The sequence below is a fragment of the Amblyomma americanum genome, chromosome 1 (genome assembly GCF_052857255.1).
Source record: "Amblyomma americanum isolate KBUSLIRL-KWMA chromosome 1, ASM5285725v1, whole genome shotgun sequence".
NCBI lineage: Eukaryota > Metazoa > Arthropoda > Arachnida > Ixodida > Ixodidae > Amblyomma > Amblyomma americanum.
The window spans coordinates 496,064,687-496,136,775 of NC_135497.1; the positions used below are offsets into that span (position 1 = coordinate 496,064,687).

The 72,089-nt window shown below is 46.4% G+C and overlaps 1 protein-coding gene and 1 long non-coding RNA gene across 2 annotated transcripts; both read right to left on the bottom strand.

Annotated features, from left to right (window-relative positions):
- Nucleotides 1-387: 387 nt before the first annotated feature.
- Nucleotides 388-4,712, bottom strand: LOC144116107 (uncharacterized). The gene is made up of 3 exons (XR_013311734.1): nucleotides 3,997-4,712; nucleotides 3,751-3,878; nucleotides 388-3,234 (listed from the first exon to the last, which is right to left on the bottom strand). It is a non-coding gene; the product is annotated as an uncharacterized LOC144116107 (long non-coding RNA).
- A 10,392-nt stretch (nucleotides 4,713-15,104) lies between these two features.
- LOC144105428 (uncharacterized) lies at nucleotides 15,105-18,759 on the bottom strand. The gene is made up of 2 exons (XM_077638546.1): nucleotides 18,497-18,759; nucleotides 15,105-18,110 (listed from the first exon to the last, which is right to left on the bottom strand). Exons 1-2 carry the CDS (start codon nucleotides 18,647-18,649, stop codon nucleotides 17,688-17,690), a joined length of 576 nt encoding a protein of 191 aa, XP_077494672.1. The 5' UTR covers nucleotides 18,650-18,759; the 3' UTR covers nucleotides 15,105-17,687.
- Nucleotides 18,760-72,089: the final 53,330 nt, after the last annotated feature.

The window sequence follows — 72,089 nt, forward strand, 5'->3', positions numbered from 1 at the left end:
AAAATGACGACACCGAGAAATGCCGACCGCCGAATCGGCCAATGCGGAGCAAGGAGGCGGTGGGCTCCGCCCCGAAACCACTAATCGCACGACAAGGGACCGTAGACTAATGTTTTGCAGTAAAAACGCAGTGAATAAAAACGAGTAATGCTTTATTTTGCTAAGTAACTGTATTTCAAACCCAACAGCACCAAGCAAAAGAACCAGTGTTTTCATTTTTGCAATTAAGTTTGCTGTTCAGTCACTTTTTTTTGCCGCGAAGGTGTGCTGTCAGCGGTATAGCGTGAACATGTTAGTCTGAAAATGAACAAAAACGCAATGAAAAAAACAAACAATGTTTTATTTTGGTAGTAAACTGTGTTGCAATCTCAACAACATGAAGGAAAATTAGAAGCATTTTCAGTTTTGCAATTAAATTTGCTGCAGGTTAACTTCTCTTGCCATGAGGGCGCGCTGGCAGTGGCATAACGTGAACATGGCGGCCTGCAAGAAAACAGCTGATTCCATGGCTAGTTCCTGTTTTTTCGCGTGTCGTCTAAAATCAAGGTACTTTGCGGATGTCTTAAGTGCGCAGAAAAATCTGATTGAAGGCAGTGAATGCTACGGGCCTGCCGAGATCAACTTACAAGCAGCGCTCGGCTCGAAAATCGACGAAGACAACTTTAGTCTGTGTTCTCGGTCGGCGCCTATCGATCGCCGAGTGACGTGTGGTTCTGTTTATTTTCTTTAGAAAATACCAGAAAACCATGAATCATCACATAGAAGCAACTGCCGACAGACAGGTGCAGCTGCTGATAGCTTGCAATCTCGGTGCGGGAAATGAGAGCCGACACGGCCTGCCTCTGTGGCAGCACTCTTCTGCCTCGTAATCAAGTGTTGCCGCCCACATCGGGCTAAGCACTTGATGTTTCGTTTGTATTTTTGTAGCTCCGTTCGGTTTATGTTCAGTTGTTGCCGTAGTTTCTTTTTTTTCCTGTGCAAGATGCAGAAATTGTGATGCTTATGCTCCACTTTGTTTAGAGAGAAAGGAAGCACTTGATAACTTTGCTATTGTCACCGAGGAGAGAACGAGCTTGTTCCATTAACGTTATTTACTGATCATGTAGTAGATCCAGGGTCAACCTGGAAAGAAGTAGTTTGCTTGTATAGAGGCTAATTGCAACTGGGCAGAAAGTTGAGCAAGTTTGTTCATGTTTGCTGGTACACAGCGCTTGAATTGCATATGATCCAGGGCAGTGAGGCAGGTAGGACAGGGCAGTGATGTGTAATATTGTATTTTGCTCAGTAGGCGGAGTGATGTTGGTATAACTGGGTTTGGTGAGGGCAGTGTTTGAAGGGCTTTAAATACTTTGCATAGCTTCTAACATGCACTTCCTTTCAGGTCGGAAGACCACTTGTTTTTTTTTTTTAATTATGGTCCATCATATCTGAGACACCCTGTATACAAGCCACTCCAGTTTGAAAGGGAACAGCCAGTTGAAAATGACTAGGACATTAAATACCTAGGCGAAAAGTAGCTTGACAGCAGTTGCACTTATCACACATATTATATGATAGCACAAGAAGCTTGTCCGGCCATTCGGCATTGTCACCGTCTCGTGTCATCATGGACAAGACTTCATAGCCCTGTGTTACGCAAACCAAGCTAGGTGTCAGTTATGGGGCAATAACCGAGTGCTCAAAATTTCCCACAATGGAGCTGCCTGTATATTCTTAGAGCTGTAGAGCATTTCCAGTAACGGTGTTGCATGATTTGTGATTGTAAACTAACCTCTAATCACACACCATCTCCTTGATGATGTGTCTGTGATGTTTACACATCTTTGTCTATCAGTGAAGATGTTCTAGTCATTCAGCAGTCATTGTAGCCACTGCACCTTACAATCTTTATTATGCATTGTTGTACAGCGGTTTCCTTGCAGTAGGTACAGCTTTTAGCACAGAGCGAAACCCCTAGCCACATACCATTACGCTAAAAGCTTAGCTTTGGTATTTACACTACTTATATGTGCCAAAATGTTTTGTAGTCCGGAAAATGCATCATGTACACTGTACTATGCCATATTTATTGTACAGGTAGCCTCTGTATGAAAGAAAACATGCACTTTGAACTCAATTTTTCAGATTTTTTTTTCTTAACTGCACTCAGAAATGCCATACGGTAATTGTACATCAAGGTAAAGTATGCTTGTATGTACACTGCCTTTTCTGCAATAGAAACACTCGTGTCAAATGCGGTGCCTAAAAAAATAAACGCGCTTACTGAATGTATGATGCAATAAAAAACAGCTTTTTGATTCCAACAAGCATCACAAATATTTCATGCCTTATTCCAGCACTACACGTTTGGTTCATGCATGTTCGTCACACAGGTAATGACCACAGGCACTCCACCAAGCTGGAAGGAGACAGCAGAGAAGGGGCAGGTGGGCATTGACAAAAGAGAGTTCAAAATGATGCTTTTCAGAAATTGGGCGAGCTGCTTCAACACCTTTTCCGTCTTCAGGAAGAGACTGTGCAACACGCTGCTGAGGGACTGGAAGATATACTAGCAAACACACTGAAAATGAAGTGGCAGCCGGTGGGGGCACTTGTTTGTCACTGCTGGCTTCTCGCTGCACACAGGTTGGCCAAGGGCACAACCACATCACACAATTGCTCACACACTTGCAGATGTGTGTTGTGCAATGACACAAGGAAATGACAGTGGCAACAGGGGAAGAGTGCCTGATATGACTCTATATGCCAGCATGGTGAGTCGTCTCTGGACGCTAGATTTTCCATCGCAACTGCCGCTGCACCATCCCTCGGTACGCCTTCCTCTGGAGACGGGTCGTCCTAGAGAGGCCAAAAGTACAGCACCGTATGCTCTTCTCAGGAGGCAGGTGAGGAGGGATCCTGTCTGTACGAGGCAGCCACCATTTAGAGGTGGCCCGTTGTTATCTGGGTCAGAGGTAGTGTCGCCTGCACCCTCTGCTGATATGGGCACATCCAAACAGAGGCTGTGAAGTGCAGCACGTGCGGTGATGATGCACACTGTCCACTTCCACTGGCACTGGTGCATCCGGTGTCCTTGAAAGCAACGGAAGCAGCTCTTCGGCACACCAATACAGCGCTCAGCCACAAATTGTGTGAAAGCATGTGGCGTGTTGTACAGGCCTTCTGCTGAGTCAGGTCTGTAATGTCATGCAACTGGTGCAGGCAGCCATGGCTCCAGTGGGTAGACATAGTCTCCTGCATAACAAAAAATGATGCAGCTAAGCATGTCCTTTCTCAGTGATCTCAACAGCATTACAGGACACTCTGCTATACAGTAGAAAACTCACGCCAAGTAGCCCACATCCAGGCTTTGCTGAATATGACATTCAAGAGCATACATACATGCAGGATTTAGATGTATAAGTGAGCACTACTGTAAGGTCAGTCTTTTACCACCATATTCATATAAATGATGCGCTATGATTGCCTACAAAACACAAGCGCTGTCAGGTGCATTTTGCTTTGGTTTCTTCAACAGGAAAGGCTATGCATTTCAACAATGTAATATGTGTCCTGTGTTTCTGCTGCAATTATATTTAACAAAAGGAAAGGGTGGCAATACACTGTATCATACTGTAAAGTGTCTGCATTTGTGTAACTGTCCAGACTGATTCTTGTAGCTTTAGCAGATCCGGCCAAATGCATAGTGCTGGAGCTCAATAGATGTGACTGAGTTCGCCCGACTGGTGACACGGCTATTTTACTGCTTACCCAGAAAAAAAATCACCGTCGTCCAGCAGGCCTTCCTCCGCCTCGGAATGCCGCCAGACAAACGCGTCGCGGAAGGATCCGGGTCAGCGCGAGTCCACGGCCAGGATGCACATGTTCGCGCCACAGATCTGAGAAAAAACAAGCACAGCCCGTACTCACTCTCGCTGCCGAGGCCCGCACTTGTAGCTCATGCACTTGTAGCACTTGAACTCATGCGGTCAAAAACAGTGGCCGAGGTATACTCACTATTACGTCCGCAGCGTAGAACCGCTTGCGGCTCGTTCGCAGCACTGCCCCCAGACTCCTTGATAGTGATGAGTGCCCAATCGACACACCCGACGACGCCGGAGATGCTGCCGCGGCGAACGTTTAGGCAAAGGACGCCCTCCTTCGCCGCCGCCTTCCCCTCGGGTCTCCTCGAAAAGCGAACACCCCCCTTCTGTTACCCAACGTTGACATTGGTCTCCGCTGCCCGCCGCAAAGGCTTGTTCACTGTCGGTTGGGCTGCGCCGACGTTTTCTTCATTTCCAACGGCGCCTTGAAACCCACCGGAGGCGAAGAAGCGCAGCGCGCACAGCACTGCCGCTCCACTGACAGCGCACTCACCCGCGCACTTCCCAGTTCAACGGCGAGTTCGTCGCACAGACACTGCGCAGTCTCCTCGAAATAACTCTCCCGCGCGTCAAAGTCGTCTTCATGCACCCTCCGACACCGTTGCTCGCGCGGTCACCCGCGTATACGACGATGTAAACAGCCGCCATTTTCTGTCTCAAACGTGTTGATACTACTTTTTCCAGTCTCAAAAAATCGTCTCAATCTGCTCGCATAATTAGATGGTCAACGTCACCACTTCTGCGCCATTTACGACGTCAGTCAGTGACGAAAAAAATCAAAATGGCCGCCGACCAATAGGAGAGAGCCAAATGATATACTTTTTGAGACAATTTCGATTGAGACTGATCCGTAATCGCGCCCCAGTACAACAGTCATGGGCAAGACAGTAAGGCAATCGCAGGCCTGAAGGATAAACATCTTTTCGTCAAGCAGCATGCCAACATCTCGCTGACCACTACTAAAGAGTGAAGAGCTCACGCAGGTGAATAGAGCACGCAAACCGAGACTTTCATGACGCACAGCATTCCGCGACGACTGGTTGAGGAACAGCAACTAGGAACAAGCACGACGGAGCACAGCCATGAGGTCACTAAATTCGTCTATTGACCACGCTGAAGCAGAACGGCACTTCATAATTTTTATGCCCTGAGGCAATAAACATCGCTTTAATAAAAAAAAAGCAGAGCGGCATCGAAGCGCGTGGCGCAACGCTCGTGCGCGCCTATGCCACCTCTTTACACCCACTGCTGGTGCTTGCTTTCACGGCTCGTTTCACCGAACTGCTGGGCGCGATCTTGTCTACTTAGTTGTCATAACAATCAAACATTTTTGTTGGCATAAAATATATATCTCGCTTAGTATTTTTTGCATTGATTCTATTTAGTTTGTGAACTGTTTATTGCAGTTCAGAACATTTCTGAGCGCGCAAAACAAAAATACACCGGAAATCCGTCACAAGCCGTCGCGGCCAATCGGCGGCCGTCAGGCTGTGCCGGCTGCATTTGGCGAAGGCGCGACCCGCGCGGCGGTCGTGCAGTGTGTGGCCAGGAGGCAATTTTGGAGACGCGTTCCTCATGCTCACTGTGAGCGCCATATGACTGCCAGGCACTTCCTGTGCACGTGAGTGCATCAAGAAGAATTGGGGAGCAGTGGCGCCTTAAGTGGCCCTCGGGGATGGCATTCGACAATCTGTGCGGTTTCCGCATGCTCTTTAAGCAAGTAAACATGCCGCCCCGCGCGGGAGGATGGAGTGATCTGAGAGGGGAATAACTGTTAGTATTCGTGACAATAACCTGTCCCCTCTGCCCAATCTTTGATTTGGCGTGTTTTACTCTCCTCTGTCTCCTTTTCAATGTGTTTTCCTTTCCCCGGTCCTTGATTGGATGAGTGCTTGTGTTTTGACCTAATTGGTTGGTGTCCGCACTGAAGGCGGGGACTTAGAGATTAAAAGAAGACGTTTTGGTGGGACCGGGGGTTGATTTCGTCTGGTCACTCTGCGGATCAATCAGTATGTACATGGTTGTTCTCCTTGTTGTACCTTCCGTTCTGTCTTAACTATTTTATATGTGATTAAAAGTTTACTTCCTGATGTTCCTCGAGTATTGTGACTGAGCAAGTTTTCAACCTCAAGACGTCGGCATCCAACAACTACTTCTACCTTTCCCCTTCAGGCTGACATCAAAGAAGAAAAAGGGGTAAAAGGAACTCAACTACAGATGTATCGCTGACACAACCTTTTCCTCTTTTTCTTATGTGGTACGCCTCTAAAACCTCCCGTGCCTTACTTTCACCGCTCCTGCCCAGAACCGTTATCTCATCAAGTTGTGGTTGACACGTTTTGCATTGCTCGCAATTTTCCCCCGCCGTATGTTCCGCTTGTCCTACGTTGTTCTTCTGCTGTGTGTTTTTTTTTTCAGTGCTACTGTTTTCCTTTCTCGAGCGTTAATCCGTTGTTTCAGATTTCTCCCAAGCAAAGGGGCTGACTACGTGGTCTTTACGTGAAGCGTAAGAGGCAAAATATAAAGGCTTGACGGTTACCACTGACGCGGGCCGAACTGAGAGCGAGCGCGCGTTCTCCTTCGGAGTGAACGGTGGTCGCAGCGGTGGAGCGGTGGGGCAGTGGCGACCCCACTGAGGTGCGGCGGGAGGCGGAAACTGACCCCACTGCGAAGGCCGTAAGAAGAAAGGCGTTCGCTCCCCTCGAGATTGGCCGTGGCGGCAGGTGGTTGTTTCTACAATTCTATTGTAGATGCACGACCGCTCAATGGCAACACACTTGCGTTGCCATTGAGCGGTCGTGGTAGATGGCGCTACAAGTCTCAGTGCGAGATATGCTGATTTATAGTTGCTGCCACAGATCGCGCTTTGATCTCAGGGTGGTAGCAGACCCCACGAAATCTCGAAACGTGATGATTAAGAGGTGACGCTCTTAAAAATGCTCGTTTGGTTAATCATTACCATTGAGATAAGCGGTTGGAATATTTATTTTAATGCCGATTACGGCGCTTGCGCATCCCGAAAACAATTTATTTGCTGAGCCATCGCTCATATACAAATGCTCATTCATGTGCAAGCGAACATTTTGACTTCTTCCTGAAGTTCATTTTTTACATGCAGTAAACAAACTTCGGAAACAGCCGGGCGTCACACGCCGGAACAATGAAGCGATCACTCATTTACCTCACACACGTCTGCTTAACACAGCTGTTGATGTCCGTCCCTCAAATAAAAATTTGCATTACCTGACTCGCAGTCTTTACTTGCAAAAAAAGAAGGATCTTTTAGCGCGAGTTCTACTACTAAACACTGCATGATCAGTTAAATACGACGAAAACTGGTCAGAAACAATATTACGCGTGTGCAACATAAGCAAAATGCTTCTCACGACAAAAAAGCTTACTTGACCCTGCGCACAGCAGCTACCTAGGCTTGCAGTCTCTCGTTCTCAACCATTTCATCCCATTCATGAATGGGAAAGAGTTCATGAACGCAAATTTTTCATATTATAAGATCTCCCTATAAGAATCAATATATACGCAAATCTCCCGTCGACAGGCTTGGATTTGTTTGCTATTAACGTTTTAAAAGAATATGTGACACATCAAAAGGATGTGCAGCTATATTTCCGTAGCAGTGCCTCACAATTTTTCAATATTCAAAATTTTGTCCAAGAATGCAGGACATATCCAGGAAATGGGTAGAATCTCACCGGCAGCTCTTAGCCCTTGGTGTTCAAGGAACTATTGTGGCAGCCCTCGACGCAACAAAAAGCTTCCCCACTCTTTGAACGCCGTGGAATTCCAGCCATGACTCGCAACGAGCTGCAACACCTTTTTTTGTCCATATTGGAGCAGGACAGCACATGTACACAATTAAAAAGAGAATGCCAGCGGTGCGAGCAGCCCGCGTACCTGTTGGGACGTTAGTAACTCAGTGCCATCCGCTGGCGATAAATTGTTAAATTGGTTGTTGGGGAAAGGAAATGGCTCAGTATCTCTCGCATCTCGGCGGACACCTGAACCACGCCTTAAGGGAAGGGATACAGGAGGAACTGAAAGAAGAAAGGAAGAACGTGGCGCCGTAGTGGAGGGCTCCGGAATAATTTCGACCACCTGTGGGTCTTTAACGTTCACTGACGTCGCAGTACCCACGGGCGCCTTTGCGTTTCGCCGCCATCGAAACGCGGCCGCCGCGGTCGGGTTCGAAACCAGGTACTCCGGATAAATAACCGAGCGCCCTAACCCCCGTGTCACCGCGGCGGGTACCGGCGACGTGCCTGGACAGAATTTTGGAAGTGACCGCCAGGGGAGAGGCGGCGCTATTGCAGTGGGGCCAAAATTAACTTCAGGTGCGCTTCCATATAGAGTAGTAGATTAGAAGAGAGGCCCTTTGAAGTGCGTACTGCTCTGACCAAAGAAGCTGCCCGTCTCAAGAAGTTCCCGGCTCTTGAAAAGGATTTGCAGATGTCGAAAGACAGTGGGCCTCTTCGATTATCCGCCTCTGGCTGCCCGCCGGCTGTCTGCAGGATGCCAGAGCGCGGAGCCAAGCGCGTGATTTTCTGGCGCGGTTCTGCGCACTTCCGGTGGCTGCCCAGAACGCGTTCGTTTTTCTCTGACTGGGCGGTTTCGGGCTGCCAGCGGGCAGCCAGATTCGCCTGGACGAATTTGTGCTGGCAACGCTCGGGCAACTAGCAGACAACGAAGATGTGGTATGTAGCGGGAAGCGCGCGCGGGGAATCTTTATATGGACTAGAAGGACCGCAGGATCGCGGTTCTTCATGCGATGTTTTGTTTGATCCCTATAGCGCTACGCAGGCGATTGTTTCGACTAGAACACGTGTATATCGTCTCAGTCGCCTGTAATGATGCCTTTTGCGGTCGATTTCGCTGTTAATTTTTTTTTGCGTGGGTGTGCGTGATCTCAATTCGATCGTCTCACCACCTGGCAAGAACGCTTCATATTACTATCGCGTAGTTCTGATTCACAAAATATTTTGGCTGTTAATTTGGTGCGCCGGGCTGATATTGCGATGGTTTTGGAGGCCTTTCACGAGAGCAGCCCCAGATTCCAGCTCCGAGTACGCGCTCAGAACGCCCTCATGCATGCGTATGATGAACGTGTTTGGCGAGGTGTTAGTTGAGTGTGCGCGATACGAGAGCGTGGTCTTCGTTGCGTTCTGCGCAGTGGAAAGGCGGACAGGCTTTGAGAAATTCTTGATTGATTAAACAAGTTCTTTAATAAAAGCCCTCACGAGCACATTGCTCGAGGCATCTGTGAAGGTATATATGTGGCCACAAGTTGCCACTTATCAATCAACCAATCAGTCAGTCAATGAATCAATAAATCATTTTCATTTTCAACAAAATAAAATATACAATGCGAAAAAAAGGGGGGGGGTAGGAGAAAAAGCTGCACTATAGCAGCTTGACAAAGAGCTCCAACCACCCTGGCAACAATGAGAGCACTGGAACAGTTCAATTTTTGTTCACATTACAAGGAAAAAAAAATCACAGTGAAAAAGAAAGTATAAAAGAGTAGTATCTAGCTACGCTAATGGTTGTTAACAAACAACTGCACTGTGTCAGCTTTGTTAAGTGCCGTAATGTCCATATCTTCTTTCGCGAAGTCATTGAGTGTGTGGGGGAGTGTGTATTCAACTCGTTGGCGGCCATAACTTGTGCGCGTGACAGGAACTCTCCATGGCAGTTAATGGCGATGAGGGTATGCGTATTCTTGTTTGTGGAGATTAGCGAGTGAGGGGAGTGTATCTAGCTTTCCCTGTATCGCTCTAGTGAAACTTTTTAGGAGTTTGCACTTGCATATGTTATCGGCTTTGTATAGTTTGTATTTCTAGAACAGAGCTTTAGTATGGGCGTTGAATGGAACATTTTCTATTGCCCGAACAGCTTTTCTTGTATTAAGATTAGCTTGTTTAAATTTCGTGCACTGGTGTTTCCCCACACCAGCGTGCAGTAACTGGGCACGGAAATAAACAAGGAATTATATAAAATCCGTTCAATTTTGGCAGGAAATAAATGGCGATTTCTACCGAGAACGCCAACTACCTTTCGCCCTTTTCAGCAAAGAATCGAAATGGCCGTTTAAATGCATGTGTTCAGAGAAAACAACTTCAAGTGTGTTCGCTGATGTCTCTCTATTAATTTTATATGGACCAATTCTTTCAGGCATTTCCACACATTTACCGGGTGCACGGAACAAAACCCATTTTGTTTTTTATTCATTTAATAGGTTGTTATTCTCAGACAACTCCAGCCATCGAAAACAAACTGAACTTGCGAGTGGTAGAATATCGGTTAGATGTTTTCCACTAAAAGATATGTTATAATCATCGGCGTAGATTATAAATGTGGACAAACTATCAATTAGCACAAGATCATTTAAATAAAATAGAAAAAGAAAGGAACCAAGGATGCTGCCTTGTGGCACACCACTTTGTATATACCGTATTTTTTACTTATGGTAATTAATTTCAAAGAACTGTGAGCATGAGGATAAGTATGAATGGATTAGTCCAGTGCACGTACCACGGAAACCATACGTTTTTGCCTTGTTTATTAATACATTGCGATTAACACGATCAAAGGCTTCGCTGAAATCTATATAGATTCCCAAAGTCATTAGTTTCTTACTATACTTATATAGATTCCCAAAGTCATTAGTTTTTTTTCTATACTTTCTAAGATAACGTCTTTTTGGTTCAGCAAAGCACTTTCCGTGGAACGCCTTTTGCTGAAGCCAAACTGACGTTCAGTTAACAGACTATGTTTTTGAGAAAAATTATCCAGTCGAATAATAATTGTTTTTCTCGCCCTTTAGAAAATATTGGTAAAATGGAAATTGGACGGTAGTTAGTTATATTGTTTCTGGTACCTTCCTTATGATTTACGATAATACGCGCTAATTGCATGTTCTTTGGGAACACACCTGTTGAGAGTGCTGAAATAAATATGTGCTAGCAAAGGTGCAATATGATCAATTACATATTTAATAGGCCTTATCTCTATACCATCTGCGTCCGTGATACGACGGTTGTTAAGGCTTTGGAATACAGTACTGACTTCGTTTGCAGAGGTTGACTGAAGGGATATGCTTTTAAAATTTATTGGTATTTGCGTGGTTGATCTGCTGGGCCCGCTGTTTTCACCTATTTCGGCAAAATAAATGTTAAAACAGTCGGAAAGTAATCTTTCATGTGTCTCTTTGTCATTTATGATAAGGTTTTCAATGGGCGGGGTGCTGGTTGGGATTAATAATTTGTTTATTTTCTTCCATACTCTGTCGCTCTTCCGTAGACAGTCTTCGTCAGAAATACGGTGGTAGTAGTCCTTTTTTTATTTTCCTTTTTCGTTGTTTTGTGTATTGCAAAATGCCTTGTATTCCACCCTCTTTACCGGATCGCGTGTTTCTATAAAACGCTGATAAAGTTTGTTCTTCTGGTTTATTTTCCCCATCAGCTCCCGTGTGATCCAAGGGTTCCGAGCCTCCCTGGCTGATAATACGATTTAAGAGAGAAATAATCAGCACATATTGCTTGGAATCTGGCTAGAAATGTTTCATATGTTGTGTTCATATCTAAAATGTCAAAAATATCTGTCCAATCACTTTGTCTAATCATTTCCTTGAAATATGCTAATGCTTCAGGTTATATGGAACGATACATGCTCAGCTGTGTCTGTTTACACGTGTGTTCTTTGCACCGTAAGAAAAATATGGGGAGGTAGTCATTAATGCCTCAGGTTAGAGCTCCTGACTTTAAAATCATATCAGATGAGTTTGTAATGAACAAGTCAAGTAATGATGACGATGATGAAGTGACTAGTGTTGGCACTGAAATGACTATCAAAATCATTGCTCTCAAGGAGTGATTGAAATTCTGCGCCTTGGGTAGACGTTTTGCATATATCTATATTAAAATCCCCTCAAATTGTTAATGTATATGCCGAGTCATTTTTGTAAGAAAGCTAGCGTTCAAAGAACTCGAAGAATAAGCGAACATTACCGGCGGGAGGCGGTACACCACTGCAAGCAATTTTTTATCCTTTTTCACGCTAAGTATTTCGTAGTCATATGTGATAAGGTTATATTCATTTAAAATTTGACAATGCGATAATAATGTTAGCATCGACACGCCGCTTCCTCTCCTGTCTATGCGATTTAAACATAAATGGTGATATTCGGGTTGCACAAAATTATTCAGAGGTTTGGTTGTACCACGTCTCAATTAAAAAAGGACATCAAAGTTGAAATGGCAAGATTTAAGCAATGCAGATATGTCATCCTTTCTTTGACTCGATTTATCTCGCATTGAAATGCGGCAGTTTAAGACACTTGGCTCTGTTGTTTGGTTTGCTAAGTTTAGCGATGTCTTCGGGAGAAGCGAAAGCATTGGCCATTTAGGATATGAACATCGATAAGTATCAGAAGACCTTCCTACGCAGAAGCATCGCCGTTCGGGACGACTGCTGGTGACACAGTGCCTTGCGCGTCACTGCTGATCTTGTCTAGATCAGTTTCTCGAGTAATCGGAATGACTGGGGATGACGCAGTGCGCCGCGCAAAGATGGATCCGTTTCGTGTCCATAGGAACTTCCAGTCGTGCTCGTACTTGCGGGCCGAAGCCATGCCTAAAGCGCTAACTCCAAGGGCCCTTCCTGGGCGTACGTGCTCAGCGCCGGCGCTTTGACGTACGCAAGAACCGATCTGCGCATGCGTACTGTTGGAAACGCCAGCAAACCTCGCGAGGCGCCGATATCTGACCGTGCTAGATATCGGCGCCAGCGCACGGGCGCTCGCATACGCGTCGGAAGCGGGGTTCAGTTTACAACAATAGGAGGATCGCGGGGCTCTCGGTGGCTCTTTTCTTCATGGCTTGAAGCTCTTTAAGGTTCCCCGAACTTTTCTTAGCGGTTTAAGTTGTCCTTTCATCGCCCCCCAACCTCTTCTCTTCAGGGCTTGAAATTCTCTCTGTCGGATCGAAAGGGGAAGCAAGCCAGAACCAGGAACATGGAGATGCATGCCCCTTTTTGACGCCCGTTCTAGCGTACGCCAAGAGCACCGACGCTGGGCGCGCAAGCCCAGGAAGGGCCCTTGGAGTTGGCACTTTAGAGTTTTTTTCGTGGCAGCCGGGGCGAGTGCTGATTCTGTCGTCGCCGAATGTCGTACAGCTTGATGCTCAGGCCTTCTGCCGCAAATGCTTAAAACATCTGAGAAGTACCGTACGTAAGCATCTCCTCGCGTTTGGCTCATTAAAGAGATAAAAAGAATTTCCCGAGCCTGGCTTCTGGCTCCAGATGAGCTATAATCGCTGCCACCTGCGGACAGAGGAGAATAGAAAGATGCGAGAAGAAAGATGTAAAGAAAAAGACGCGTCCATGCTCGCGTCGCAACAACCGCGTCCGCCAAAGTGACAAGCCGGCTGTAAAAGATACCCCGGTGGACCTCCTCCCCAGTAAACGTGCAGATGAAATCCCAGCGATGTCATCACTACCTGACTTCAATGTTGTGGCAACATTCCTGACTATATTCGCGCCAAAATTTTGAGACACCATTCGTTGTACAGCTTTCTGGGTAGTGTCATAGCATTTCGCTTTGAATATATTGCTTGCATGTTTTAGTCAATTTGGAGGCTAGCTTGCGAAGTGGTTCGGACCGATGACATATGCACCTTAAAATGCATGCTTCCCGAGACTTTACCTTTCCCCTTAAGGCGCAGTTGAGGTGTCCACCGAGATGTCGAGATGTGAGAGCTACTCCGCCTTTTTCTTTCATCAAAAAGCAATTTTCGTATTATAACTGTGACGTAACCGGAAATGACCAAGTGGTGTACTACGTTGTAAATGCAATGCAGGAGTGGTGTGTTATGTCGTAACCGGAAATTGCGAAGTATAGTACATCGCAACCAGAAATGACGAAAAGCCACACTCCACGTTACGAGTCAGAAAAAATTCAAGATCAAAGACATGCTTTTGCATTCCTCCACATAAGCAGAATTAAGATCCCTCCCAATATTTACTTCCATAATCGAGCCACTAGCACGGTTGTTCAGCTGTCTATTGAGATTGAGACATATATATAGCGCACTTGCTTCATTTCGATGTAGGGAAAATGCTACAGGATCGTGCACTGTCCAATGTCAGTGCACGTTAAAGCATGGCTCCATGTGCGCGAAAGAGCGAGCGACGCGACAAGGCGGCACTACGACGCTCGCTTCGTCGCTTGTTAGCAGCCTCTATGCAAGCGAACGAAAGAGCGAGCGACGCGATAAGGCGGCACTGCGACGCTCGCTCCGTCGCTTGTGGACAACCTCCATGCAAGCGAAGGCGGCAGGCGACGCGCACCCGCGACGTGCGTAGCGGATTCCGTGCTTTGCGCACTCAAGCTTATGGTGTCTTCGACTGGTCGCTTTAGACAATACCACCTAGACTAGCTCAAGGCCTCCGCACCCGTCCGTGACGTCACACACAACAGATGTGCCTGGAAGTCAGCTTCACCCCACGCGGTTTTTCCGGTTGCCCGTCGGGCACCCATTTCTCAAAATACTGCGTGTTTTGTGCCAGCGTAATATTAGTATTTAACGGTTTCTGATTAGAATATGTATTCTTCAGGAACAGGCGGGAACGCGAAATAATCGACGCCTTCGCTATGCATGTTGCTCCAGATAAGCAATGCGTCAGCTCCGCTTCGGTGTTGTTAGGGAGAACTGAATTAAACTACCTCAAGATAAGTAATCTTCGGCTGTTGTAAACGCACGTGTTGTTCGTTTCTATTCTATTTTATTTCTTTCTTCATATCGCTCTTGTCAGTGCGGTGCGGTCTTCCCTCTTCTGCGCATGATTTGACGTTAACATGTGTATATACATTCATGTTTCTTCATAGAATAAACAGTTGCCAGAAAGCGCTTTGCCCTGTTTGTTCGTCCCTTGTCGTATTTTGACAGCGCTTATCATCCCCTTCAAGAATGCATTTCCAACTAGCCCCAGTTGTAGCTCCTTTGACTTTTTTTTAATTCTTCCTAGTCAGTTGTCTTGCATCCATAAAATGATTACACTATTCACTTCCCACTCATAACCACTTCAGTAAAAATCAAACATTCTCCTATGCTTTCCTTGGTTGCATTGACTGTCAGCTTCTTTCATATGTTATTCTATACTACTTCACGTTGCACGGATGTTTCACAACAAACCAGCAAGATTTCTAAAAAAAGTTGCAACGAATACAGTGAATAAAGAGTTTATTTAAGCACTTCACACTCACACACACATACACAAAGAATATAGCTGTCACCAAGTTGTGTGATTTGGTGAGATGCGCACACAAGAATCCAGTACAATTTGTTCAGTGCCATACTGTATGAAACAGGAACAAACATACCCATTTGCATTTACATGTCCATCATACAGAAGGGAAAAAGATTTGGTACACAAGTTACCACTCACTACAGTTCTATCAAATGTTCTATAGCTGCAGTTGCTAAGTATGAAAAGAACACGTACAGATTATAAAATGCCTTAATACAAAGCTATCTTTATGATGTAATCAGGTGTGCAAGAAAGGTCCGCTTTCTCAGAAACACTTGCCATTAAACGATACAGTCATCAATCCTCAACTCTTTAGAGTTTGCATTTTTCGCTGCCCCTTCGACACTGTTGTGTTGTTTTTCGTTTTGCACATATTTAACAGCGTGTTGGCAGCAGCACTCAAAATATGGTGCCTGACTTTTTCTGGCGAATGACCAGAATCACACGTATCAAGGTCTCCAGAATCGTGGAGAATGGTTGACACAAGAGAAACAAGGGCTTCCTTCTGATTTGGAAGAGCCAGAAATTTGGATGCATACTGCTCACTCCTCAATTTGTCAAGGACTATTTCTGTATAAAGTACAGCGTTCACTACGACATCTCGTGGAAACTTTAATCCTCCTCTTGTCATGCCTGAAATGAGCAGTGTGTCATCATGGTCCAAACTGGTGTTATCCAGGACGAGATTGTCCTTGCACGACATACACATGAGCTTTTTCAGTGTTGCATGGGCACAGTATCCCGCAACATACGTAACAACAGGAATCATCGACGATTTTTTTTGCTACATCAGCATTGGTCACTGCTATACTGAACTGTGCACAAAGTGATTCAACACTTATGACGGAGGTCGGTTCTGCAATAATGTCAAGATCAGGCATGTCCAGTACTTTTTGAAGCCTTAGCTTGTTCTCAGATTCATAAATCTGCCTGATCGAGACATGGTATTGGGCTCCGGATAGCTGGCGATACTTCCCGAATCTATCCTCAAGGCAATCTGTTTGAAATTTTCCAAGGAGCACATACCGAAATCCCAGCTCTTCCAGGCAGTATAAAGCAATCTCATGCAGAGCGTGGCTCGTGTGGCCAAAAGCCATGCGAGTTTCTTTCGTCAGGTGGCCAGCATCGTGTCTGAGGCTAGCCCAGTAGTCTAGCCACTCTGGTATTTTCCTCAAAAATTCAAGCTTTGGACATGTTGTTGACGCAATCGGAGACTGCATTTCATCACGCAGGCGTTCACCTTTTCTTGGCGTCTTTACATTCACTATTCGCCACCATGTCAAAATGGTGTTTATGAAATCTGCTGTTCCTTTAGCATGTTGTACAGCGAAACATTGCAGTGCAGCTGCTGTCGATTCAATAAAAATCCTGAGAGCAAGCTTAACTTTCTGGCGCTCCATAGTTGATGGGTTCAGTGCTTTCAGTGAGAGTGTTGGTGCCAGCTTTAAAAGGTTATTTTGCTCAGCCTCATGCAGATCACACAAAGATTTAAATGATGCCGTAAGAATAGGTGGCTTTGGGTCATTGCTGCTTGGATCAGGATAATATATACACTTTCCACTGCTTCTCTGGTTTAGCCAATTGTTCCTAATTGACTTCAAAAGGTGCACAGGGTCCAAAATGAAAAACAGTGGACAAAAGGAATCAGCTGGGTGTGTGTAAACTATACTGGCTTTGGGGGGGTTAGCAAAAAATGTCATGGCTTTCCGATTGATAGCATTGTTGTCTGGACAACAGCTAGTACCTTAAATCCAAGTGACTCAAGGTCAGTAATGAGCTCGTGCAAAAATAGATGCAGTGCTTTTGCATCTATCTGTGCGACTGGCAAAATGTGAACAACATCCTTGTTGCTTGACAAAAGGCTTTGTAGCATGAACACATACGCTGTTTTAGCCGGATCGGAACTATTGGCTGCGGCACCTGTAACGAAGCCTGCTTTGAACTCAAAATAGGTTTGAAGATGGATCTCATCCATCATTAATGTCACAGTGCGCTCATGCTCGGCCATTGTTTGCAATACAGTTTTAGCATAGTTCAAGAAACAAGGATCTTGCTGTTCAAGTGCTGGATTCATGTGATATGACGAACACAGTCGTCGAATAGTGTCTGGGTGCGGCAGCTTAATTTTAAGCGAGCTTCTGCTGAACCTGTATGCATGTGGAGAAATGGTATACAGCAGACCTGAAAACACGAGTACATCTGGTGGATATCGGGGCATATTTTTCAAAACAAGCTCGACTTGGCTTCGCACAAATTTCAGTACCTGTAAGTTCCATTCATGATGTTCTTGGAGCTCATAATCTTTGTTCACCTCATCCAGGAGCATTAGCACAGTTTCGAGAAGCTGGTGTTCCTTTTCGCTGCCACTAGCACAACTCTGCAGCTTTTCAACAGACTGCAGCACTTTATCAAGCTCCCTTAAATCCTTCATTTGTGACGGCACACATTCGTCTCCAAGATTGTGGAGACGGGACCCTCCGAGAAACACCTGAACAGACAGGTCGTCTAAAACCACCACTGATGAACGCACTGCGGGAGCTTGGTCGAGGAGAGCTCCAGGAACAAAACATTTGCCTGCGTAGTGACCACAGACCAGAAGTCAGAAGTCTTAAGCTTCGGAAAGGCAGAACACAGCTCCCCAAAACTGCAAATTTTGTTCCTGCGATCTTCTTCCTCTTGAGCAGCAACAGAAAGCTCTATCGCTTTTCGCAGTGACGCCGCCTCGAGTCGGGCCTTCTTTTCTGCAGGAGCTTCTCGCGAAGATGGTGGCTGAGAGAGATATTTCGGGCAGCCGGGAAACACACTCGGGACAGCAGCTGGCTTCAGGCGGACACGCTGCAGCGGAACTTCGATAACGTTTCCAGTGTTCTCGTCCGTGTACGCTGCAAACCTGACGAAGTCACTCGTTTGAAAGTGTTTTTCACACACCTAAAAACAAAGTAAAACCACAAGTTCATTAGGTTTGGGCGACAGGCTTACAAAATTCGGCAAGCGAAATAACTGGGAAATCGAAGTAATAAGAAAGTGACGAAAAAGTCCCCTCTCCGAAGCAAGCCATAAAAAAAATGTGTGAAGCACAAAACCAAGGAAAAGGAGCAGCGCAAAAGCATGCAACCACAAGAGAAGAAAGGACAAGACACGGCACAAAACGCGAAAACAGCGCTCGTGTCTTGTCCTTTCTTGCGTGGTTGCATGCTTTTGCGCTGCTCCTTTTCCTTGGTTCAAAATGCACTAACTAGGCTAAAAAGAAGTTTTACTAAAGCAAAAAGTTTAAGGCAAGCATCCTGAAAAACAGCACCAAAAGCGACGCTTACCACAGTGTGCTTGGTTGGCACAAAATCTTCGCGAGAAATAGCCTTTGTCCATGCTGCCCTTTGCATCTCGTCGGCAGGAAACTTGAAGACGCGGACACTCGGACCACCATCATAATTTGATCTGCAGCCTGGGGCGCAGCAGCAGCCAGGCATTTCAGAACTGAGGCTACGCAGGTTCAAACACGCAAACGAAGCCTCTGCAGATGAAAAAGCTTGCACAGTTCTTGAGCTCTTCCGTGAAAACGCGACACATTCACGTCAGCTAGCACCATATGACCATGTGCGTACTGGTTGTCTCAGTGTTCCCAACCAACTTAGGATGCGGACTGGCATTAGCTTTCAAGCGCAAGTAGAGTTTGATATTAAACATTGTTAAAGCCGCAGTTGACAGCAAGGATGCAAGGCTTAACACGACATTTATTTTTGCAATATTTCAAACTATAAACTCGTTAATATAAGCGTGGCAAAAATAAGAAAAGAGCTTTCTTGAGTTTTAATTGAAGCGACAAGAAAATAGCCAAGTTCGAGCCAAGCCAGGATAATTCCAAATCTGATCGAGGGAACAGAATTTTTCCGCTTAGTCAGTTTTCTCCCAGATGGCGCCACGTCAACCTGCTGCGCGCTGCATCTCTTAGCAGTGACGTAGACGCTTGGCGAGGAGGTCATGCGGGGGCCTTGTAAAGTTATCTAGGTGGTATTGCTTTAGATCGCTCTAGAGCGCTCTGAGAGGCGACCGCACATTCGGCTGGTCGAAACCGGGCGCTCTGACTACATTCGGCTGGTTCTTTGTGAGCGCTCGCCTCCAGCTCAGAGCGCTCTGACGCAGTTGTAGCGTCCTTGCTGTGTTGTGTTTTGCGTGGGCCGCGCTGTGTGAAACAAAAAATGTCCAAGAGGTGCCGGTTAACTACGCTTGGAATGCCGTCTGTGTTGCTGTCGCACGACAACAGTGATTCCAGCAGCAGCTCAGACGAGGACGCCAGTGCTATCCACAAGGCGATGTTCGAAAAATGAGCGTCCCGTAGGACGGAAACCCGGGGTAGCGATCGATACAGGCTAAGCGCCGACCGCGATGCGAACTGTGTGCGGCCACGTGTGGCTGAAGGTAATCAAGGGACCTTACGTGCAGCTACTGTTGACATCAGCAGCGGTGCCGCGTAGTGGTTCCGGAAGTTACGTCCCCCTTCTGCCTCCTGCGTTTCCGCTCTAAAACTCGCTGACCATTCGGCTTGACTAGTCTCGCTATGCGCTCAGAGCGAGAGCGGCTCCCACTCTGACAGATCATATCCGGATCGCGGGAGCGACCAGTCGAAGACACCATTAGAAACATGCCCGTAAACTGTTCTCTCTCCTAAAATTTTCTGAGCGTGCCTAATAGTCAGGGCAAAAGAAATATTTCCTCTACGGCACCGGTGTAGCGGCAGTGGAGATAACCAACGGCATGCTTGCGGAGACGAAGTCACATCACGGATTCGCGGGGAAGGTGTGCTTTTGTTCGGTGCCTGTGAACTCCGGCTTAGTAAAAACACTCCCATAAACTATCACCGCAATCTGATTGTAAGTGAGCAAACTGTAATATACCAGTGAGAATGCGCACCGCGAGTGTTTCTACACGTATATACAGTTGGAGCGCAGCGGCACGGTGGATCGAGCGCCGGAACCCGCGGCTCGACACACATCTATCCCTGCAGTACGCCCGCTCGCGTAGCCCGCTCCAAATGCTGTTAGGCCTCCGCAACCAACAAGTAGGTTGTTTTAATTATTTAAATCATGCGGGTCTGCCTCTCAGCTACGAAATCAAATAATTTCTCGACGGTGGCGATCACTAAGACGATGCGCTGGTAGGGTTTCGTGAGATGTACCCGTGACAAACCATGGACAAACAGCAAAACGGCTTTGTGGGCTCTGATTGGCCAATCGCGTGGGGGACTTCCGGGCGACGAGCGAAATTTTCTGTGGGTGCAGATCCGAGCGACACTGCAAGCGACACATGCATTTTGCTTCGCGCGACGGCGTCGCTCGTCGCTTGCCGCCGTCGCCGTCGCGTTCGCGTGAGTTTTCGCGTACATGGAGTCCAGGCTTAAAGGACCCAGGTGGTCGAAATTGTCCAGAACCCTCAACTGCGGCATCCCTAATAGCCTGAGTTCGTTTGACACGTTAGACCTCTTAGACAATAAACACTCGCTACCGTCCTTTTTTCCTACGAGCTGCTTTCACTGTAGACAACTTTCATATCGATTTGAGGCCATACAAAAAAACATCTCTAACTTAATAATCATGTGCGAAAGGAAAAGATACAAAAAGCAGGACAATAAGCTCACGCTAAATGAAAAACTACCTGTGGAGTTGTACAACTGAGATATTACTTCAGTCACTTTTGAATGTCAGGACAGTAACGCTGTATTTTTAAATTCTTATGGCCGAGGTTGTCCACACTTTTGTCGCTAGCACTTTTCAAACAAAACCGCTTTATGTAGATTTCTAACAATAAGCTTTTGCAAATAAGGCTGTCTTTCTCATTATTTTGCTTGAGATCAATGTGTAAGTTTAGCGTTTCTAAAGTCAAGACAATTTCCGGCGGACGCTCCAATGTAGTATGGCTGCCAGCGAACCTAAGCGGGACCGGTCGACGTCACCACCAGCTCCGAGAACGGTGAAAGCCCAATACTTTGTGTTCAATGAGAGAGGGGGTTTCCGCGTTATGCTTTATCGACACAGTGGAAGAGATACATTGGCGTCGGTGGACTGGAGTAGCTGCAGGTTCCTGGCGGCTGTTTCCTGGTCACACGGCCTGGTTACAAAGATAGAGGCAGGATGGAGGCGACAGGCGAGCAGCCAAGCAGATGAAGCAGCTTTTCTCTCTTACAGATGACAGTGCTTCGTCTGCGGCGTCGGCGTATGCAACGTAAGCAAAAGCAGGTCAAAGCCTCTCCGGAGAATGACTTCGGTCTTGTGGTGTTATCGTCTTCCGAGGTTGCATTATAATCTTGTCAACACCTGTAGTTTTCGGCCAAGACCAGCGTCGTATACTCATCTGCGAGGCAGCGGTGACGAAGTATTCTTAGGTTAAAATTTCCGCATCCGGGTACAACAGAGAGCTTAAGCGAAGAGCCATCCGTTAAACACTGCAGCAAACCGCTTCTGTGGTGGAGCTATATTCGCATGCGTAGATGGACTTGAGGTGCTGACACCTGCCAGGCCGCATGAGCATTCGCAGCTCAATTCCGCACCCTGGGAGCAATCCCGCCTCCAAAACTGCAGGGGCGCGTGCAGTATTAGGGTCAAGTTCCTGAGCGCATGAACTGCTTTCTTAATGATTGGCTATCACGAAAGGAAAGGCACGGTAGCAGTCTTACTTCGGTCAACACCTCAACTGTGTCGTGACGGAAGGAAGAAAGTGGGAGTGAAGGAAGAGGGGCCGTAGTGGAGGGTTCTGCCGCGATTTAACGAATCTATGCGGTACCTGGAGGGCAGGCAAGAAATGAAAAGTTGAGGTCCAGCAGCAGACGCCCCTCGCCAACCTCATGGGAACACGTTAGCATAACGCTCATAAAGCCGAGAAAAAAAAACGAACGGGAAACCAAATCTGCACCGTTCCGCAGTCCGTATGAACGCAGTGATACATTGCTCCATACATCTTCATGCTGTAACGATCGGTGCCGGAGGATTCGACGTACTGCGATTCTCTGCGGATCCGGGAAAAGTCACACCAACAGCCCTATTTTCGCCAGTTCTAGTGGTACGATTTCTTCTTTCCTTGTATCTAATATGTTCTCCTAAAGTTGCTAAGGTGCGAAACTCCTGCGCAGCTGCTGTGCTTGTACTCACATTTGCTATCACAACGTCGGCTCGCATAAACAACTGCAACAGCAGGGATCAGAGTGCTCTTCACGTAGAGTGAAACCTCAAGTGAACGAAATACAGACCACCTACACTAAAACATTGCTCACTCCTTGCAGAGCTGTAGAGCAAAAATAGCTAGTGGTTTGAAAGCAACAAGCTAAATAACTAAATGAGATAAGACATCTGGAGGCAATAAAGTGATATTGACTTTCATTACGCTGCATGAAGCCTTTTTGACAGTTATGAAAGTTATGAAACCAAAGCCTACTAGCTCCCGTGGTGGACATGAGATTTCAATAATTGTTTAACATAATTTGCATTAATTATGGAAGCGGTTCACTGTATGTTGTACAAATTTAACTCTTACGTAGAGCGTGGCCCTAATTTACAATTTTCGTACATTAGGACCAATTTGTGCAGTATTTATTGACTGTGGATGCGCACTGTCAGTGCGTAGCCAGAAATATTTTTCAAGGGGTGTTATAAGCCGCCAGTAAAAAAAGATAAGACAGCCTGCGCACAAACAATATCTTAGACATTTTTCTGCTTTAATAAAGCCAGAAGGTTAGTTGTTTCGTTCCCTGTAATATCAACAGAAAAATACGAGTGCACGCAAGACTTCGAGGACTTGAATCTTAAAGAACATTTTTTTTCTCACAAAAACCGTTTGCACAAAAAATCGTGGCTATTTACAATATTTTCACATAATATGCAACCACACAGAAGCTTCTGCTGTATAACAACGTCATCAACTGCGAAGAAATGGCATTTCTCAAAACTTCTTCCCATTTCATTAGAACCTGCGCCAGCCATAAAGCCGCTATGAGAGAAAATAAACACTTTTTATTTTTGCGATTATGTAAAATGCAAAAGATGGAGAAGTAGGCCGACATGAATAGCTATGTTTAATTGCGAGAACTGCGCGTTGTCGTTGCGCAGGGGTTCACTCGAACCCGGGTTCCTTCGGGTAGCGTGTCCGAGCCTTCGGGCTAAGGAAAGATGGCACTTGAAGGTTGGGAAAACGAAAAACAAGTGGACTTACTGGCACTTTGAAGAAACTGCATAATTTAGAAAAGAGCAAACAGTCACAAATTAAAAGTTTATAGCGTCAGGATACTGGATGAGCCTTGTCGTCAGGGCCCAGAGCGATCGTTTGTACTCGGGACGCTGGTTAAATACACTCAGGCTCCACCCCTTTCACCAGGCGGTGACCAATTGGACACGAGGCACAGATCGGGAGAGTTACACAGCACATATCACGCGGAGCACCGTGGGAATGGGCGAGGAGGATTCGGAGGTCCGCTCCTACTTTGCCCCAAGCTGCACATGTCCATCCAAACATACGGCGCCGTGGCTACAACCTCGGCGGGCTCTCTCCGGTCGGGACGTTTTCGTCAGCCACGGTGATTATAAGGAAGGCATCGTCCCCTCTTCCCTCCGTCGTCTTGTTCATCAGTGGTAGCGTCTCGCAGCGAACCAGACAAAGGGAAGGTCATCTCCCCCCACCCTCCTTAAGAGCGTGGGAAAGATTCCGCACGCATATTCTCAGCACATCTTTTTCTCGTGGGTCCCTCGTGGGGTTAAACGACAGGTGGAAATTACCCCTACCGTGGTGATCATCCTGGTCCATGGAATCTTCGCTTTAATTATTTTCGGTTGGTGTGCATACCGTTCATAACAGCACCCCCGCCGCCAGACAATAGACACCTTTAGTTGGACGTACGCAGTGAGCTTGCGTACGCAACGACACTGCGGGTAACAAATGTGCATGCGCAGAACGCAACGTATCTAGCCGCGCGTTGCGGACGCCCACCCGCTATGAAACATAGCGTTGCGTATGCAACGTGGGACGCTACGTGCTGCGTAGAAAACATGGCGGCTAACATCTCGCCCGCTGCGGACCGAATTCACTTCGTCGTTCCTTTATCCAACGCGATGGCTCGCTCTAAACTTTGCTGTTAGCTTTTATTTTGTCTACTCTCCCCCACACGCCAAAATATTAGCGACAAATGCCTCTCGTTTTTCAGATGTGGCAATATTTGGCCTTCTAAGCCTCAGCCACGTTGTGTACGTTTATCGTCATAGCAACCGCACCTGTCGATTAATATTTTAGTCATGTGCCTGTTTTTGCACTTACCTAAACATTATACGTTTTTTTTTCATTCATTAAAAACAGTAATATACTAATTACGTTGTCAGAAACTGAAAAATGTTCAGCCCAGTGCTGCAGCGCTTTCAGAGTTTGTCACTAGATGGCAGCACGATAGGGAACCACAGCATCGTAAACAAGCACACGCCAGTGGTGCACGTGCTGCCATCCACGATAAACATGCAAGCCGACGCGAGTAACGGAAGAGATGCAGCCAACGCAGGCAGATTATTTTATACGCCGAAATTTGATGTAGCTTTACTTCTTGAAGTACAAGCAAGTGACCCCTTTCGAAATCCCGACCAATGGGACGACATCGGCCTTCGACTGAGGCGATGCTGAAAAAACCATTGACGTCACGTAGCGTGCGTGATCGGTTCCACCTCTTGATTTCGCGGTACGCCGCCAACGATAGGAGGAATGAAAAAAATTAAGTTTTCTATTATTTTTATGTGTGCGCGCAAGCGTTAATTTCTGTACTTGGCTCCATTTAGATCGGGGGAACAGAAGAGCACAGCGAGCGTGACCAACTCCTTCAGGACATATTGTGTTTAATCGAAGGGACACCTTATAAGATTAGACGTTCAAGAAGATATGGTAGGTCTGCGAGCAGGAAAGACCTTGCAGCCGCTTCCCAGCCGATGAACAACACCGCAGCGAGGAAGAAGACGGCCGCTGCCAGGGATTTGTACATGTAGAAGTACGCGGCGATATGTCGGACTACGCCACCAGGAAAGTGCCGGTATCGACCTCGACATGGCCGGTAAGCATTTCTGCAGACGGCAATAATTCAGTTGCGATCACAGAGGCTGAATTTGCATCATGCAGGTTTGTTGGTGAAAGCAAATTTTCATAACTTGCGTTTACAGGCAGCAGCGGGGCCACGCTGGCAGAGTTATTGCACGGCATGCTGGCAACGACGCAGACGACGAGGAGCGCGCCCCAAGCACGCCTCCTATGGACCCAACTCGTGCAGTGCCTGATGTCAGGCCTCCTATGGACTCAACTCCTGCAGTGCCTGATGCCAGGATCGAGCCTTCCCAACACTCAGCCATCTGAGCGAGTGCAACAGCAAACGCCCCCGAGTTACCCAGGACGAGGCAGGTTATTTGCAAATGTTCGTATTCTAGACATTGTGCCTGAGGCATGAAATGCCATACATGTTCCCTGCTTATTCCTTTGAAAATTGTGTCTTCTCCAGGAAAAGAAAACCAGATCAGAACACCGACTACGATTTCATGCTTAAAAGTATGAGACATGATATGATCATGAAAGAAAAAGAAAGCGAAGTCGAAATGCGCCGATTGGCGTTAGAAGAAAGCAAGCTCCAATGCGAGAAAGAGTTGAAAATCATGGAGCGCGAAGAAAGAATTCTGCAACGCCGAGAACGCGCCCAAGAAAAAGAAGAGGAGAGACGACATCGAGCTGAGGAGCGGAGACGTGCTGATGCAAGGGACAATGCTCTCATACAGTTGATTCAAAGCCTCACGGCAAAAATAAATTAGGAGGTGCCCAAGCACAAGCTTGTTTCATTTTATTGAAATACGCTTTATCTCAGCTGAGATAATTACAGTTGAGTTTATTTGAGGTTTTGAATGCTACAGGTGCGGTTAGCCTTGCTTATTCTGCCGGAAATTGCTGCACCGTAGCGTCCCTTTTATGTCAATAATGTCCTAAAGACTGTCGCATCTACCCCGCTATGCGCACAGTCTCTTATAATAGCACACATTCCTTCCCCACAGTCACCATCTATGCACACAATCACTCCACACAGTCCACATCACAGTCCACTCCAGAGGTCGTCATCTATGCACATATTTAGTCACAGTAGAACATAGACCATTGTAGTGCCACAATCCATACACACATTAACTCACAGTATAACGTAGTCCACTCCAGAAGACTCCATATAAGCACACATTCAATCACAATAGGGCACAGTCCGTTCGTGCTGTCACCATTTAGAAACAAGATCCGTGTCCTGCAGAAATGTTAAAAGAAAGCGTGCAGCCTCCCTTCTGCGTGTCTGGTTTCCACTCGGGTAGACAATGTCCTGAACTGTACTGTGCGGGTTCCTGTCTTCTTGAAGGAAGCGAACATCACATACCTTACCGCGTTGTACTCAGGGCACTACATAATATAATGTTCAATATCTCCGCACACACCACATAAAGAACAGAGCGAAGACGATGCCATCCCCGTCTTATGCATCCAGGCAGGAGTGCGAGCAAAGGCCGTGCGAATTCGATGCAGTAGAGTCGCCTGGGATCTTCTCAGTCCGTTGGTCACACATGGCTTGTGGGGTGCACTCCACAGGGTACTGAAATGATCGAGCACCGTTTTCCTGTAGAGACTTTTTCCATCTTGAGGTACTTTTTTGATGGATTCCTTGACAGAGCTTTATGGGCGAGATTGTCTGCCACCTCATTACCTTTGACTCCTATGTGAGAGGGAACCCATTGGAAATATAGAGTAAAGCCTCTGCTGTGCAGATTCTGCACCAAGCGCAGAGAGCTTATAGACAAGGCATCAGTAGGGAATCCACGCTCTAACCTCTGAAGCGCAAATTTTGAATCAGTTCGGATGACAACAGGTTGAGCCGTACAAGACCCTAACTTCCGTAAAGCCGCCTCAATACCAACACTTTCAGCTGTTGTGGAGGATACGACAGCAGTAAATCGTACGGACCACTTACAGTCCAAAGAAAGAATATAAAAACCACTGCACTAGCTTGTCTGGCCTTGTCCATGGAACCATCAGTGAAAATTTAAGGATGGCGCGCATACTCTGTTTCCAAATGTTCAAGTACGAGCGAACGAGTTGCTGCCAAAGGAGAGCTGCGCTTTGCGTTCACATTGGGAATTGTGACCGTACAGTCGAGGGTCGGATTAGACCAGGGGGTTTCAACCGTTTCCTTTGCCTTCGGACATTAAAGCCTAAAGAACTAAGGGTATTGAGTGCCAAGTAAGCCTTCGACTCATATCTCTTGCAGAGCCGCTGGAGAAGGGATCGCCCAGCTACCGTCTCTTCTAGGCGGCCAAGATTCATTAGTAAATAAATACACAGGGAGTGGGTGCAGGTACTTACGCAAGATAGGCGGGTCTAAGTTAAAATACGTGGACACCTGGCTGCCATAAATAGTTGTGTGACAGTTCGTTAAGATTTTGGCCAACTTATACATTTTTTCCACTTGTTGCCAAAGAAGTTTTTGGTTCTTCCTATAGTCGAGGAAGGCAAATTGAGCAATAACCTTGCCGAATCCCCATTCTACCACCTGGTGGACTCCGCTCATTGCATAGTTGAAAGCCTCCTGGCCACGTGCCAAATGGCAACCACCATACGGCTTCATCAGAAGTGGCCGAAGCGGGTATGCAGGGTCCCCATAAATACCCAAGTATTCGCCGTTCACTATCTTCTCCAACTTGGCGTACAGTCCACTCTCTCAAAGTATTCCTGGAAAAAAGCCCATTTACGGGAGGTAAATTACACTATAGTATGTTTCTGACATTTCGGTGCGAATTTTTGGTTGCACTCAGTGAAGACAATCAAGACACCAAACTATCAGAGAGAATGATATAAGGGGCTCACTTGAACTTTGATAGCTCCCTGGCTAGTGCCCATCCAGATGACATATAATTCCTTTTCGGCGCATCAATGATCGGTATTTTGTGCAATGCACTCTTTTGTGTCCTGAGTAAAACAGCCTCTCATTCCTTTTGGGATGACATATAGGGCGGGCAGTCCCATCAATAAAAGCCCAACAGTTCTGCAATGGTGCGCCTCTAGCTTTAACAGCCTATAACGAAAAATTAGAAGACAAGCATTGAGGTACTGCTGTGTAATGACAGCGTCAGACGCGCAGCTTTCAATTGTGACTTACATTTGCAAACTTTTGGAGCACAGCAGTCGATAACCAGTCATGGTTGTGGCAGTCAGCGATAAGATGTCCAAAAGCGGCGAAGACGTGGTCTATCCCCATTGTTGCAGTGCTCGACATTACAGACGAATGCCTTCCAAACATCGTTTCCAAGTCACACCATCTGTTTGGATAAGCGAGCCTTCGCAATGTAATGCTCAAGGGTTCTCGGCCGGGAACGTTGTCGTCTTGTGCAGTCGTGATTGCGTCGGGAATACGAAGGGCGCTGCACAGTTCACCAAAATCCTCTTTAGCAAACGTGAATTGCTGCCTGAAAAGTGTAGGCTCGAAGTGGTCCATATCTAGCAGCCCGTATCGTGAGCGGTAGTTTGAAGTTTGAAAACTCATCCCAGTTGCTGCTCATCTCGTAGTCGTCATCGCCGTTGTGCAGTTGCGTAGCAGCTCCAAATATCCGTCGCTCCGCTCGCCAGGTGACGATGTCGTCGATATCTTGCCATGACAACATAGAGATCACATGAGCATTCGAAAGAACATTTTTTCGAGCCATGTTAAAGTATAAAGGGCTCAGGCTTGGAGGAAGGAAACAACTCGCTCCGGCTCTTGCCTGCTAACAGAGAATGCGAGTATGGAAAGGCTGAGGCTTGGCCTCGAGATTTCTTTGGATTGAATCCGCATTGCAATTCTTGCTTGTGGTAATAGATGGCGCTAAAAGCATTCGATAGCAGCTACCAGACCAACATCATCATCAACAAATACTACACGGCTGCTCTGCGGCGGTACGGCGAACTATAAGTGTGACGAGGGTGTCCTTTACAGCGTACGGAACGTAGTGAGCGTTGCGCACGCAATGTCGCTACGTTGGCAGCAACTAAAAGTTTCTAATACGTCCGAAAGATTAGCTGCTCCTAAGCAGCTCGGATGACTGGACGTGCGAGAATGGGCTCTCGTTCCGCAGTCTTCCAGGCCTCTCCTCTCCTGGTGTCTGAAGTCCAGCTCCGGAAATTTCTCTGCGAGGCGAGGCAAACGAAGCCACAAACGCCAAGCCATACACAATAAAAGCAAGTGCCGTCTGTAGCCCACTCGCCCCGCCAGACCATCACCAAATCAAGACTGATTACACTGCAGAAATCCTCTAAAAACCCTCTGAAATTAAAATTTTCCCCAACGAACACGAAGCGTGAACCGGATGCTAGCTTCAGGTGCTCGGACCTCTCAAAATGAGTGTCATCATGCGTGACACTTCAAGACAAACGGGAAATTTATAATTGGTTTGTAATTGGTCGGTAAGGTCAGAACAATCTCGGACGTCACCCGGGCAGGGTGGAATCAACAGAGAGGTCAGACAGAGACCAATTTTGCCTCAACCTATTCTCAATTTGTAACCACCACAATGCGGTGTTCCTTTCCGTCTTTGAGGACAGTAAACACTACACCTGCCGTAAATGCTCAAAAATTACTATGACACCTGCCGTATATGTGCAAAACTTGCACTGCAAAAATTTGCTTACTTAACACAACATAAAACTTACTGCAAAATCCAAATACTGCAGGCAACATTACTTGCACAGCCACTTAAGCTGACATAATTACCGCTCAAAAAACACTGTTCTTTAAAAGCTCGTTCCGTTTACGCGCAACACTTAGCTATACTCTGCAAAACAGAAAGTATTCAAAAACATCACTGCGTGAAAATCAAGAAGCTTACAAAATCCACTCAGGTATAACCCCCCCCCCCCCCGCAAAAAAAATTCTACAGGAGTATAGATACAAGATGCAATCCCTTTGAAACCATGTTGTGACTCAAGGAATGTACTTCTTTTTATACTTCAGCCGCGCCCTGCGTGGCCTCAGACCGGCAGTGGCTTTAGCAGCCACGACATGACAAATACTGAAGGTGTTAAGTGCGCGTTGACCCCTGCGACCTCCAGACGCCACGCGAAAATGATTCGTTCCGCACCCTGGGCGCGCGTCTGCAGTACCTGAACAGCACTTGAAAAGTAGAATGCGAGGAGGGGGACGAACGAGTATGAAAGCTGTGCCTTCATCTCTCGGTTCGTGAATACCCTTCGTTTCCTTTTTTTGACAGGCGCGCGTTCTGCTGCAGTCTTTCCTGTGGTATCAGTGCGTGCTTCTTTGTGGCCCGCTGCGAGTTTCGATCGACGTGCAAGAACTTCCGCAGTGTCTCCACAATGGGGCAGGTGGCTTCCGCTTTGTTTGAACCGTTCTAGTCAGTCTGGCCTTCCTGTGGGGCCTATCGCATGTGGAGTGCCGGGGTAGCAGTCTCGGACGTTTACATTGTTGACCGGCCTTCACCCATACATTTTTTGGGGCCCGTCCTTTATCCTTTCTGTGCGGACTGCCCCTTGGCTTGGCTCTCCTTGCGTGCGGCCGCTTTCCAGAAACTGCCCTAGCTGTTCTCTCTTGCGCACCTCCCTATCTCGCGGTGCTCTCACCCTGCAAATCTGCTCTTTGACTCGGCACCGAGCCGCTTTGCCCACTTGAACTGGAACTATAGACTCGCGCTTTCGGTGAGTCATTGCACGCCATATCCACAAATTCTTCCTACTGCACTTTACTTTCCGCTGAGCCTAGCAGCTTGCTCTCTTGAGGCCCGCTATCCGGCACTACAGTCCTAACTCACCGGCCCGCAATTCTACCTGAACCACACTCTTTGGTTAACATTGCGTTCTGGCCTGGGGTTTCAGCGGCGAACTCAGGTGACTCGCGGTCACTCTCATTACAGTAAAGCGTCTCGAACACTTGGCTACTATTGCTAGCCAGCCGCATCGAAGGAGTGTCTCCCTTGACTCCCTCACTGCGCTTGCCTGCGAGCTCTCTACTCCCCTCTCGAGAGAAAACATGTGCCTCACTAATCAAAGCAGCCTCTGCTGCTGGGCTAGAGACGGCCGCTTTGCTTTTCCTCTCGTTGTCAGTACTCGCTATCGAAGCCGGTCGCTTGGCTTTGTTTTCGACGGGTTAGCTTCAACTCTATTTCTCCGGCTCTAAATAGACAAACGCTGCCCCTGCAGCTGCCGAACAGGAGTTCCTTTCTGGGCGTAAACCTTCCCTGCCGTTACTCCCCTGAGCAACGGCTCTGTCCCCAGCTGAACAAGCGGGGTTGCTAGGCTGGTCGCTGGCACACAGATGGGAGCGTTGCCCGCTTTGATCACTTCGGACTTTACAGTCCGCCTCTAAATCGACAAATGCTGCCCCGGCAGCAGCCGAACAAGAGTTATTTTCTAGGCGTAATCCTGCCCTCTCGTTACTCCCCTGAGCAACGGCTGTCTGCCTAGCTGACGAAGCGGGGATCCTAGGCTAGTCGCTGACACACTGATGGGAGCGGTGTTTGCTTCCGTCTCTTCGTACTTTGAAGTCCGATTCTCCACGAATGCCAAAGTACCTCTAAAGTGCTCTTTTCGCGGTCTCATAATTGTCGACCTCCTCGTCGGATAGGCGCGCAAGTACGCCGCCGACATAACATGGGAGGATGGTCACCAACATTGTTGACCAGTAGTACTGGTCTAGCTCTTCCATGACGCAAATCAACTAAGATTTTTCGAGGAAAGTTACGAAATTTTCTATTGTTTGAAAATTTTTAAACAGGCTCTCGCACTTTTCCATCTCTGCAACTGAAATTTACGCGTGAGCTCCTGCTGCTGTTGCTCGCGTACTTTTTATAGCTCAGCCCGTATCTCGCTATACTTCGCCTCCAATTCTCTCTCGTGCAATTCTCGTGCCTCGCGAAGTTTTCTTTTTTCGTATTCTTTCTCCTCGCGAAGCCTTCGCTCTAGAATCAATTCCCATGTCTCGCCTCCCTCCTCGACCGTTACCACCTTTGCCCGCATAATGTCCCAAATCGCTTCACTTGATTTAGTGGGGCCTTCTGGAATGTCCAGATGTTCCAGAATTTCAAGGAGCTCCTCTACTTTGAACTTGTCCATCGCGGATCACACGTTGTGCCGCTAATCCCCACTAAATTACAAGCTCCAGCTGGAAGCGATCAAAACACAAATGCCAAATTTTCATTGCCCAGAAAACCAAAATCCAACACCTAACATCTATCTGCCTGTGCTAGTGCGGTCTGGAGAAATGAGAGGCAAACATCGGGCACTCACCCCGTTGAGTATGGTGACGCCGTCAGTCCCGTAGCTTCCATCCAGATGTCGCTTGTAGATTAAGATCCCCATCGCTAACCCACAGCTGTTGGGGCATTGAGGCTTCGGACCCCACCGCTGCCACCACTTGTCGTGGCGCAGGGGTTCACTCGAACCCGGGCTTCTTCGGTTAGCGTTGTGTTGTAGACTCTTGATTGCGGCCAGTTTCCGTGGTAGCGTGATTAGGGATAGGTTGAGTAGGAAGAGCGAGAGGCATCATCCAGGCACCACATTAAATCACGCAAATGACCCGAAAGGAAGGCCGCTGTTATCGATAACCACGAAGCGGACGCCGCCCGCAGTCTGCGCTCTAGAGGTAGAAGCAACGCACTCATGCATGGACTCCACAACTCGGTTTGCTTCAACGTCTAACTCACGGCTCACGCGATGGGCGCGCCGATGAAAGCGACCGCTGTAGCGGAGAATACAGGCATACGGGAAGCCTGCGAAGCCTGATTTATTGCCGCATCAGGGATATGAGCACTTCCAGGGATCCACGAATGTAAATTAGAGAATGACCTTTTGCATACATGGGAATTAACCCATTGCGCTATCCTGTCACAACCTTAATTACGGAGCTTTAGTGACTCCTCCAATTTGATTCGGCGGTACTATCCACATCATCGCAGCTACCTTTGGGGGGGCATTCACGCCGTCCGTGTTTCCACCTCTCCCTCCTCATCTCGTACGAGCGTAACGGGACAACGCATTGCCATTGGCCGGTGTAGCAATGGAAGCTACTCTGCGCGCGCTCACATAGCTCGTCTTAAGCCCACTAAACGCGCTTTATGCTTGGGAGAGGCTCGCAACACGTGCACTCCTGCCGTTACACAGGGCTAGGCTAACTGCGCATCGTTCCTGCATTAGAAGCGCCCTATTCGGCATTGCAGAGAGCAAAGGTTTTCCGACACAAAGGGGAGCTAATCATTTTAAGAAATTTTTTTTCCGAAGTAATTAATTTTGCCGCAAAATTCCTCCTCTAATAATTACATTGCTAAATTGGTTCTCCATAAAAGTGATGCATTAAAATTCAAACTAATTACTGTAATTTCAAGTCTAATTGCTGTAATTTCACGGCAGCAATCAGTTAATGTAATGTGTGCTCCTCACCAGCGCGCTTGCCACCGCGGTGGCTCATTGGTTATGGTGCTTGGCTGCTGACACGAAAGACGCGGGTTCGATCCCTGCCGCGTCGGTTGCATTTTGGTGGAGACGAAATGCTAGAGGCCGACGTCGGGTACAATGTCAGTGCACGTCTAAGAACCCCAGGTGGTCGAAATTATCTGTAGACCTCCACTGCGGCGTCGATCATAGCCTGAGTTGCTTAGAGACGTTAAGAATCAAATTAAAATGCAAACACTGACTGGCTTAAGCAAAAGGCAACCGCTACTCTTTCGCGCATTGTCTGCCGAACTAACCCGCTGCACGCGTGTTGCTGCATAGCTGGCACAAAAACAGGTGTATTAAAGCCAATGCTTTACTGGCCGTGAACTTGCGATTTCGCCATGGCGGTGTTCCGAGGAGGCACATGACTTCACAACGTGCCTCTCCGCGGAGCCAAACCGGTCTGGCCGAGCCGGCGGCGGCTGGCGCACTCGGCGCGCGATAGAGACGTGCTCCAAGTCTTCGCCAGTGCGGTCAGAGTGCGCCGAAGCCGCCGAACGCGTCGGTGGCCAAGAGGGTCTCGCTTTGGCCGACGTGACGTCGCCTTGCAGCGCGCCCGCGCGCATTACGCCGGGGTAGAAATGCGCCTTCACAAAGCCCGCGCTTAACCGCTAACCAACGTATTCGGTGGCGGCAAAAAACACAGGAAGCAAAAGGCAGCGTGCCATGTATATGCTGGCAACGATAAGTAGAACTAGCTGCGTGCACAAAAAGAAAAACACAGGAAGCAAAAGGCAGCATGTGATGTATATGCAGGCAACGCTAAGTAGCACTAACTGCGTGCACAAAAATCACAGGAATCTAAAGGCAGCGTGTCATGTAAATCCAGGCAACGACAGGTAGCACTAACTGCGTGCACAAAAAACAGGAAGAAAGGCAGCGTGACATGTAAATGCAGGCAACACTAGGTAGCACTAACTGCGTGCAAAAAAAACACAGGAAACAAAAGGCAGCATGTCATCTAAATGCAGGCAACGCAAGGTAGCACTAACTGCGTGCACAAAAAAAAACAGGAAGCAAAAGGCAGCATGTCATGTATGTGCAGGCAACGCAAAGTAGCGCAAACTGCGTGCAAAAAAACAGGAAGCAAAAGGCAGCAAGTCATGTATATGCAGGCAACGCTAACTAGCAGTAACTGCGTGCACAAAAAAGCACAGGAAGCAAAAGGCAGCATGCCATGTAAATGCAGGCAATGCAAGGTAGCATTATCTCCTTGCACGAAATACACAGGAAGCAAAATGCAGCATGTCATGTAAATCCATGCAACGCTAGATAGCACTAACTGGGTGCACAGAAAAACACAGGAAGCAAAAGGCAGCATGCCATGTAAATGCAGGCAACGCTAGGCAGCACTAACTGCGTGCAAAAAAACACAGTAAGCAAAAGGCAGCATGTTATGTAAATGCAGGTAACGCTAGGTAGCACTAACTGCATGCACAAAAAAACACAGGAAACAAAAGGCAGCATGTCTTGTATATGCAGGCAACGCTAGGTAGCACTAACTGCGTGCACGAAAAACACAGGAAGAAAGCTGCATGTCATGTAAATTCAGGCCACTCAAGGTAGCACTAACTGCGTGCACAAAGCAAACACAGGAAGGAAAAGGCAGTCTGTCATGTAAATACAGGCAACACTAAGCAGCGCTAACTGCGTGAACAAAAACAACACAGGAAACAAAAGGGAGCATGTCACCTAAATGCAGGCAACGCTAGGTACCACTAACTGCGTGCACAAAAAACAAGAGAAGAAGCAGAACGCAGCATGTCATATAAATGGAGGCAACGCAAGGTAGAACTAACTGCGTGCCCAAACAAAAACGCAGGAAGAAAAAAGCAGCATGTCATGTAAATACAGGAAACGCTAGGTAGCACTAAATGAGTCCACAAAAAACTCACGAAGCAATAGGCAGCATGTCATGTATATGCAGGCAACGATAACTAGCAGTAACTGCATGCACCAAAAAACACAGTAAGCAAAAGGCAGCATGTTATGTAAATGCAGGTAACGCTAGGTAGCACTAACTGCATGCACAAAAAACTCAGGAAACAAAAGGCAGCATGTCTTGTATATGCAGGCAAAGCTAGGTAGCACTAACTGCGTGCACGAAAAACACAGGAAGAAGGCTGCATGTCATCTAAAAGCAGGCAACTCTAGGTAGCACTAACTGCATGCACAAAAAAACCCAGGAAACAAAAGGCAGCATGTCATGTATATGCAGGCAACTCTAAGTGGCACTAACTACGTGCACAAGAAAAACACTGAAAGCAAAAGGCAGCATGTCATGTAAATGCAGGCAACTCTAAGTGGCACTAACTACGTGCACAAGAAAAACACTGAAAGCAAAAGGCAGCATGTCATGTAAATGCAGGCAACGCTAGGTATCACTATCTACGTGCACAAAAAAACAAAGGAAGCAAAAGGCAGCATGTCATGTATATGCAGGCAACTCTAAGTGGCACTAACTGCGTGCACAAAGCAAACACAGGAAGCAAAAGTAACCATGTCATGTATATGCAGGCAACGGTAAGTAGCACTAACTGTGTGCACAAAGAAACACAGGAAGCAAAAGGCAGTCTGTCATGTAAATACAGGCAACACTAAGCAGCGCTAACTGCGTGAGCAAAAACAACACAGGAAACAAAACGAAGCATGTCGCCTAAATGCAGGCAACGCTAGGTACCACTAACTGCGTGCACAAAAAAACAACAGAAGAAGCAGAAGGCAGCATGTCATCTAAATGGTGGCAACGCAAGGTAGCACTAACTGCGTGCCCAAACAAAAACACAGGAAGAAAAAAGCAACATGTCATGTAAAAGCAGGAAATGCTAGGTAGTACTAAATGAGACCCCAAAAAACTCACGAAGCAGTAGGCAGCATGTCATGTATATGCAGGCAACGAGAACTAGCAGTAACTGCATGTACCAAAAACACAGGAAGCAAAAAGCAGCATGCCATGTAAATGCAGGCAACGCTAGGTTGCACAAACTGCTTGGACAAAAAACACAGGAAACAAAAGGCAGCGTGCTATGTAAATCCAGGCTACGAGAGGTAGCACTAACTGCATGCACAAAAAAACACAGGAAGCAAAAGGCAGCATGTCAAGTAAATCAATGCAACGCTAGGTAGCACTAACTGGGTGCACAGAAAAACACAGGAAGCAAAAGGCAGCATGCCATGTAAATGCAGGCAACGCTAGGTAGCACTAACTGCGTGAACAAAAAACACAGGAAGGAAAAGGCAGGATGTCTTGTATATTCAGGAAACGCTATGTAGCAGTAACTGCGTGCACAAAAGAAGCACAGGAAGCAAATGGCAGCATGCCATGTAAATGCAGGCAACGCTAGGTTGCACAAACTGTTTGGACAAAAAAACACAGGATACAAAAGGCAGCATGTTATGTAAATGCAGGCAACGCTAGGTAGCACTAAATGCGTGCACTAAAAAACACAGGAAGCAAAAGGCAGCATGTCATGTAAATGCGGGCAACTCTAGGTAGCACTAACTGCCTGCACAAAAAAACACAGGAAGCAAAAGGCAGCATGCCATGTAAATGCAGGCAATGCAAGGTAGCATTATCTCCGTGCACAAAATACACAGGAAGCAAAAGGCAGCATGTCATGTAAATCCATGCAACGCTAGGTAGCACTAACTGGGTGCACAGAAAAACACAGGAAGCAAAAGGCAGCATGCCATGTAAATGCAGGCAACACTAGGTAGCACTAACTGCGTGCAAAAAAACACAGTAAGCAAAAGGCAGCATGTTATGTAAATGCAGGTAACGGTAGGTAGCACTAACTGCATGCACAAAAAACACAGGAAACAAAAGGCAGCATGTCTTGTATATGCAGGCAACGCTAGGTAGCACTAACTGCGTGCACGAAAAACACAGGAAGAAGGCTGCATGTCATGTAAAAGCAGGCAACTCTAGGTAGCACTAACTGCATGCACAAAAAAACCCAGGAAACAAAAGGCAGCATGTCATGTATATGCAGGCAACGCTAGGTAGCACTAAGTGCGTGCACAAAAAAACCCAGGAAACAAAAGGCAGCATGTCATGTATATGCAGGCAACACTAAGCAGCGCTAACTGCGTGCACAAAAAAACAACAGAAGAAGGCTGCATGTCATGTAAATGCAGGCAACTCAAGGTAGCACTAACTGCGTGCACAAAGCAAACACAGGAGGGAAAAGGCAGTCTGTCATTTAAATACAGGCAACACTAAGCAGCGCTAACAGCGTGAACAAAAGCAACACAGGAAACAAAAGGAAGCATGTCACCTAAATGCAGGCAACGCTAGGTACCACCAACTGCGTGGACAAAAAACAACAGAAGAAGCAGAAGGCAGCATGTCATATAAATGGAGGCAACGCAAGGTAGCACTAACTGCGTGCCCCAACAAAAACACAGGAAGAAAAAAGCAGCATATCATGTAAATACAGGAAACGCTAGGTAGCACTAAATGAGTCCACAAAAAACGCACGAAGCAATAGGCAGCATGTCATGTATATGCAGGCAACGATAACTAGCAGTAACTGCATGCACCAAAAAACACAGGAAGCAAAAAGCAGCATGCCATGTAAATGCAGGCCACGCTAGGTTGCACAAACTGCTTGGACAAAAACACAGGAAACAAAAGGCAGCGTGTCATGTATATGCAGGCAACGATATGTAGCGCTAACTGCATCACAAAAAAACACAAGAAGCGATAGTAATCATGTCATCTAAATGCAGGCAACGCTAGGTACCACTAACTGCGTGCACAAAAAACAACACAGGAAGCAAAAGGCAGCATGTCATGTAAATGCAGGAAACGCTAGGTACCACTAAATGATTGCACAAAAAAACTCACGAAGCAAAAGGCAGCAGGTTATGTATGTGAAGGCAACGCTAAGTAGCAGTAACTGCGTGCACAAAAACAACACAGGAAGCAAAAGGCAGCATGCCATGTATATGCTGGCAACGATAACTAGCACTAGCTGCGTGCACAAAAAGAAAAACACAAGAAGAAAAGGGCAGCATGTGATGTATATGCAGGCAACGCTAAGTAGCACTAACTGCGTGCACAAAAATCACAGGAGTCTAAAGGCAGCGTGCTATGTAAATCCAGGCTACGACAGGTAGCACTAACTGCATGCACAAAAAAACACAGGAAGCAAAAGGCAGCATGCCATGTAAATGCAGGCAACGCTAGGTAGCACTAACTGCATGCACAAAAAACACAGGAAGCAAAAGGCAGCATGCCATGTATATGCGGGCAACGATAAGTAGCACTAGTGTCGTGCACAAAAAGAAAAACACAGGAAGCAAAAGGCAGCATGTGATGTATATGCAGGCAACGCTAAGTAGCACTAACTGCGTGCACAAAAATCACAGGAATCTAAAGCCAGCGTGTCATGTAAATCCAGGCAACGACAGGTAGCACTAACTGCGTGCACAAAAAACAGAAAGAAAGGCAGCATGACATGTAAATGCAGGCAACACTAGGTAGCACTAACTGCGTGCAAAAAAAACACAGGAAACAAAAGGCAGCATGTCATCTAAATGCAGGCAATGCAAGGTAGCACTAACTGCGTGCACAAAAAAACACAGGTAGCAAAAGCAGCATGCCATGTAAATGCAGGCAACGCTAGGTTGCACAGACTGCTTGGACAAAAACACAGGAAACAAAAGGCAGCGTGTCATGTATATGCTGGCAACGATACGTAGCGCTAACTGCATCACAAAAAAACACAAGAAGCGATAGTAATCATGTCATCTAAATGCAGGCAACGCTAGGTACCACTAACTGCGTGCACAAAAAACAACACAGGAAGCAAAAGGCAGCATGTCATGTAAATGCAGGAAACGCTAGGTACCACTAAATGATTGCACAAAAAAACTCACGAAGCAAAAGGCAGCAGGTTATGTATGTGAAGGCAACGCTAAGTAGCAGTAACTGCGTGCACAAAAACAACACAGGAAGCAAAAGGCAGCATGCCATGTATATGCTGGCAACGATAACTAGCACTAGCTGCGTGCACAAAAAGAAAAACACAAGAAGAAAAGGGCAGCATGTGATGTATATGCAGGCAACGCTAAGTAGCACTAACTGCGTGCACAAAAATCACAGGAGTCTAAAGGCAGCGTGCAATGTAAATCCAGGCTACGACAGGTAGCACTAACTGCATGCACAAAAAAACACAGGAAGCAAAAGGCAGCATGCCATGTAAATGCAGGCAACGCTAGGTAGCACTAACTGCATGCACAAAAAACACAGGAAGCAAAAGGCAGCATGCCATGTATATGCGGGCAACGATAAGTAGCACTAGTTGCGTGCACAAAAAGAAAAACACAGGAAGCAAAAGGCAGCATGTGATGTATATGCAGGCAACGCTAAGTAGCACTAACTGCGTGCACAAAAATCACAGGAATCTAAAGCCAGCGTGTCATGTAAATCCAGGCAACGACAGGTAGCACTAACTGCGTGCACAAAAAACAGAAAGAAAGGCAGCATGACATGTAAATGCAGGCAACACTAGGTAGCACTAACTGCGTGCAAAAAAAACACAGGAAACAAAAGGCAGCATGTCATCTAAATGCAGGCAATGCAAGGTAGCACTAACTGCGTGCACAAAAAAACACAGGAAGCAAAAGCAGCATGTCATGTAAATGCAGGCAACGCTAGGTAGCACTAACTGCGTGCACGAAAAACACAGGAAGAAGGCTGCATGTCATGTAAAAGCAGGCAACTCTAGGTAGCACTAACTGCATGCACAAAAAAACCCAGGAAACAAAAGGCAGCATGTCACGTAGATGCAGGCAACGCTAGGTAGCACTAACTACGTGCACAAAAAAACAAAGGAAGCAAAAGGCGGCATGTCATGTATATGCAGGCAACTCTAAGTGGCACTAACTACGTGCACAAGAAAAACACTGAAAGCAAAAGGCAGCATGTCATGTAAATGCAGGCAACTCTAGGTAGCACTAACTGCGTGCACAAAGCAAACACAGGAAGCAAAAGTAATCATGTCATGTATGTACAGGCAACGGTAAGTAGCACTAACTGTGTGCACAAAGAAACACAGGAAGCAAAAGGCAGTCTGTCATGTAAATACAGGCAACACTAAGCAGCGCTAACTGCGTGCACAAAAAAACAACAGAAGAAGCAGAAGGCAGCATGTCATCTAAATGGAGGCAACGCAAGGTAGCACTAACTGCGTGCCCAAACAAAAACACAGGAAGAAAAAAGCAACATGTCATGTACATGCAGGAAACGCTGGGTAGTACTAAATGAGACCCCAAAAAACTCACGAAGCAATAGGCAGCATGTCATGTATATGCAGGCAACGAGAACTAGCAGTAACTGCATGCACCAAAAAACACAGGAAGCAAAAAGCAGCATGCCATGTAAATGCAGGCAACACTAGGTTGCACAAACTGCTTGGACAAAAAACACAGGAAACAAAAGGCAGCCTGCCGTGTATATGCAGGCAACGATAAGTAGCGCTAACTGTATGACAAAAAACACAAGAAGCAAAAGTAAGCATGTCATCTAAATGCAGGCAACGCTAGGTAGCACTAACTGCATGCACAAAAAACACAGGAAGCAAAAGGCAGCATGCCATGTATATGCTGGCAACGATAAGTAGCACTAGCTGCGTGCACAAAAAGAAAGACACAGGAAGCAAAAGGCAGCATGTGATGTATATGCAGGCAACGCTAAGTAGCTCTAACTGCGTGCACTAAAATCACAGGAATGTAAAGGCAGCGTGTCATGTAAATCCAGGCAACGACAGGTAGCACTAACTGCGTGCACAAAAAACAGGAAGCAAAATGCAGCATGACATGTAAATGCAGGCAACACTAGGTAGCACTAACTGCGTGCAAAAAAACAAAGGAAACAAAAGGCAGCATGTCATTTATATTGATACGTGGCGGCTAGAAGCAGCAGTAGAAAGAGCAGAGGTAACCTGCTACGCAAGGAACGGATGGCTTGGAGTAGACTCTCAGCACACAAGCGCGCACCTCAGCGTCATCTTCGTTACCAACCACTTCGTCGTCCTCCCAGCGTCCGTAGCAGGACCCCCCCCCCCCCCCTCACGGCGAAATCACCGTCCCGGTGCGCACTACATAGGCCAGCTAGACGGCGAGTTGTAAGGTTTTGAGGCGGGACACATGGACGATGTCGGTGCGCGGTGCACTGGCCGGAGATGGCGGATGTAGCGGGGTGATCTCGTAATTCACCGCGGTCACCGGACGTACGACCCGATAAGGGCCTGTATATCGGGGGAGCAGTTTTTCACTAAGGCCACACGGCGGGAAGGGATCCAGAGTAACACAAGGGAGCCAGGAGAGTAGGTGGCTTCACGACGGCGACAGTCATGACGTCGTTTCAGATTGACTAGGGAGGCCGACAGCCGCTGGCGGGCGACAAGACGGGCAACGTCGGCGCGAGCGATGGCGTCCCGAGCGTAAGGACTCGTGGAGGCGGTGGCGGGCAGTACACTGTCGAAGGGCAGCAAAGGATCGCGGCCAAAGAGAAGGTAAAAAGGGGAGAAACCGGCTGTATCGTGACGCGTAGAATTGTAGGCGAATGTAACAAATGGGAGGCTAATATCCCAGTCGCGGTGATTGTCGGAGACGTACATGGAAATCATTTAGGTGAGGGTACGTTTCAGACATTCCGTGAGGCCGTTCGTCTGCGGCTGGTAGGCCGTGGCGAATTGATGACGGACGGAGCAGGAGCGGAGGAGTTCGGCGACCACTTTGGAAAGAAAGCAGCGACCGCGATCGGTGAGCAGGTGACGGGGAGCACCGTGGTAGAGTATGACGTCGTGCAGGAGAAAGTCAGCGACATCAGTTGCGCAGCTGGTTGGGATCGCTCGAGTAATAGCGTAGCGCGTGGAGTAGTCCGTCGCGACCGCGATCCATTTGTTTCCCTTAGCAGACACCGGAAAAGGGCCGAGCAGGTCGAGGCCGACACGAAAAAATGGGTCTATGGGGATGGGAATCGGCTGAAGGTGCCCGGGAGGGAGAACCGAGGGCGTCTTCCGCCTTTGGCACAGTTCGCAAGCGGCCACATAACGGCGGACAGAACGGTATAGACAGGGGCCAAAAGAAGCGGCGGCGCACGCTGTCGTAGGTGCGGGAGACTCCAAGATGACCGGCCGTGGGAACGTCATGAAGCTGTTCAAGGACGCTGCTGCGCAGGTGTTGAGGGACCAAGAGCAAGAGGTCAGCGCCGTCAAGCCGCATATTGCGCCGGTAGAGGACGTTCTCATGGAGCACAAACGGGGCGAGGGACGCATCTCAGCGGTTGGCAGTGAGGCGGTCGATGAGAGAACGTAGCGACGAATCCAAGCGCTGTTCTTGCGCAATGTTGCGGAAGGCCGAGATGGATAAGACGCAGGCGTCAGCCTCGCATTCGTTGGAGGAAGGCGGATCGACAGGGTAACGGGACAAGCAATCCGCGTCCTGGTGCAAGCGGCCGGACTTGTGGACGACACAAAATGTGTACTCTTGAAGGCGAAGAGCGCACCGCCCCAGCCGGCCAGTTGGGTCTTTGAGCGAAGAAAGCCAGCATAAGGCGTGGTGATTCGTGATAACAGAGAAAGGGTGCCCAACCAAGGGCGGAATTTCGCAATAGCCCAAACCAGAGCGAGGCATTCCCGCTCGGTGATAGAATAGTTGCGCTCTGACACAGAAAGGAGACGGCTGGCGTACGCAATAATATGTAGGCAACGCTAGGTAGCACTAACTACGTGCACACAAAAAACAAAGGAAGCAAAAGGCAGCATGTCATCTAAATGCAGGCAACGCTAGGTAGCACTAACTGCGTGCACAAAAAAACACAGGAAGCAAAAGGCAGCATGTCATGTAAATGCAGGCAACACTAGGTAGAAGTAACTGCGTGCACAAAAAACAGGGGAACCAAAAGGCAGCGTGTCATCTAAGTGCAGGCAACGCAAGGTAGCACTAACTGCGTGAACAAAAAAACACAGGAAGCAAAAGGCAGTATGTCATGTATGTGCAGGCAACGCTAAGTAGCGCAAACTGCGTGCAAAAAAAACAGGAAGCAAAAGGCAGCAAGTCATGTATATGCAGGCAACGCTAGGTAGCACTAACTGCGTGCAAAAAATACACAGGAAGCAAACGGCAGCATGTCATGTAAATACATGCAACGCAAGGTAGCACTAACTGGGTGCACAAAAAAACACAGGAAGCAAAAGGCAGCATGCCATGTAAATGCAGGCAACGCTAGGTAGGACTAACTGCGTGCAAAAAAAACACAGTAAGCAAAAGGCAACATGTTATGTAAATGCAGGCAACGCTAGGTAGCACTAACTGCGTGCACAAAAAAAACACAGGAAGCAAAAGGCAGCATGTCATGTATATGCAGGCAACGCTTACTAGCACTAACTGCGTGCACAAAAACACAGGAAGAAGGCTGCATGTCAAGTAAAAGCAGACAACTCTAGGTAGCACTAACTGCATGCACAAAAAAACACAGGAAACAAAAGGCAGCATATCATGTATATGCAGGCAACGCTAGGTAGCACTAACTACGTGCACAAAAAACAAAGGAAGCAAAAGGCGGCATGTCATGTATATGCAGGCAACTCTAGGTAGCACTAACTGCGTGCACAAAGCAAACACAGGAAGGAAAAGGCAGCATATCATTTAAATGCAGTCAATGCTAGGTAGCACTAACTGCATACACACAAAAAAACACAGGAAGCAAAAGTAATCATGTCAGGTATATGCAGGCAACGGTAAGTAGCACTAACTGTGTGCACAAAGAAACACAGGAAGCAAAAGGCAGTCTGTCATGTAAATACAGGCAACACTAAGCAGCGCTAACTGCGTGAACAAAAACAACACAGGAAACAAAAGGAAGCATGTCGCCTAAATGCAGGCAACGCTAGGTACCACTGCGTCCACAAAAAAACAACAGAAGAAGCAGAAGGCAGCATGTCACCTAAATGGAGGCAACGCAAGGTAGCACTAACTGCGTGCCCAAACAAAAACACAGGAAGAAAAAAGCAGCATGTCATGTAAATGCAGGAAACGATAACTAGCAGTAACTGCATGCACCAAAAAACACAGGAAGCAAAAAGCAGCATGCCATGTAAATGCAGGCAACGCTAGGTTGCACAAAGTGCTTGAACAAAAAACACAGGAAACAAAAGGCAGCGTGTCATATATACGCAGGCAACGATAAGTAGCGCTAACTGTATGACAAAAAACACAAGAAGCAAAAGTAACCATGTCTTCTAAATGCAGGCAACGCTAGGTACCACTAACTGCGTGCACAGAAAACAACACAGGAAGCAAAAGGCAACATGTCATGTAAATACAGGAAACGCTAGGTAGCACTAAAAGATTGCACAAAAAAACTCACGAAGCAAAAGGCAGCATGTCTTGTATATGAGGGCAACGCTAAGTAGCAGTAACTGCGTGAACAAAAACAACACAGGAAGCAAAAGGTACAATGCTATGTACATGCAGGCAACGCTAGGTTGCACAAACTGCTTGAACAAAAAAACACAGGAAACAAAAGGCAGCATGTCATGTAAATGCAGGCAACGCTAGGTAGAACTAACTGCGTCCGAAAAAAACCCAGGAAGCAAAGGCAGCATGTCATGTAAATATAGGCAACGATAAGTAGCACAAACTGCGTGCACAAAATAACACAGGAAGCAAAATACATCACGTCATATAAATGCAGGCAACGCTAAATAGCACTAACTGCCTGCACAAACACAGGAAGCTAAAGGCAGGATGTCATGTATATGCAGGCAACGCTAAGTAGCACTAACTGCGTGCACAAACAACACAGGAAGCAAAAGGCACCATGTCATGTAAATGCAGGCAATGCTAGGAAGCACTAACTGCATGCACAAAAAACACAGGAAGCAAAAGGCAGCATGCCATGTATATCCCGGCAACGATAAGTAGCTCTCGCTGCGTGCACAAAAAGAAAAACACAGGAAGCAAAGGGCAGCATGTGATGTATATGCAGGCAACGCTAAGTAGCACTAACTGCGTGCACAAAAATGACAGGAATCTAAAGGCAGCGTGTTATGTAAATCCAGGCAACGAAAGGTAGCACTCACTGCGTGCACAAAAAACACAGGAAGCAAAATTCAGCATGCCATGTAAATGCAGGCAACGCTAGGTAGCACTAATTGCATGCACAAAAAACACAGGAAGCAAAAGGCAGCATGCCATGTAAATGCAGGCAATGCTAGGAAGCACTAACTGCATGCACAAAAAACACAGGAAGCAAAAGGCAGCATGCCATGTATATGCTGGCAACGATAAGTAGCACTCGCTGCGTGCACAAAAAGAAAAACACAGGAAGCAAAGGGCAGCATGTGATGTATATGCAGGCAACGCTAAGTAGCACTAACTGCGTGCACAAAAATGACAGGAATCTAAAGGCAGCGTGTTATGTAAATCCAGGAAACGAAAGGTAGCACTCACTGCATGCACAAAAAACACAGGAAGCAAAATTCAGCATGCCATGTAAATGCAGGCAACGCTAGGTAGCACTAACTGCATGCACAAAAAACACAGGAAGCAAAAGGCAGCATGCCATGTATATGCTGGCAACGATAAGTAGCTCTAGCTACGTGCACAAAAAGAAAAACACAGGAAGCAAAAGGCAGCATGTGATGTATATGCAGGCAACGCTCACTAACACTAACTGCGTGCATAAAAATCACAGGAATCTAAAGGCAGCGTGTCATGTAAATCCAGGCAACGACAGGTTGCACAAACTGCTTGAACAAAAAAACACAGGAAACAAAAGGCAGCATGTCATGTAAATGCAGGCAACGCTAGGTAGAACTAACTGCGTCCGAAAAAAACACAGGAAGCAAAGGCAGCATGTCATGTAAATATAGGCAACGATAAGTAGCACAAACTGCGTGCACAAAATAACACAGGAAGCAAAATACATCACGTCATATAAATGCAGGCAACGCTAAATAGCACTAACTGCCTGCACAAACACAGGAAGCTAAAGGCAGGATGTCATGTATATGCAGGCGACGCTAAGTAGCACTAACTGCGTGCACAAACAACACAGGAAGCAAAAGGCACCATGTCATGTAAATGCAGGCAATGCTAGGAAGCACTAACTGCATGCACAAAAAACACAGGAAGCAAAAGGCAGCATGCCATGTATATCCCGGCAACGATAAGTAGCTCTCGCTGCGTGCACAAAAAGAAAAACACAGGAAGCAAAGGGCAGCATGTGATGTATATGCAGGCAACGCTAAGTAGCACTAACTGCGTGCACAAAAATGACAGGAATCTAAAGGCAGCGTGTTATGTAAATCCAGGCAACGAAAGGTAGCACTCACTGCGTGCACAAAAAACACAGGAAGCAAAATTCAGCATGCCATGTAAATGCAGGCAACGCTAGGTAGCACTAACTGCATGCACAAAAAACACAGGAAGCAAAAGGCAGCATGCCATGTAAATGCAGGCAATGCTAGGAAGCACTAACTGCATGCACAAAAAACACAGGAAGCAAAAGGCAGCATGCCATGTATATGCTGGCAACGATAAGTAGCACTCGCTGCGTGCACAAAAAGAAAAACACAGGAAGCAAAGGGCAGCATGTGATGTATATGCAGGCAACGCTAAGTAGCACTAACTGCGTGCACAAAAATGACAGGAATCTAAAGGCAGCGTGTTATGTAAATCCAGGAAACGAAAGGTAGCACTCACTGCGTGCACAAAAAACACAGGAAGCAAAATTCAGCATGCCATGTAAATGCAGGCAACGCTAGGTAGCACTAACTGCATGCACAAAAAACACAGGAAGCAAAAGGCAGCATGCCATGTATATGCTGGCAACGATAAGTAGCTCTAGCTACGTGCACAAAAAGAAAAACACAGGAAGCAAAAGGCAGCATGTGATGTATATGCAGGCAACGCTCACTAACACTAACTGCGTGCACAAAAATCACAGGAATCTAAAGGCAGCGTGTCATGTAAATCCAGGCAACGACAGGTAGCACTAACTGCGTGCACAAAAAACAGGAAGCAAAAGGCAGCATGACATGTAAATGCAGGCAACACTAGGTAGCACTAACTACGTGCACACAAAAAACAAAGGACGCAAAAGGCAGCATGTCATCTAAATGCAGGCAACGCTAAGTAGCGCTAACTGTGTGCACAAAAAACACAGGAAGGAAAAGGAAGCATGTCATCTAAAGGCAGACAACGCTAGGTAGCACTAAATGTGTGCACAAAAAACACAGGAAGCGAAAGGAAGCATGTCATGTTCATGCAGGCAACGCTAAGCAGCACAAACTGCGTACACAAAAAACACAGGAAGCAAAAGGCAGGATGTCTTATATATTCAGGAAACGCTAAGTAGCAGTAACTGCGTGCACAAAAAAACTCAGGAAGCAAATGGCAGCATGCCATGTAAATGCAGGCAAAGCAAGGTTGCACAAACTGCTTGGAAGCACAGCTTCAGGCTTCAAATGGGAAATTAATGGCAACTTTGATTGTGATTCCTGCAACGTAATATACCTCCTAGAATGCAGTGTGTGAAGTATGCAGTACATTGGACAGACCGTCAACCCTCTACGAATTCGCTTTATTAACCACCGCGCGCATATCTTATCCCTACCCAACCTTCCCTTGTCAGAACACATTAATGAGCGAAACCACCCATTTGATGCAATTAAGTTAACAGTCCTACAGGGTGGGTTCCACAACACCCGGGAAAGAGAACAACGCGAGTCGTACTTCATTTACAAATTTGAAACAATTCCTCACGGCATTAATGAAAGTCCAGGTGTATTGTCCTCTATCCGCCCCTTGCAGGGCCGTTGCTGACATTACGAGAGCCAGCTTGACATACCTCGGTCGTTTCTTGCCAGCGACATCTTTTTCAAGCTCACACAAATTTCTTCATTCCCTACCCCATCCTGCCCCTATCTTCCCAGTTCGATTACCTTGACGACGGGGTGCAATTGTAGAACCCTTGCCTAAGTGCTCACGCCATTCACATTTACCTCCCACGCCACACTTGGCCGAACTCGGATGATTTTCCACTTTTTTTTCTTTTGTGGGTGTTTTCAGGCACAGTGCACGTGTGTGTAGTTAAGCTCACGGCGCCGCTGATTCTACCTTGACTCGGGCTGCGGAAATGGTTCCAGATGACGGAAGTCTCCTGTCCTGTCTGCATTTTATTCTGTTTATTTGTTTACTTTTCCTGGCCAGGTCACGCGAGTGCAAGCATCTCTAATTTATATATGTTGTACAATTCCGCCACCGCCTGTTTCTGTACACCTTACTCGCTTAAATGCTCCCGCCATTGTCATTTAGCCGCCACACGACACTGGCATGAGCTCGGATGTTTTACTGCTGTGTGTCTGGGTGTTTTCATGCACAGTGCACGTGTGTTTAGTTGAGCTCACGGCGCTGCTGATTCGGCCTTGGCTCTGGCTGCCGAAGTGGTTCCAGATGACGGAAGCTCCGTTCCTGTCTACATTTTATTCTGTTTATTTGTTTACTCTTTACGGTCGGGGCACGCGAGTGCACGCGTCTTTAACTTTTGTGTGTAGGGCGATCCCGCCATCGTCTGCTCCTGTGCACCTTACACGCCGCCGCTCTGTTGCCTTGATGGGTAGCCATTATCCCCTCCCGCTCCGTGTTTTCCTTTTTTTCCTCGTTCAGGGTCGGCTCCCCGCGGCTGCGGGGTGGGCGGCGGGGGACAACACGTTTTTCTTTTTTATTTGTTCCCCTTTTTTCCCTTTCTATCTGTATCTTTTCTAGTATTCTTTGCCTCCGTTTGTTTCTTTTGTTCATGTGTCGTACATGTGTGCCAGTGCCAACTCCTTAAGAAGAGGAAGAAGACCCCTGTAACCTCAGTCTTGAGAAAGGACAGGCTCTGTCCGAAACGTCGACTCAAAATAAATCTATAACTAAATGAAGCGTTTTAAACTTTGAATTATATATATATATATATATATATATATATATATATATATATATATATATATATATATATATATATATATATATATATATATATATATATGTGTGTGTGTGTGTGTGTGTGTGTGTGGGGGGGGTGATGAAGGATGCTGTAAAGACTAAAGTAATGGAGATAGGTTAGTGATCCTATGAAGTCCAGTAGTGAGCGATGGTATGGTCCTCAAAGAAGCACTGTTGAATGGGTGAATGGATGGTGGATGAATTCATAGGGCTATGCTATGGATGAATTAATGTCTTTATTCTTTGTATTGCGCCGCCAAGGAGGCTCAATTGTAGTGTAACCAAAACAGAAAAATTTCAACAAAACAGTGTGTTTTACCTGAACTCGTGCACCTAGATAACGTTGCCCACTGTGGCTTTTGCTTGAAGTTCGCGTCGCCCGATTCTACAGCGCCTGTTCTTTTCTCATCTGCTATCTACAATGGTGATAACTGTGGTGTAAAGTGCAGTTTGCACACCAAATCTTGTCAGAGGGATATGAGGTTGTAGTAATCAATGAAACTTTGGTACATTGTTCAAAAATGAGAATTAGTCTTGCATTTCGCACCTGTGTAGCTAGTGCAGGCAAAAAAGACAGATGGAGTTTTTTTACCGCATGTTACAGGCACATTTATGCATTCACGCATGTCCACAGAGATCGGCAGTTGCCCTGTTCAAATATGCCCAGTAAATATATCTGTTTCCGACCAATAGCACCAGCGCCTACAGGTTATTTGGCTCGGTTTTATGGTTTATGAGGGCTCAAAGTGCCAAAGCGACTCAAGCAATCAGAGACCGCGTAGTGAAGGGCTTCGGAAATTTCTACCAACGGGGGTTCTCTAATGTGCACTGATATCGGACAGTACGCGGGCCTTAGCATTTCAGCTCCTTCGAAATGCGACCGCCGCGGCCAGAATCGAATTCGCTTCTTTCGGGTTAGCAGCCGAGGACCATAATCATTGAGCTCTCGCGGCGGCTAACAGGCTATTTGGCCAACACACTCAATACATTATTTGACCAGTCGCTAATGGTAAAATGTACAGATTGAAATTTCTGTGCCGTATGGAAAGTCAAATAAAAGCAATAAAATCCAAACAGGACCCATACATAACGAATATTAATCTGGTAATATATCAAGTATACATATATTGCAACTAGTTTGTTTGCCAGTTAAAATGAATCCGATCAAATGACATACACTAGCGTTCATGCACCTAGCATATGTAACCATCGAATGCACATATATTGTATTATTTTGACAACGCGCAGTAGACATACCACGCCTATATATATATATAATGTACACAGCAAATGTCGAGCGGTTAAATGTGCCGAAAGCACCTACGTTATATGTGCAGCGGGCGTTATAGTTTTATCCAGGCCATATTTCTCCAGGCCAGGTTTTGAGAAAAAGAAAGGCGTGTAGCTGGTTCACTTCGTTGGTGGACGCAACAAGCGCGCCACGACTGCCGGGAAAAACACCGAGTGATCAAGCGGCGTTCGTGGTGCGCTAGCGGTGCCCAACAACAAAGTGAACCAGCTGCACGCCTTTACTCAAAACCGATAGAAGTTCTAGACCACTAATACGACTAGACTGAGAACAAGACTCTCTTCTTTGCTTTGTGCAAGCCGGCCCAGCTGGTTTACTGGGTGCGCCTATCACAGCCCCTTTACTGAGCCCCTCTTATTTCCCACGGCGGTGGCCCAGTGGATATGCTGCTCTGCTGATGGCCCGAAAGACGCGGGTTCTGTCCCAGCCACGCCGGACGCATATCGATGCAGGCGAAGTGCTAGAAGCCCGTGGGCTGTGCGATGTCAGTGCACGTTAAAGAAATCCAAGTGTGCGATATTATTAGAAGCCCTCCACTACGGCGCGCTTGGCCTGAGCCACTTTGGGACATAAACTCCACACACGAAACAGAAACCGATTTTTGCAGAGTCATGCACGGAGTCTTCCGGTTCCGGATTTTGTGGAGTTAGAGATGTGCCGAGCGCTGCGCTGACAGCAGTGTTGCCGACTGAGCCGCTGGTCGAACACAAACGAACTGGCAGCGTGGACTGAGGAAAAACAGGTCATCCTCTTTGAAAACAGGTAAGGAAGATTTTCTTCATTACTCGTTGTTGTGCACATCATTAGTCAAGCCTCTCGTATCATCAGGTGAGGTTTCAATGACTTCGTTCACTTTGTGCTTTCTTAGGATTACGGGCCCTCATACGCGCCGCTCACAGCAATATATCTTGCCCAGTATCAGCAGTTTCAATACACGATGTCTCCTCGTTGAATAAATGTAGTAGCAACAATCTATGCGCATCTGTTTTGCTCAAGCGAGTGCAAAAACAGCGAGCTGGAGTACCTGTGCTGCACTAAGAGATCATCGTGGTTTTGGCGCCTTTTGCCATGCTCGGGGTTTTCGCGCCTTTTGGGAAGCTGGCGGTTTTCCCGCCATTTTGCGCAGTTTAGATTGCAGCAGCAAACGCAGCTCTTAGCGATAGGAAGCTGCACAAATTGAATACTAAGCTAAAACAGTAATTGAATACTCCACTCGGGCGCATCACATGTCCCTGTAACAACGAGTGGTAGCATATCATTGCTTCGCAAAGCTGCCCTAATCGACGCCATGCTTCAAAAACCGGAGCACCGCATAGAATGTAATGCATGCATGCGGTGCCTGAACGTGAGTGCACAACGGCGCGGGGAGCGAGAACAACATTAAGCCGCATGGCGCGAACGGAACCCTTGGAAATAAAAAAGAAATATTAGGGCGATGGACGTTGTGCGACCATCGGCTGATTTTTCGCCGACGAGACTCGGCATTCGTGCCGCTTGACAGTAGCGGCGACTCGCTCCCGGCGCGCATCTGCAACAATGCTGGAACTCGCGTAGACCGCGTGTCTTAGGCTTTTTATAATGTACCCGCATCATAACGCATGCAGGAATAAAAACACATTCACGCTGTTAAGTCGCGAATGCAAAAAAAAAGAATCGTGCCGGATTTCATCGATTGGTTACGGTCGCGGGCTACTTGTTCTGCTCGTTACTGTCCCAGTGCAACTCAACAAGTCAAATTAACATTTCTACTGAATTGTGTCTGGTTGGGTTCAGTAACTTATACAAAATTCAGAAGTTTACAGAGGGCTTGCTCCTTTTTAAGGGGTGACGGAAAGATTTGGTTACAGGTGTAAGTGCGTGGTGGAGGAGGAGGGGAACGATTGAGGATTGAGTGCGGCCGGTGTGGCTTTGTGACGGGAGTGAAAGGGTTCGAGGGAGAGTGTTGACTTGAGGTCCCAGGGCTGCCTGTCATGGCGGCCAGTTTTCGAGGGTTCTGCGGGAATTGTTGCTGGCGTCTATTGTTTTGATTTCCGTTCCTCGACCTGCAGAACGAAATCCCTGCGCGTACACAGGGTGTTCTTTGTCCCGTGAACGGTTGCATTGTTGGGTGCATTATTTGGTAATAAAAAAAGTATTGGAGGAAGTAGGTGTCTCACAAGTTTCTGTAACCTGAAAAACTAGTGAAAAACCACAATAGATGACGAAATCCGGCCCACGCTTTTCCCTTCTAGCTTTGCCTGGTGTCGATCATGAGATAATTACTGCGGGCTTGCGCAAAGTATTAATGTTTTTCCTTCTACGTCCGCGACTTGACAGTATGCATGCGCTTTTGTATAGAAGAGCATTGAACAATATTGTTCTGCGCCTCTAGCTATGCTGATTTCATCAGCTGCTTTCTTAGAGTAAAGGAAAAGCAGTGGGGCATAACTTGCATTTTTTTCCAAACAATCGGATGCTTATTATTTGCAACCTAAGGGTGCACTGAAAGGATGTTCATTGAATCTAGCATGTGTAGTAGCAGAGATATCGGCAAAAAAAATGATTTTGAGGAAATTTTGATGATTTTGATGAATTTTGAGGGAAGAAAAGAGTCAAAGAAGAGAAAGAAGTACTATAAATAGTGGAGGCCTCCTGAGTAATTTCGACCACCTAGGGATCTTAAGAGTGCAATGACAATGCACAGGACGGACACCCTTTGCATTTCACATATATCGAAATGCGGCTGCTGCGGTCAGGCTTGAACCCGGGTACTCCGGCTCAGTTTCACCTCCATCTAAACGCGGCTGCTGCAGTCTGGTTCGAACCCAGGTACTCCGCTTCAGCACACAGAGTACCCGGGTTCGAACCCTACAGCGGCGGCTGCTTTTCAAAGCAGACGAAACACAAGGCGCGCAGGAGCCAGAGTTCTGTGCCATCCCCAGGTGGTCGACATCGATCCAGAGACCACTATGGCACCTCTTTCTTCTCTCACTCCCTCCTTAAGGTCAGATAGTTACTGCGTCATTTCATTTCCTGAAAACCAATTTTCTATTTCATTGTGGTGCCACACAGGCTTGGCATAAGACTCGAGAACCATTTCAGTGCCCTTTGGGATTTGTCGTAATCCTGCTTTAGATTTTGCGCAAATAACAAAAATATTTTATTATCTGTACTAGATGCGAAATACACTTATTTGGAGTTACAGGAGGTTTTTAGTCGTTATTAAGGGCCAGTTGCATTGTCTTGAAAGACACTGCCTTTTGTATGATTTGCTGTCATAGTTTCACAGTCCTCTGGCAACGCTGATACTGCTGGCGTTTCTGTGTTCTGCGATGGAGGGTATACATTTAATGCACTTTAAACCAGAGGAATACAATTTTTAAATTACTGTATAGACTGCTTGCATTAAAGTTTGGGAGAAGAGTGTTTGTTCACGCTTTTGTACCGTGAGCATATCGTGCATAAAAGTGTGCATTGGCACCGCTCGAAGCTACCCTAGCAACCTTGGGCACTGCTCGAAGGCCCTCGAAATCTCGACAGAGTTCCAGGCTGCTCCATTGACTCGATAGACTATTTACTCGATGGCCAATGAAACTGCCCGTGTAGCAGCGCTCGATGCCTTTTGAGTCCATAGACTATGGGTTCGAGGGCCTCCGAGGCGCCCGAGGTTTTAGTGTTGTTTGTAAGGTAAACCTTAAGCCATATCTCTGGAACTAGCATAAAAAACCATTTAACGGCGTGTTATTGCCTTGCTCATGAAAACAACAATCTAAAGTAAAAAAAATGTGTCTTCGCAGGAACACAGTTTACAGTTTACTGCTTGAACTAAGAAGCTGAATTTCGTACGAGAGCTGCTATATATTAAAACACGAAAGGCATCATAGTAACCTGAATTGTTGTACTGATCTTACTGGCAACACCAATACCTAACTGCATGGCAAACAGCATTCGATGCATGCATTGTGGTGCAGTCTAACTTGCTTTCAACTTGCAATTAACATTGAAATGTGTAGCATTCAGGCTTTGTGAATGCGGAAAAAGATGCTTTATGGTCGCATTAGAAAGCTACAGTTGGTTCAAATTAACCTGCTACATTCTACTGCTAGTTGCAGCACTGTGACGTTAACTCTCAGGTATTATTACCCGCATTGGCTGGCTCAAAAACTTTTGCAGATGATTTAGGTACTGTGCAAAAATCTGTGAGAAAAAGTTACAGTCAAATCAACTTTGACTAATTGCAGCAAGAGCAGACCTGGCAATCAGGACAAAAACTGCCAGACAGGACTGATGTATAACAGCAGAAATGGCATTATCCACAGTGCATTGAAACATATTGTTGTGGGCCATCAGGATGAAGTGACAAGAAAAAATTGAGGGCTCAAATTATCAACAAGATTCCGAGGAATACACTTGGATCATTCGTAGACACTTCAAAATGAGGATTAGGAGTTTTTCAAATAAGTGGGCTGATATGGCACTAAACAACGTTTGGGTTTATTGGGTTCGAATGCTGTTTCTTATTCTTGTTCTGTCACCTGTGTGGAAAGGCATCTTGCAATCTGTGTTCACGAATTTTTTCAACACTGGTGGCCTACTTTGACCACCTCACCTACGACAGCAGTCTCTTGGGCGGTGCTCTGTGTAGCATCGAAGCATGTTCCGTGGTTCTGAAGAATTATGTGAGCTTCAAAAGCCACATGTTCAGGCATCATAGAAAGCAACACCATCAACCAGAACTGAGCGACGCCTGTTCTGTCCCGTGCCGCCATGTATGAGACACGAGTCATCTCGTACCAAATTTGTGTCGCACATTGCTGGTCATCTGGACACTGAACAAGTGCTGATGTGTGCCCTTTTTCGGAGTGTGTCAATGTGTTAAAGTCTGCTGGCTCATTCAGAACACACGTTTCTAGGTATCATCAAGAGGCCAGAGACACCTTAAATTGCCTACAAGTAGTGAACATGGACATTGAGATGGAGGCAGAACCTGCGACAGACGTAGCTGAGAGCAGTTCTTCAAATCTTTTTCTACGGACAGTAGATCAGATCAGGAGCCAAGCACCAGCAGCCAATCAGACCATAAACTTTTCACAGATAACTTCGCACTCCTTCTCCTCAAACTTGAAGCCCAGCACCTTCCTGCAAAAACATTGCAGTATATCATGGAAGAGGTGCAGAACCTTCATAATCTAAACCAGCCCAGCAGATAGTGTTGAAAGAGATTGGTAAATTGTTTCAGGTGACGTGTTTCACAGGATACCGTCATTGCTTATAGGAGGTACAGTCAACACTGCTTCATCTATGTCACTTAGGTGATCTCATTGCTGCCACAACTGTTACAAAGAAAAATTTCATTTCGTGTGGCCAGTGGAAACTTTTCTAGGCCTGAATAAAGAGAATGCAGCCTCTTTGTACCATTAAGTGGCAATTGAAGGCCCGATAAATTTCTCCATGGCTGTGGTGCCTGGCAAAGAACATGATGTATCTGGTGCATTGACATGCACTGACATCGCACAGTACACGGGCCTCTAGAATTTCGCCTCCATTGGAATTCGACTGCAGCGGCAGGGATCGAACCCGCATCTTTCGGTTCAGCAGCCGACTTCCATAATCACTGAGCCACTGTAGCGGTTTTTCTCAGATAAATGTTGCAAAGTAATAATGCAAACCACAACCTCCTTGTCTGTTGAACAACGCTTGTGCTATTCAATGACAAGGTCGCTTGGGAGCATTCATAGCAGTGAAAAGGTTAGCATCGCTCTGTAGCTGTGTTTTAATGCCAAGCGAATTAAGAGCGTTTATGTTGTGCTGCCTGTGGTCATTGAGGTGATGTAGGTCTCTTACCTTCTGATTCACAACATCGCAGCAAACAAGGACAAAAGGAAGACTAGACAAAACAAGCGCTGAGTGCAAACAAATTTATTGCGGGAAGGGAAGAATATATAAATCTTCGAATCTTACAAAAAATAAACAAAAACGGTTCCAGCATACTAGGCACGAACTATATGCGCACGTGTCCAACAACAAAAACACACTGACCAGAGGAAGATAACGCTGGACGCAACCTTAATCGTGCTATCAATCTAGATAGGCATCCTTGAGGAAATATAGTTCATTTTGTGAAACTACTACTGAAAGTCGACTGATGCAAATGTCTCCAGAATTATGCATGTAATATGCTTCTATTATTTTTCTAGCCCATTGGTCCTTGGACCTAAAAAGAATGGCTGCAGCACAAAATACCTGGATGAGCCACACAAATGACGGTGCAAAGGGAGGTCAATGTATGACTCTGCCGAGTTATCGCAGGAATTGGAGTGTTCCTGAAGCCTGTTATTAACACTTCGTTCGGTCTGACCAATACACACGCCACAGCAAGAATGCGGAAAACTTGAATAACTCCAACACTGCACGAAATGAAGTTTGGGCGATGCTTCTCCTGACACACACATGTTTTACCGTGCACTTCCCAATGTCATTCGCACTAGATTCGGAAGCAAGGCATGAATAGAGTGTGAATTCTTTTTTTTATTTCCGAGGTTGACTATGTACTTAAATTGACCTTCGCCGCACGCCTACACAGTCGCTGGAAGAATGCAGCATTACTGTTCTCGGAGCAAAGCGTGCAAGTGCAAAGCAGAAGTTGGCTGAGGATATGGAAAGATGACGGAGGAGGTCGCTGAGAAATAGAAGGCAGTGAAAGAGTAACTTGGAGTAGAGAAATCAAAAAGGGCAGAATTTAGCAGGCCTAGGCAGCTCCAAACACCAAGTAGCAGCAGCGGGGCAATGACGGCGGCCGCTGCTGCTTGTGAGGCTGCGCTCATTGCGGCATTGGAGCCGTGGCTTCACTCGATCGCGGCGCGCATCTGAAGCTTTTCCTCTTACATAACTGTTATTTATCTGCTACTTTCACATTTTAACCTGCCATCTGCTTTTTTATGAGGCCCTAAGCTATGGTCGGCCTAAATACCTCGAGATTGCATTATAATTATATTTCTGTTTATATTCTACCGAGTTCTCAAACTGCCCCTTGCATATTTATGCAAATACGATAAAACTGTCATTTTTATCGTATTGTAGTCCATACTGTTGTCTGTAGCTAAAAAAGCATTAAAAAAGGATAATGTTGCCGGTAACACAGTTCGGTGAAAAATGCTTAGGTCCTCAATCTTTGGCGGATTTTTCGCAGGCCACACCCAGAAAAAGCTAGTCAGCAGATCCTTTAGGTTCCATCAATGGTCCTCTCAGTACACCTTGGGGCCTTTTATTCTATATGCTTTCATATCTTTGGGATGCAAAATGCAGTGCTTGTTCCAGCAAACCCTGAAGTAATGTCTCAGTCTGAGACCATTCAGGATATAAACAAACAAACAAATAAATAAATTCTTGTGCGTTCCTAACTGCTCATTGGGCTAGAAACACCATTCTAGGCACCATATCTTCAAAAGCACGATTAGAAAGACAGTCTTTAGCTTGAAGGAAATGACTTGATGTATCTAAAAGAGTTTGTGAGCACCTGCCAAGCTAGTGCACATGGATATGCAGTTAAACGTGATTAAAGATTAAAGTAAAGTACTATTACTTGCTAGAAAATCTGGTAATTATGGCAACTTGTCTTTGCGAATGACTGTGTCTGCATGTTTCAGCAGTTGTAGCATGCGGAGTATCCTCTGCAATTGCTCATACTACAGAATGTGCTTCTGGAAAGAAAATGACGTTTTCATTTAAAACATGTATTCAATAGAATTAGTCTACTTTTTTCTAGATCTTCTTTATTTTAGGAAAAATGATGCATGCTGATGGTGCTAAGCATTACGCATCTGGTCTCTAAAGCTGACATTAGGAGAATTCGAAAATGCTTTTGTTCTTACAGAGAAATCTTTGACATCAACCCCACCAAAGGGACCAGGTGGAATGGGAAGCAAAAGTGCCTGACAACCGTTCATGCTAAAATTATGAAACTGGCGGCAAATCTCCGACTCAATACCTGAAGGTTTAAATAGGCATGTCGCATTTTTTTTAATGATTTAAGGCATTAGATTGCAAGCTTCAGTTTCTGAGCTCTCTCGTGGAGCACAGACTTCATGTTGCGCTTTGCTTTCTTTTTGACTAGCAGAAGTTCCATGCATCTTGTTAGAGCAGCAAAAATGATGAACCCGCACTATGCATCCATCGATACATGCAACACACAAAACAGAAAAGTGTTCCATTCTTTCGGATTGTGAAATAATGCATGGTTCTTGCAAAAATTACTGAGTTGGACTAATGTTTTTCAAATTCTGATGTGCCACGAGCAGGTGGAAATTGTCATAGTTCCTCTTTTTCTATGAAACGCTAAGAACAAAGCTGCTGCTTTAACAAAAACGCAGGTTATTGAAGCTCAAAATTTTTTATCCTGTTATAAGTATTATGCAATGTCGAGATTTGATGCCAAATCATGTTCAGCCAAGTACCAGAAGGTTTTAATTATTGTTGCATGTAAACACGACCTAATGCTGAGAACCCCTTCATGTCTGGCTAGTGCATAATATGCGTTAGCTACTTAGTGCGGCTGCACATAAATGATTACACTATTTTATTACAATGCATTTAATAAACGGTCCAACTAATCCTGCACCTCAGTTTTTCCTCCTCTTTTCCAGCCAGGAAACAAGACAACACATTATTTGCACTTAAAAATATAGAGCTCAATAATGTACAGCATTTTTTCAAGATCAAATCATTTGCTATTTCACCAAGTTATTCTCTGTTATATGCATGTAAGCCAATATGTGCATGCTCTCTAGAATGCTATATTACACTTTCCTCAGACAAACAGACATGAAAGAGCTACAAGTGAACAAGCTGCGTACCTGCAGCAGAAGCCATACGAAAAAAGTACATTAAAACAATACAGATTATTTCGTTTAAGCTCAAATGACTTCCGTGTGAACGCAGAAAGTATGCATGCACATGACGAAACCCTCGTTAAGTGTGAACAGTGGAACTATGCATGCACATATGAAACATTCGTTAAGAGTTAACGGAGGAACTATACATGAACACTATGAGACTTTTGTTAAGAGTCAACGAAGGAAGTATGAATGCATGTTACATAACCTTTCTTAAGATCACAGCAGAGGAATCTGTAGCGAAAAATTGATTTCTTTTCTGTGCAAGCATGACGGAACTTTTCATCACCAAGAATATGACAACCGTCATACGGAACCTCTGTCTCTGGCATTTAGGTCGTAGCTCATGTTGCGGAAAACCCTCCGGCAACGCATTACCAGCGGGTTTCTGTGTAAAGCGGAGCATATTTTTTTACAGCGTGTGATGTGTCAGTGCACTTTAAATAACCCCAGGTGGTCGAAATTTCTGGAGCACTTCACTACGGCGTCCCTCATAGCGTGAGTTGCTTTCGGATGCTAAACACTCAAAAACCCATTAGTAGAAGGAGCCCTTGGCTTCGACTTTGAATTGGGTGACTTTGAAAGAGAAAAAGTAAGACAGCCAAAAAAATGACACGTACGGCCTCAACTTCTCTCCTGAAGGCAAGAAAAGTGTGCGAATACATAAAAGCAGCTGAGAACTTTGGCAGTACTAGGGGTGCAATTGAGCTGGGAAAAAATGATAGACAAAACGAGCAGCACGTGCGTCCCCGAATGTGCATTGCGAGGGGTTGCTAACTTTAAAAAACTACAACAGAAACAGCGCACGCGTAATCGTACTCTTCCAGGGTCACATAGAGGCTACATCGACACACTATGTTAGTTCTATATAAAGTGAATTAATATAAGCGAATTAAAAGTTGCCTCCACTTCTGAGACATAGTGGAGGTGCCAATGCATCGAGCAGGTGCAGCAGCATGCATTGCTAAGCAAGTAGGAAGGCTTGGTGATCGGCCTCATATGCGCGTGTTCTTGAATCCTCCTTTTACAGAAGTCCGTGGCCCCGCCGCGGTGGCTCAGTGGTTAGGGCGCTCGACTACTGATCCGGAGTTCCCGGGTTCGAACCCGACCGCGGCGGATGCGTTTTTATGGAGGAAAAACGCTAAGGCGCCCGTGTGCTGTGCGATGTCAGTGCACGTTAAAGATCCCCAGGTGGTCGAAATTATTCCAGAGCCCTCCACTACGGTACCTATTCTTCCTTTCTTCTTTCACTCCCTCCATTATCCCTTCCCTTACGGCGCGGTTCAGGTGTCCAAAGATATATGAGACAGATACTGCGCCATTTCCTTTCCCCAAAAACCAATTATTATTATTATTAAGTCCGCCCTCTGACCTCTTTTTAAAGCTAAAGCTTTACTGGCCGTGAACTTGCGATTTCGCCGTGGCCGTGCTCTGAGGAGGCACACGACATCACAGCGCGCACCTCACCAGAGATGTGCACACAATATGCATCGACCACGGCGCTCAGTGACCGGTAAGGTACACGAACATTTCAAATTTTTCACCATTAAAGTTTTTTCACCCATCCATCCATCGCCGCGGATATTTCTCTCTCTCGCTCCCTAGACACAACTGCGCATGCGCTACTTGTAGCAACGAGCCACATGTGTTCCGCCGCTGCGCAGCGCCGCGCCTTTCCTCAAAATGCAACTCTCAATTTTCAGTTTTCTCTTTCTTTTCCCGCCCTCCTTTATCCCTTCCATTACGGCGCGGTCCGGGTGTCTGCCGAGATATGTGAGACGGTTGCTGTGCTTCGTGCGCTTGCCGCGCCATCTAGCATGATGTCACACCGCACGGCTCGCCGCCTGCTCCGTTTGGCATGACGTCCCACCACGTTCCTCGTCGTTGCGCTCGCCCCCGCTCGCTTCGCCAGCTGCATCGCATGCCTGGAAACATGTCGGAGGATTGAAAAGGAGAGCTAGAGTGCGCGCAACCACAGCTATGTCGTCTTTAATGCGCAACAACATAGCTAGACAGCCAGACTAACCTGGACTTCTGGATTAATCTGGCAATCAGGATTAACCAACGTTAACCATTCGATGCCTTAGCATTTTCTACGTATATCCTGGCATAGCCGAGCTTAGTCACTGCCAATTTTTTTTGTAGCGGGAGCTACACTAGGCTACCAGTCGAGCATTTCGCGGTTCAGGCGAGAGACCAGTTGTGCGCATGCGCCTTTACCATAGTACGTGCGGGAGGTCAGTTGTGCGCATGTGCCGCTACCATGGCAACCAGGGAGGAGGAGTGGGTGCACCGCGCGCTTCGTCGCCGCTCTTTCTTCCGGAGTCCCTCCTTTATCTCTTCCCTTATGGCGCGGTTCAGGTGTCCATCGATAAGTGACACACATACTGCGCCATTTCTATTCCCCAAAAAAGAATTTAACCTTACGGCCCTACATGCCGTGGTGGGTCAGTGGTTAGGGCGCTCGGCTACTGATCCGGAGTTTCCGGTTTCGAACCCGACTGCGGCGGCTGCGTTTGTATGGAAGCAAAACGCTAAGGCGCCCGTGTGCTATGTGATGTCAGTGCACGTTAAAGATCCCCAGGTGGTAGAAATTATTCCGCAGCCCTTTACTACGGCACCTCGTTCTTCCTTTCTTCTTTAACTCGCTCCTTTATCCCTTCCCTTACGGCGCGGTTCAGGTGTCCAATAGTATATGAGACAGATACTGCGCCATTTACTTTACCTCCAAAACCAATTATTATTATTAACCTCACGGCCGCGGTTCACGGTGTCGGTCTCCACGGCAGGCGTCTACTGTTCCGCTGAACGCATCAAAGTGCACCGGCGTTTATGAAAATTTGGTTATGGGGAAAAGGAAATGACGGAGTATATGTCTCACTGTATCGTCGGTCACCTGAACCGCGCCGTAAGGGAAGGCATAAAGAAGGGACTGAGAGAAGAAAGGAAGAAACAGGTGCCGTAGTGGAGGGCTCCGGAATAATTTCGGCCACCTGGGGATCTTTCAAGTGCACTGAGATCGCACAGCTCACAGGCGCCTTAGCGTTTCGCCTCCCTTGAAACGCATCTGCCGCGGCTGGCCCTGCATAGAGAGTACCTCAATCATCCTGGAGCAGTATACACCGATGCAGCCAATTACAATTTCAAGCAAGAGGCTTTCGACATCTGCGCTTCTACATTTATGCGTCAGAAGGCGAAGAGAGCAGCAGAGACGCCTGAAAAAAGAGAGGAACGCCTTGCCAAACGGGGACGCCAGAGTGCCGACCGTAATAGACCGCGCATAGCCGCCGAGCTCGAGCCTATGGAAGACGTCAGTCAACGTCAACCAACCGAAGAGGGTGTGAACGCCCGTCGTGTTAATGATCATGCCATTCGACTTTCCGAAAGTGCATCTGCGACCCGGACATTTCAAACAGACTTTGTGAACGGTGAACGGCACTCTGTCACCCGTACCTCCCGCTACGTATATCGTGGCTAGCAGACATAAACCTCTACCATTTTTTTTCGAAAGAAATGGTCTGCTGAATAATCCCGTTTCAGACCAATTACGCAATTCCACCCGTCTCGTGGAGCACACAAATATTTTTGTGGGGTGTCACCATTAACGAATGCTATATATTCAAACTTCCTACTGTTTAGTGAAGCACGCTATCGTTACCAGCGCACAAAAGCTGCGCTGGTGCAGCTGCAGATGAAGAGCGAATACTCAAAGATAATAACAAACTTTCGGGCTTCCATGTCTGACACTGTACTTGTTTGGCTACATCAAAATGTTAATTAAACCTATTCATCGCCCTAAAATAAAGCATAACAATGAAGTTTGCTTATTGAGTAATTGGTTTCTGATCGTGAAGAGTAGCGGGGAGAGAGAGATAGAAAAAACTTTATTTCCAGGCGTCAAAAAGGACGGGGCAGAAAGCAATAGCCTAAACCCCCCTTCATACCATTAACCGTCGGGCGGAATCTCTTGGGACTGCATGGCGGTCAGGGCGAGACCGATGTTATGAAAAATCCAGGCGCTAACAAATTTTCATAACGAACGTCTACAAACTAGCTCAGTTTTCTACCCTGTCGAGACTGATTACTGCGTTGTTCTGCTTGGTGGTTGAGCAATAAGATCTCCCAGGATTCTACATTCTATTCGGATCACGTTTTACGTGAGTGTCAAACGGAAAAATCCTGATGCGCAAAGTTGAAAATTCACATGTTCTTCACGTGAAAAGTGCAGTAGGCTTGCAACAAGTTCTCTAACACAACGGCTGTTGGTATAAAGCAAATCAAGCAAACCTGGATAGAAAGGAAAAACATATCTGTTTTGCATTGTAATATCCGCAGCATGCATAAAAATTTAGACCATCTTCTTTCCTATTTACCACAATTCTCCTTCCATTATGACGTTATTGCAATTACAGAAACATGGGTAAAGGAAGATGAAACCACTCAAAATACCTGGATATGCCATGATATCTTTACCAAGGTGCCACACATCACGTGGGGGGGGTGTATAGCTTTTCATAAAGAGTAGTGTTGACTACCAGATTGTCGCAGATAGTTCATGTAGCAAGCAGTCTGTCAAATCGCTTTTTACAGCGAAAGCTTTACTGGCCGCGAACTTGCGATTTCGCCGTAGCGGCGCTTCGAAGAGGTACATGACGTCACAGCGGGCATCTCGCCGCGGCCATAGCCCTGCAAGAAACTGGTAAGAGGCTAAATCTACCAGGGTATCAAGCATTCCACAGTGATAGAGGGGGGAAATCTCACGTCACCACATACGTTAAAAGGAACATAGCAACAATTGAGCATGAGCTAAACACGGCAGAGGCAGAAGTCGTCCTAGTAGAGATGATAACGGGCAAAAAGAATGAACCAAGCCTGTTCCTACTAAACGTGTACTCGAGACCGAAGCAGCAAAAAGTCAGGTTCAGGGCAATATTTCGGAAAGCAATGAAAGTGGCAAACATTAGCCCACTGATCATAGTAGGGGACTTCAACGCCCATCACAAGGAGTGGGGATACAGTACGAGGGACACGAAGGGACGACACCTATGGGAGGACATACAGGAGTTAGGCCTAACCCTGCAAACAGATCCGGGGTGCCCAACTAGGAGAGGGAATAGCGCCATGGCGGACACCACACCTGACCTCACGCTAACCAAAAACGTTAGGGCAGCCACTTGGATGAACACAGGAACGGACCTAGGAAGTGACCACCTCATTATCGCCACGACGGTACGCACGGGCATCAAAGATAAAGCGGGTAGACTGCCCAAAATCACGGAATGGGACAAATTCAGGGCCCAAAGGGACCAGCAAAATTGGGGAACCATCCAAAACATAGAGGAATGGACAGAAACCTTTAAGAAGCACGTGTCGGAAGCGACCGTAACTTTGAAGGGGCAATATGTTCTAGAACTAGCAGACAACAAACTGCTGCACATGTGGGAGGCCAAAAATAGACTCGAACGCAGATGGAAGAAGCAGAGATGGAATAGGAACCTCAGGAGAAGAATAGCAAGACTAAATCGGGACATAGAAAAATATGCACGACAGTTGTGTGAGCAAAACTGGTGCAGCAGGTGCGACGAGATGAAAAGGGGTATGAGCTTAACAAAGACCTGGAACCTATTAAGGCACCTACTCGACCCTACCAACTCTAAAACGCAGGCGAGCATTAGTCTAGCCAAGACAAAGCACATCTATGAGGGGACGGACGAGGAGTTCGTTAAAGAAATTATACAAACATATATAGGGGACACGAAGAGGGTAGAACTCCCAGAGTACCAGGGTCCCCCGATGGAGCTTTTAGACGGCCCAATAACAGAAGCGGAGGTAAGGGCGGAAATAATTAAGCTAAAGTCAAAATCGGCCCCGGGCCCAGACGGCATCACCAACAAAACCCTGAGGAGCCTAGATGATGGCTCGATAACAGCAATCACTGCATATATGCAGAAGGTGTGGGAAACCGGAAAGCTTCCCGCGCAATGGAAAGAGGCGAACATCATACTCATTCCAAAGCCGGGAAAAGCGCCGAAGCTCGAAAACTTAAGACCCATATCCCTCACATCTTGCGTAGGGAAGCTAATGGAACACGTAATTCAGACAAGGCTAACCAGATACATGGAAGACAACGAGCTCTGGCCAAGCGAGATGATTGGCTTCCGCCCGGGGCTGAGTACGCAAAACGTGATGCTGAGGCTGCAGCACGACATAATCGAATCCCAATCCAAAGATGCAAAAGTAATCCTAGGTCTCGACCTCAAAAAGGCGTTCGATAACGTCAAACACGAGGCTATACTAGAGGAACTACATAGTCTAGAGGTAGGTCCGAGAACATATAACTATGTCAAGGACTTCCTAACTGGGAGAACAGCGACGATCAAATATCAGGACATAGAATCAGGGAACATAGAACTGGGCAGCAGGGGCACCCCCCAAGGGTCGGTACTATCCCCACTCCTCTTCAACATAGCAATGAGAGGGTTACCTAAATTACTTCAAGGAATAGAGGGTCTAAAGTTCAGTATGTATGCAGACGACATCAATGTCTGGATAAACAAAGGAGACGACGGGCAAATAGAAAGGAAGCTCCAGAAGGCAGCAGACACTGTGGTAGAGTATGCAGCACAAAGAGGACTGGCATGTTCACCAGAGAAATCTGAGCTTCTGGTATACAACCCAAAAAGAAACAGGCTCAAGCAGGGTGAGGACTTTAAAATCACTGTGGAAGGAAAACTGGTGCCTAAGGTAGATATGATCAGGATTCTGGGCCTATTCATACAAAGTAACGGCTACAATGATGAAACCCTAAAAAGATTGGACAAGTTTGCGACGCAAGTCACGGGAATTTTCAGAAGGATATCGCTTAGAGGTAGAGGCCTCAAAGAGAAGAGCCTAATGAAACTAGTACAGGCATATATACTAAGTAGGATCAGCTACGCGACCCCCTTCCTCAAGATAGGGGCAACAGAAAAAAGGCAGCTTGATGCCATAATCAAGAAAAGCTATAAGAAGGCGCTGGGCTTGCCAATAAGCACCTCAAACGAAAGGCTACTAAATATGGGGCTTCACAACAACTGGAGTGAGATAGCTGAAGCGGTAAGATCAGCGCAGCTAGATAGGCTCAGCAGGACGAGCACCGGCAGAGCTATACTAGAAGCGGTCGACAGGCAAACCGACAGGGGGATGCAAAAGAAACAAGACATTCCAAAATGTGCTAGGGAAAAGATCAGAGTAGACCCATTGCCCAAAAATATGCACCCAGAACTCAACAAGGAAAGAAGGAAAAAGAGGGCAGAAGCCATGGCCAGAGGACTGGACAGTCTAGATAAGAAAGCAGTGGCATACACAGATGCAGCAAGTGGGAAGCTAGGAGCAGCCGTGGCCTCAGTGGTCAACGGAAAGGGGGAACCTGAGATAGCAGCATCCATTCGAAGCCGCAACCCGGAAACGGCGGAAGAAGTCGCAATAGCGCTCGCATGCGTAGGAACGCAGGCCAAAATTATAGCTAGTGACAGCAAAACTGCAGTCTACAATTATGGCAGAGAGAGGATTGCCTTAGAAGCAGCACAAATTCTAAAAAAGAAGGAAATTGGGAGGGACGTACGCATCGTGTGGGTACCAGCTCACGCATCCATCCCTGGAAACGAGGCGGCAAACACTCTGGCTCGAGACCTCTACTTCCGAGCCAGGGGAGAGCCGCCCGACTGCAAGGACCTGGATGAGAGACTGATCAGCTATGCAGAAATAATAGAGAGCTATAGAAGTCAAAGGAGGATTTTCCCTCCGCCGGACAAAACACTAGGGAATAAAGAAGCTACAACATGGCGTAGACTACAAGCTGGGAACTTCATAAACCCGGTGTGGGCATCACACGTATTTAGGGAAAAGGAAATAGAGGAAAAATGCAAAAAATGTGAGAATAGGGGGACCCTAGATCACATCATTTGGGAATGTACACACTCCCCAGGGATTAAAGAAGGAATAAATAGCAAGGAAGCCTGGGAAACCCTTCTGCAAAGCGCGGACCCCGCCGTGCAGAAAAAAGTCATTCACCTGGCACTGGAGGCCGCAAGAGACCAAGAACTCTATGCCTGCCTTTAGATGCGAGGCTCCCGGCCCCCACCCCTAGGCCTGCGTGCCAGAGATGGGGAGTAGGGGAGCCTCTTCTCTGGTGGAAATAAAGGTTTTTGGAATGGAATGGAATCGCCGCGGATATTTCTCTCGCTCTCTCCCTATTCACTACTGCGCATGCGCGACTACTAGCACCGAGCCACAGGTGTTCTGCCGCTGCGCAGCGCAGCGCCTTTCCTCAAAATCAAACTTTCAATTTTAAGTTTTCTCTTTCTTCTTTCCCTCGTTTCTTTACCCCTTTCTTTACGGCGCGGCTCGGGTGTCCACCGAGATATGTGAGACGGTTACTGTGCTATTTCCTTTCCTTAAAAGCCAAACAAAACAATGGAGCTGACGGTGTTCTTTCAGTTCATTGTCGTTGACAACTTTACAAACGCCGTTCATTTTCACGAAAGGAAAGGCGCATAACCGGATCCGTGGGACAGTGGAGACCTCAATCTCGCTTTCATGTGCATGGCGTTGGTGCCCAACTGCAAAAGCCTGCTTTGATTGCTTTCCGCACACTGGATAAGCAGCGCGCCCTTCCTGCCACCCTAGGATGTGGCATGTAGTTAATGGTTGATCGCGAGAGATTGTTCAGCAAATGAGCGCTGCGGCCTAGCTTTTGCTGCAGTGCCGCATGTCAGCCACAACGCTGTTAGCGCTAATGCATTCAGGCCACATCTCTTCCACCACCGCCACATGTATCAAAGCACAATGAAGCGTCCGCATATCCAGGGAGCCAGTTATGCGCCCTTCCTTTGCTCAGTCATCGCCATCAAGAACATTGTCAACGCCAACGCCAATGAACACAGCGAACGCCGACACCTTTCGCTTTGTATATGCTGGATTAGCGGAGCTAATCCACATTAATTTTTTGTACACCTCGGCTGTGGTCTTAATATCGGTGTGGCATACCGGCCTCCCAACGCCAGCCTAAATGACTTTCTTTCGGTTATGGAAACTATCATCAGCACGCTAATGACCTTTAATGCTCCACTTGTTATATGCGGTGATTTCTACAGCGACCTCTTAAAAGATGGATGTTTCAAGTGCGACTACCTGCTTCTCATGCAGACATTCAACGTTAAAAACGTTATTTCCTCCCCGACTCGAATAGCACAGAAATCTTCATTACTTATTGATCACATGTTCTGCAACAATGAAAAGACTGTATGCTCTGGCGTTTGTGATAAACTATTGCTGATTACTGTCCGACTTTCATGTGTTTATCACTCACTTATTTATATCCGTATTGCAAACGTATTCTAGATACATGAACTCGAGTAAATTACGCCTGTGTTCGAAACTTCTTGCAGAGCATTGATTTTGTGAAATTGTACAACAGTGATGTGAATATAGAGTGCGAAACTTTTATCCGTTTCGTATCAAGTACCGTAATAAAATCCATGCTAGAATACAAACGTTGGAACTACGAAGAAGATGTGTGCCATTGCATAACTGATAATATACTTGTGGTTCTAAAGAAAAATGACTCCTTTCACAAATGGAAGCAAACAAAGCAATCAATTATTATTGTGGTCAATTCAAGCTTTTTAGGAATAAGTCTGTCGCGATGATGAGGAGAGCAAAACTTTTTGCAGTAACATACTTAGAAACTTGGCCTTGACACGAAACAAGTTTGAAAATTGTTTAGGACATCACAGGACTTGGACCAAAGAAACGCGTTACCCCTAACGACCTTTCCATACAGGTTGCCAATGAATTTATTAGCTACTTCACAAATATTGGTGAATCACTTGCGAATCAGTTCTCTTTTCAGTCCGCCTCTACTACCCTACCTAGAGTTGTTCAGACCGATTTTAATCTAAATCCAATCACAGTAAATGCAATCAATGTACATGTACATCTATGATTACATTTGCAGTAAGCACACTGCCGGTTAATAAAGCGGCTGGGCACGATAGTATTCAGACCGCCGTTTTAAAGCATAACATTGACATTCTGTACAGCCCACTATGCATATATTTAGCCATGCGATAGAGACTAGTTGCTATCTAAAAATTCTAATCATCGCTAACGTTCCTATTTATAAATCTGGAGACGAAAACGACCCAAGTAGTTATTGTCCAGTATCTATACTAAGCATTTTAAGCACTGTTTTTGAGAAACTAATTGCCATCCAACTAAAAATATTCCTTAGTCAGGATAATATAATCTGACATCAGAAGCATGGTCTCGACCCAAACAGGTCGACCTCTACAGCCCTTCTAACGCTCTCCCAGTTGATAAATTCAACTCTTAATAAAAACAAAATCACAAGATGTATATATTTTTACCTGAAGAAGGCGTTCGACACTTTATCACATCCAATATTAAAGAAGAAATAAGCCGCCTAAGGGATTGTTAATGAGACGTTGAAATTTTTCACAAGTTACTTATCAGGTCGACAACAGAAAGTAGTAACTATCAACCTTGACTCTTCAAATAGTCATATAAAATGCGGAGTGCCCCAAGAATCTGTCATGGGGCCTCAACTGTTTTCCATTTATATAAATGATGTCCCATGTTCCGTCTCACTTTCGCAGATTCTCATGTATGCAAACGACACGATCCTCATATTCGCAGGTAATTCGGTTTCTGCCATGCAAGACGACATGAAGCAAGATTTAATGGCCGTTTTCAGCTTGTTCAGTGACAATAGATTAAGGTTAATCGTTGCAAAAGCTAAATATGTCGTCTTCCATGAAGAAGTAGAAACATTGATTTTAATCAAATAAGGATTTCTTTGAACAGTTTGTAATAAAATCAGTTCCTTCTTTAAATATATTGGTGTTATCTTTGACAATAACCTTAACTGGAAGCATCAAGTGAACAGCGTTTGTAATAAACTGTGTTTGGCTGCTACGTCCTTATTAAGGTTAGACAATTATTTAATCGAAACATATTGCGGAGCTTGTACTTTTCATTCGTTCATTGTCACATGAGTTATTGCAGCGAATTATGGGGTACACATGCTCCACTTATCTCACACCTCTGCTACGCTTACTGAAAAGAGCACTAAGGATTGTGACATTTTCTTCAATGCATCATACAAGCAACAATCTGTTCGAGGAAATTTGAGTACTAATCTTTTCCGCTTTACGCGACTACAAAATCTCCCTTCTAGCAAATCAGATATTAATAACTAATTCTCAACTCGCGATCAGCTTATTCATTTTGCCTGCAGTTCCATTACAAGGCATGCTGCGAGCGGTAATTTTAATATTCTGATCCATCACAGCACATACGATGAGAGATTACTTGAATTAATTGGGACGAATGTCTGGAATCCATTGCCACTGAAAATTACGCTTCCCAGAACTATTAAACTGGCTTCGAAATTATATTTCTTGCATGATCAACTAATGATGTGATTTCTCTTTTGTGTTTCTGTGTTTGCATTTTGTCTGAATTCGCTGCGTATAGATTGTTGAAAGGCTGGTGTGTAACTTCTTTATACATTTGCCCAAACGCCTTGTTTTTCTTCCGATCGGACACTAGAAGTTTTTGCTGTCTTATTTCGCTGTTTCATTTTTTATTCTTTACATATTTATGCCGTTGCCTAAATGTCTTGTTTTATACTGGACCAGACATTAGTCATGTAGGCTATCGGTTCAAATATTTTGTACAAATTTTCCTTGAATTATGAAAAAAACCTTCCTTTGATTGATTGATTGATTGATTGATTGAAGTGGGGGAGAAGCAACAATGTTATGAGTACTTTGAAAACAGGTTGACCAGCTTTGTGTGCCGCGCAGTAGGTTCAAGAGCACCGAGTATGATTGCCCATAGTTGATGGGCGACATGGCGCCCCTGACTGTGGACTGTGATCCCTCATCGGCCATTCACGGTCGTTTGGAATATCCTGTTATGCAAAATATTTTAACGGCCTTGCCCAATATATGTTTTTGAACTATTTTTTTACTTACGACGTGTACACGGTAAAGTGTAGGGGATCTTCTCATTGCAAAGGAAGTTTGACCAGGCTATGTCAGCTATGATCGTGTCAGCAAATTGTGTCGGCAGCATTTGTGGGCGACTCAACAAATGTAGCGTTAAACAAGGGGTTGCAATCGAAATAGGATGACGTAAGGAGGCTCAAGGAAAAATATT

What these genes read in the sequence shown, in the direction of transcription:
- LOC144105428 (XM_077638546.1), bottom strand. Translation starts at nt 18,649, where the DNA reads ATGCCTGGCTGCTGCTGCGCCCCAGGCTGCAGATCAAATTATGATGGT. An exon ending in TGCCAACCAAGCACACTGTG is followed by an intron (nt 18,111 to 18,496) that starts GTAAGCGTCGCT and finishes CTTTGTTTTTAG; the next exon opens with GTGTGTGAAAAACACTTTCA.